The 72,089-nt window shown below is 48.9% G+C and overlaps 3 protein-coding genes across 3 annotated transcripts; all 3 read right to left on the bottom strand.

Annotated features, from left to right (window-relative positions):
- Positions 1-16,566: 16,566 nt before the first annotated feature.
- Positions 16,567-18,275, bottom strand: LOC136611047 (E3 ubiquitin-protein ligase TRIM11-like). The gene has a single exon (XM_066590298.1). The coding sequence runs from the start codon at positions 18,270-18,272 to the stop codon at positions 16,656-16,658; it is 1,617 nt and encodes a 538-aa protein (XP_066446395.1). The 5' UTR covers positions 18,273-18,275; the 3' UTR covers positions 16,567-16,655.
- Positions 18,276-27,364: 9,089 nt separating this feature from the next.
- LOC136611048 (cyclic AMP-responsive element-binding protein 3-like protein 2) lies at positions 27,365-62,058 on the bottom strand (the record flags this gene model as incomplete). The annotated part of the gene is made up of 12 exons (XM_066590299.1): positions 27,365-28,946; positions 29,909-30,122; positions 30,202-30,331; positions 34,519-34,618; positions 34,815-34,883; positions 35,306-35,364; positions 41,119-41,265; positions 44,133-44,320; positions 44,400-44,487; positions 45,060-45,235; positions 48,899-49,115; positions 61,990-62,058. Coding segments are annotated over 12 exons (1,533 nt in total), but the record flags the coding sequence as incomplete, so codon positions are not given.
- LOC136611045 (E3 ubiquitin/ISG15 ligase TRIM25-like) lies at positions 58,975-60,728 on the bottom strand. The gene has a single exon (XM_066590297.1). It carries the CDS (start codon positions 60,726-60,728, stop codon positions 59,049-59,051), a length of 1,680 nt encoding a protein of 559 aa, XP_066446394.1. The 3' UTR covers positions 58,975-59,048.
- Positions 62,059-72,089: the final 10,031 nt, after the last annotated feature.

Raw genomic sequence — 72,089 nt, 5'->3', positions numbered from 1 at the left:
ATAAAGGGGAGGGTCTTGCTTAACAAGTTGGCCTCCGTTGTTGGTATAGAAACGTTGAGTATTTCGGATTTTTGGGGGTTTATCTTGAAATTGTTGAGTCTCCCATAGCTAGTTAATCCCTCTAAGATTGCCGGGAGGGATGTGTTGGGGTTCGTGACATAGAGCAGTAGGTCGTCTGCAAAGATAGAATTTTTTTGTTCTCCTCCTCTGCCCGGCAACCCCCGGATGTCGGGGTTTCCCCTCAGGGCTGCTGCCAGCGGTTCCATCGCTAGGATATATAATAGCAAGGAGAGCGGGCAGCCCTGTCTAGTCCCATTCCGTATCTGGAAGGGCTCTGATAGGAGGCCATTCACTCTAATACGCACAGAGGGGTTGCTATACAGGGCCATGATCCAAGAAAGGGCTCTCAAGCCTAGACCTACCTCCCTCATCACCTGCTCTAGGAAAGACCATCTCACCCTGTCGAAGGCCTTCTCGGCGTCGACTGCGAGAAGGCATAGGGGAGTGTGTGTGCTACGAGCTTTGTTGATCAGTGATATTGTTTTGATCGTATTTTCTCTGGCCTCCCTCCCCGGGACAAACCCAACTTGGTCGATGTGGATAAGAGATGGGATAAGGGGGTTTAGTCTGTTGGCCAGCATTTTTGAGAATATTTTCAGGTCGCTATTGATGAGGGAGATAGGTCTATAGCTTTTGCATGAGAGAGGGTCCCCTCCGGGCTTCAGGATCACCGCTATGTTGGCCTGCAGTGCCTGGGGAGGAAATGGGCATCCCTTAGTGACGGCGTTAAAGGCGGCATAGGCTCCGATAACTGATCACCGAGCAATTTATAGAACCTTGGTGTGAACCCATCTGGGCCGGGACTTTTCCCCAGTTTCAGGTCCCGCAAAACCTGGGAGAATTCCGAGGGCGATAAATCGCTCTCTAGGGCTTCAGAGTCAGCTCCCGAGATGGTGTTGTGTATATATTGTTGCAGGTACTGGGCTGTGGACTCACTCTGGATAGGTTCTTCTGGCTTCTCCCGGCAGGGTATATTATAGAGTTTGGAATAGTAAGCCCTAAAGGCTTCTAGGATCTCACTCAGAGCGTGAACCTCAGCCCCAGATTGGTCACAGATGGACATGATGTTCGTTTGTGAGGTTTGGGGGCGTAGTGCCCTAGCCAGCCACCTTCCGCTCTTATTGCCGTACTCGTAGTACCCCGCTCAGAATCTATCCCTTATATTCAGGGTTTTCTGGTCAAGTATGGCCAGAATCTCGTGTCTAATGTTGGTGATTTCTATTAGTAGGGCCTGTGATCTCTGAGCCTTGTTGGCTGTCTCACGTGACTCCAGATCCTGGAACAGCTGTTTAAGCCTACGTGTACGTTCCTTTTTAAGTCTGGAGCCATGTGAGATGAACACTCCTCTCAGGGTGCATTTTAATGCCTCCCATTTGAGTGGCGCTGGGGTTGTGTCGGCTGTGTGGGCCTCCAGGAAGGTGGTTATCGTCTTAGTTATCTCAGCCATGCAGGTGGGGTCTTTAAGTAAATTGTCGTTTAATTTCCAGTTAAATCCTCTATAGTCCTGCTTTATCGGGTTGAGCTCTCCTAGTACTGGGGCATGGTCGGACCATAGGAAGTTCCCCATACTACATTTAGGGTCCTCATCTAACAACTTGTGGGAGACGAAAATATAGTCGATTCTGCTGTACGTATTGTGTGGTCTTGAGTGGCAGCTATAGTCCTTGACGGCCGGATGGAGTGATCTCCACAGGTCGACCAAGTGTAGACTCACCAGTAATTTCATGAGTTTGCGTATGGCCGAGAACGAGATCGAGGAGCGCCCCGAGGAAGCGTCCAGGTATGGGTCAATAACAGGGGCGTAACTAGAGGCTCATGGGCCCGGGTGCAGAAGTTTAGCTTGGGCCCCCCTCCCCATGCCCTTAGGCTAGATTTACAAGGGTGATCGCAAAATTGCAGCAATATTGCAGTTTTTCGAGTGAGACTGGTCTTGGGGTCTGTGCCCAAATAGTGGAAAACAGCTCTTGTTTCAGTCGGACAAACCGCACAAAATTTTGCATCAAACATTTTTTTCTGATGTGGTTTTGATGCAGAACTTGGTGTGAATTGTCCGCTGCGGACAATCTGTGCCATTTTATGTACTTGTGGCCACTCTCACACTCAACGCTTTTTTACAGCGTTTACCGCGGCGTTTCAAACACTACAGTAACCGCTGTACAATGTCTCTATTGATTTCAATGGAACTTGGCAGACTAACGTTCGGATGAGGCGTTTCTAACACCGCGACTTTCGAGAGCTGCCTGCTCTATTTTCATGTGTTGAAGCACTTTTTAACACACCTCATCGCCCATTATAATGATGGGGTGCGTATAAATCGCAGTGTAGAGCTGTACAATGTGTTCTTAACCCCTTACTGACGTGGCATATTTTGGGCTTAAGGACGCAACGATTTTTGGCGGATTTTCATCTCCATTTTTTAAAAGCCATAACTTTTTTACTTTTCCGTCGACGCGGCCGTATAAGGGCTTGTTTTTTGCGCGGCGAGCTGTAGTTTTTGATGGTGCCATTTTTGGGTACATAGGCTATGTTGTAAAACTTTTATTATTTTTTTTTTTATAACAGGGAGAAAAAACGCATCAATTCTGCGATAGATTATTTTTTTACAGCGTTAATCATGCAGCATAAATGAGACAATCCATTTTTTCTCACGACGGTACGATTACAACGATATCAAAATTCTTATATTTTTTTTAGGTTTTTCCACTTTTCTACAATGAAAACCCTTTTTTTTTTCTAAATCGCTGCATTCAAAGTCCTGTAACTTTGTTATTTTTTTATGTACGGAGCTCTATGAGGGCTTATTTTTTGCGAGACGAGCTGTGGTTTCTATTGGTACCATTTTGGGGAATATACGGCTTTTTTGATCAAGTTTATTGCATTTTTTGGGAGGCAAAATGCTAAAAATTAGCATTTTGCCTCTGTTTTTTAGCGTTTTTTTAATGCTTTTTGCTATGCAGAATTAAAAGCGTGTTTAACTGATTGTACAAGTCGTTACGGACGCGTCGATACCAAATATGTGCCATTTTATTTTTTTACCTTTTTTATGCCAATATGAGAAAAAGCGTAAAACAAAAGGTGCTTGTTAACATTTTTCTTTTTTTTACATTTATATTTTCTTTTTTTTACACAACTTGTGTCCCTTCGAGGAACTTACAGCACAGCACTGATGATCACTGTGATTAGGTATGGCAGGACTTCTGTCCTGCCATGCCTTATCGCTTATAGAGCGATCATAAGCTCTGGCGTCCTGTTGCCATGGCAACCAGCCAGGCTCTCTGCAATTATATCGCGAGAGCCCGGCAACTTCACAGAGGCAGCGCGCTCCCTCTGTGAACCCTTCCCATGCCGCGATCTACATAGATCGCGGCAGGGAAGGTGTTAATAGCGGGGAGCGCATCTCCGATGCACCCCCGCTGCTGCAGCAGGAGGCCGGCTATGACTGACAGCCGCCTCCCGCTGTGGGATAGTGTGAGGTCAGTCATGATCTCGCGCTATCCCTATGACGTAAGGGTACGTCATTTTGCGGGAAGTACCTCGCTCCCATGACGTACCCTTACGTCATAGGGAGGGAAGGGGTTAAACACCACTCAAAATCGCGTCTTTTGAAATGCAGCGTTTTACTGATGGTGTGTGTGCCCGTGGCTTCAGGCCGCTCTCACACAGGCGCTCGGCAAAACTCTGACATTTTGCTTGCGGTGTTTTGCTGGATTTTACTTTCGTTTTTGGTCCATACTGGGTTTAGCGCACAACATCACTGATGAGGGGCGCTAAAACTGGCAAAATAGAGCAAACAGCGCTTGAAATCGAGCAAATGTCTGCAAGGCTCCATGGAAAACAATGGGAGTGTTTTACTGCGATTACCGCGGCGTTCAAAGGGCCGCAGTAATCAGCGCCAGTGGGAGAACGGGCTTATGGCTCTCCCATCACACAGGATGCCCTAGCATGGTACATCCCATGCCCCTTCATGGCTGTCTCTGCCCCTTCTGACACAGGATGCCCTAGCATGGTACATCCCATGCCCCTTCATGGCTGTCTCTGCCCCTTCTGACACAGGATGCCCTAGCATGGTACATCCCATGCCCCTTCATGGCTGTCTCTGCCCCTTCTGACACAGGATGCCCCTACCTGAATTCCCTTCCCCCTCCCACACTGCCTGCTGCTCTGACCCCCCTCCCCCACTGAGACAGACATGTGCAGTCAGTACTTACACTTTCTGTCAGGCTGCTCCCGCTGTGTGTCGGCCGCTCCACCTCCATTCCCCTGCTGGCTGAGGATGACTGTAGGAGTCGGGGGAGGGCTGCACGATGTAGAGCCCTCGGTCTGCCTATCACTAGGCCTTCTGTGCACCGCGGGGAGCTTCTCCTGCACGCAGACACTTCCTCCCGGACCTCCGCTCAGACTCCTCCCCTCTGGTGATCGTGGAGGAGAACAAGACAGGGGAGGAGACTGAGCGGAGGTCCGTGAGGAGGCGCCGGCGTGCAGGAGAAGCCGCAGAGCGCCAAGTGAAAGTAACTCTGCAGTCAGTCAGCGAGTGGAAAGGGCGCCCTCTGGGCCCTCCTGGCTTGAGGGCCGGGTCGCGATCGCGACCCCAGCGACTCCTATATGTACGCCAGTGGTCCATAACCATGTTGAAGTCGCCGACGACGATGATGGTCGTGTTGCCAGCGAACTCTGATAGTTTCCGGAGAGCTCTGGAGCCAAAGAGGACCTGGCCCTGGTTAGGGAAATAAAAGTTAGCCAGGGTATATGTTTCATTTAACAGCTTAAGTTTCAGGAATAGATATCTCCCCTCCTCCTCTTTTTCTGCCGCTAAAATCTGTGGTTTAAGACAGAGGTCCCCAACTCCAGTCCTCAGGGACCACCAACAGGTCATGTTTTCAGGATATCCTATGGTAAGACCACCTGTGACAATGTCTGAGGCACCGACAATAATTACATCACCTGTGCAGCACTGAGGAAATCCTGAAAACATGACCTGTTGGTGATCTCTGAGGACCGGAGTTGGGGACCTCTGGTTTAAGAGATTTGTGGAAGGCTATGGAGACTCCTCCAGCTTTGCGGTTGGGGTGGGGAGCATGAAACCAATACGGGTAGTATCTATTCTGGCATGCAGGTATGCTTGAAGTAGTGTAATGGGTTTCTTGGAAGAAGGCAATCATGATTTTCTTTTTGTGGAGGCTATATAAAATCTGATTCCTTTTTCCGGGGCTGTTAAGGCCCCTCGCATTATATGAGCTTATTGTCATGGTTGCCATTGCTTACCTCCTTGGGGACATCACCTGTAATGGTGAGGTGGTAGCCTCGTGGTTGTTTGGTGCAGGACCTTTGGGAGTGAATGTTTAAGAGAGGGGAGAAGCCAGGGAAGGGAGGGAAAAGGAGGGAGGAAACAAATTGAACAGTAAACATATTGAGACGAGGTCTTAGGCCAGGGAAGACCCCGCCTCCAGGCAATGGTTGCACGCAGCTGGTAGGGCTGCGGAAAGAGATTTTAACTAAGTTGCAGCAACTCGTGCTGCTGGCCTAGAGTGGGGGAAGTTAAGCCCAGACACCAAGCTTCGGTTCCCCCCACACCCCGGCGTCCAACGTTGAACCCACATGGGGGTGTGTTTCAGGACATCCACAGACTTTAACAAGGTGTTCTTTGACTATAGCCTACAAGCGCAGGCAGCAGGAGTAAGGGGGCAAGAAAGGGGGTGTCTTGCTTCTTCAAGCTAGCGCTTCCCGTTTGGGCTAACCAGATGCCACTCTTCTCTCGGAGGTAGCGGGTCTGGCGCGTCAACTTTAGGCCATTTGGGGATAGCAATCATCGGAAGTTCGAGTTTGGCCAGGAATCTCGGAAGGTCGCCTAGGCCCCTGAATGTGGCTGAACGCCCATCTATTCCGGCGTGCAGCTGAAAGGGAAATCCCCAGCGGTAAGGGATGTTTCTTTCTTTTAACGCCGTCAGGATGGGCTCCAGGGCTCTACAGAGCTGGAGGGTTCTCCTTGATAGGTCCGGCAACACTAGCAGGTTAATGTCCTTGTAAGTTAGGGGACCTGTTTCCCGGATTCTTCTGAGGAGCTCTTCTTTTTCTCTGTAGAAGTGAATTCTGCAGATGATATCTCGGGGTCTTGCTGGGTCAGTGCTTTTAGGCCCCAAGGCTCTGTGAATCCTGTCGATCTCCATTGGGTTATCTTCGGGTCTGTTCAGGATGTCGCCGATGCTCTTTAAAGGGGTTGTCCCGCGCCGAAACTGGTTTCTTTTTTTTTCAACCCCCCCCCCCGTTCGGCGCGAGACAACCCCGATGCAGGGACGTACAGAAAGCTTACCGGAGCGCTTACCTTAATCCCCGCGCTCCGGTGACTTCTATACTTACCTGTGAAGATGGCCGCCGGAATCCTCTTCCTCCGTGGACCGCAGCTCTTCTGTGCGGTCCATTGCCGATTCCAGCCTCCTGATTGGCTGGAATCGGCACGTGACGGGGCGGAGCTTCACGGTACCTGCATTCTGCACGAGCGGCTCCATTGAAGAGAGCAGAAGACCAGGACTGCGCAAGCGCGGCTAATTTGGCCATCGGAGGGCGAAAATTAGTCGGCACCATGGAGACGAGGACGCCAGCAACGGAGCAGGTAAGTAAAAAACTTTTTATAACTTCTGTATGGCTCATAATTAATGCACAATGTATATTACAAAGTGCATTATTATGGCCATACAGAAGTGTATAGACCCACTTGCTGCCGCGGGACAACCCCTTTAATGCCCAGTTCTCCAGTTGAGCTGGTTCTACCTCCTCTCTTAAGCCTCTAATACAGATGTTATTTCTTATGTTGCGGTTCTCCATATCGTCGAGGTGGGTTAGGATGTTGGTGATTTGCGAGGAGTGGTCTTGCAAGATTCTGTGGTGTTCGGTGAGTTGTGACTGCAGTTGGATTTGCGCCTCCTCTGATTCGGTAACTCTGTGGCCAATATGTTTTATGTCGGCTTGCAGAGCTTCAATGGCTTGCATTTGTGAGCTAGTCGCCATTTTCAGTAGGGCATCCACTTCATTTCTTGTGCGGATGCTTTTTAGGTGGGCTTTCCAGTCCCATTCATTGCCGCTGGCAGCGTCGTCGTCATCCGTGTCTGTCTGCAGGGTGGGTTTAGGGTGTACCCGATGCCTGGTTCCATTTACTGGTGATGCGAAGGCTAAAGGGGGGGAGCTTCCGGGGTCTCCATAGGGCTGCTCGTCTGGGACGCCCCGTTCTGGGGGGGGCGGGGGGGGGGGGGGTTGCAGGGCTTGCTCTTATTGAGGTCTGGCTGCGGGGTTTTTCCCCTTGAGCTGATATGGTCAGGGGTGCGCTGGTTCTCCCCTCCCCCCTCTGGGAGCCTGGGCTCCTACTCACTCTGCTCTGTGTGTCTCTGGTCAGCGTTTGCATTCCCTGGGACCGGGGTGCTGCAGAAGAGCTTCTTTTCTCCCCCTTTCCGGGGTCTCTGCATGCTGGAGGGTCTGGGGAATCACCTCTATGGGCCCGGGCTGCTGATCCCTTCTTTGGGATGGCGCCGGACATAGTGGGCGGAGCCTGCCGCGGGAGGCTCTTGGCCGGTCTGGGCTGCCTCTGGGGCTGTGGGGAAGCAGTCTTCTGCACTTTAGTGTCTGGGGGGCTTTTGTGACTGCTCAGCGCCGCTGGTGAGTACCTGGGAGCGGTCTGTGTGGATCCGGCTGCGAGCGGTGGTGTGGCTCCTCCCCCTTCTATGGGCGGCAGTGCCATCTTGGATTCCTCCATCCCGGCCGTCTCGGCAGGTGAGCCAAATATGCGTCCAGCGGTCCTGTGTCTTCATTTTCGGGAGTCCCCCGGTCTCCCTGCTTCTTTATACGGCCCATGGGATCTTTGCTGCATCCGTGGATGCGATGTGAGTGTCTTTTTAGCCGGGGTCCAGCGGGAGCTCTGTGCAGGCAAGTCCTACTGCTCCATGTCCTAGGCCTGGGTAGGGCTTATTTTCAGGGTACGCCTTATTTTCGGGAAAACGAGGTAGATCCTTTCTGCTGTATATTTGGGGCCTACATTGTGGTCACATATAAAGCGTTGGGTTGTTACTTGCAGTAAATTCCTCTCTTATTCCTCTTTTTTAAAAAGAAATTCAATAGAAATTTATTGAAAATAAAGAGTTTACAGCAGAGATAAGAGAAGAGATTCACCAAGATCCAAATTCATGAAGAAATCAGACATCTGAGAGGTTCATGAATTAAAGGGGTTGTCCGTATGGGCCTTATGTGAGAGGGTGAGACAGCCTCCAATATGTGTACATTGTTCTTGTTACTGTAAATAGTCCACTACTGTGTGTTTATTATTTGTCCACAAGAGGTCGCTGTTCTGCAGAAAAGATTTTGGTCAAGCTGTGAGGTGACAGGACCATGGTAGCCTGTGATTGGAGCACCCGTTGCCTGGTTACAGCGTGCGCACGGGAAGAGAAAAAATTAAAAAGCGTGCGTACACTGTGAGGGGACAGTTGGTCGAGGGAGCGATCTGAGTGGCGCTACGGAAGAGGGAAGGAGGTCGTATCCTGAAGGGACCGGAGCTGCAGCGGGTTCAGATTTTGACCAGATGCCCGCCGGATGGGAGAAGACTTGCTGCCGGGGATGTTGCTGAACAACCGGAGCGAGACTGGATATTGTGTGTCCAATACTGGATGCCGCTGAGGAAGTGAGTAACGGCTCTCTGCTGTACCGCACGCTGCTCTGGAGGAGCCCCTCATCCGTCTAGACTTTTTGGCTGATCATACAGCAGGCCGGTCTACAGGCACGCAAGACACCATATTTTGGCGCCAAGTTACTTGGGACTGTGTCTTGGCCTGTAGTTAGATTAGGTAGGGTTATGGACCGTGTCAGGCCCCACTTCAGTGGGATCGGCATAGTAGCTGGCAGGCCCCACTTCAGTGGGATCGGCATAGTAGCTGGCAGGCCACATCCAGCCGTCAGTAAGAAGCTTCCGGAGAACATTCACCAGGCTATATGGCCGCTGTTCTTTATACACGTCCCTTATTGTATTGGGTCTGGGGGGATAGAGTCAGTGTGGGTCAGTCTGTAAGCTGTTGTGCTGCACCGCCGGTACTCAGATCACTCTCCCTTTCCTTTGTTCCTTAGTAGCAGTATTAATAGGTAACAAGGGGCCGGTTTATTTAGGCCTGCCCGCTAGGTAAAAGCATAGTCTATTATAGTAGCGCCCTTTGGGGAGTACAGCGCTGTACAGCACAAGGGCCTCCGCCATCTGGCTGAGTGTATGTGAGTTTTGTTGGGTTACCCATTGTTTGTGGTCAATTGGGCCACAGGGCTTTATTAAAATTCGGTTTGCACCTGAACTGGTGTCAGAGACGTTTTTCTTGTTTGTGACTTCGCTGTATCCTGGGGAGCCCACCCCGGTACACGGCTTACACTTACAATGCACTTTGAATCATACTTTGTGCATTGAATATGAGCCATACAGAAGTTATATACTTACCTACAAGAGTGCCCCCCACCCCCATGTTGATGATCTCACCGTCCCTAGATCCAACAAATTCCTGCAGCCGGCTCCTCCACTCGTCGGGCATGTGCAGTAGAGATTGTAAGCCTGTGGACGAGCCCGGTACAGTTTGCAAATGCACAGTAGCTGCTGTCAGGCCGTGATCGTGCTTCTTTCCTGGACAGCCGCAGTAAGGATCAGAAGCGTCCAGTGGGGACTATTAAGCAGCAGATGGTAACTGTTACTGGGAGGGAAGGGGGAAGGTGTGCTGACAGTGTACTTGTCGAAGGGGGGGAGTGCTGTCGGTGTACTTGTCGTGCTGGGGGGGGGGGGGAGGTAAGGGGTGCTGTTGGTGAACTTGTCGGGTGAGTTGGGGGTGCTGTCAGGTCAGAGTACTTGTGGATGGGGGCTGCTGTTACTGTACTTGTGGGGAGGTGGATGGGAGTGCTGCTAGTGTACTTTTTGCACCGTGGAGGGTGCTGTCAGTGTACTTGTCAGGGGGGCTATTAGTGTACTTGTCAGAGGGGGGGCTGTTAGTGTACTTGTCAGGGGGGCTATTAGTGTACTTGTCAGAGGGGGGGCTGTTAGTGTACTTGTCGGGGAGGGGGCTGTCATGGCACTTGTGGCGCTGGGGGGGTTGGGGGTGCTGTCAGTGTACTTATCCTGGAGGGGCTAGGTGGAGGGTGCTACCGTAATTGTCAGGGGGTTGGGAGGGATGGGGGTGCTGTCATTATACTTGTCGTGCAGGGAAAGGGGTGTCATTATCATGACTGGGGGCAGTGTCAAGGGAAGGGGAGGGTGGCGGCTGATGTCACTATTACCACTGGGGCAACTATTGGGGGTTACTAGTACTGCTGGGACAGAAAACCCCTCCAAAAAACTAGTAGTCCCGCGCTCGTTAAAGGGATGAAGTGTAATATATATATATATATGTAGATATTTTCAATTTTCTATACAAGCACTTACTTCTTTTGGAGGTCCCCTCCTAGGAGACCCCACTTTGTCTAAAGATGAGCCTTAAGAAGTCTCCACCAGTGGGATATTAAAGCCACAGATCCTCAAGATGGCAGACACTGTGTCATCTGGAGGAGACGAAGCGGTGAGGAAGATGCGACTACGGCTGATGGTTGGAGTCTCCTCTGTTCTCTTGTGTAATCATGGTGACTCTTGGTTTCCCTGCAGCTGGATGGAGACCTGCCTCAATGAGGAGCTGTGGCCCCATACGGAGCTGGAGGAGAGTCTGCACAATGGTGTCACCCTTGCCAAGCTGGGGCATTTCTTTGCTCCAGAGATTGTACGAGGACCACTGAGGAAAATCTTGTCACAAATCCAACGTTGTGTTATGTTGCTTTGAGGATATGGATGTTCCACGATTGAACCGGCTGCACAGAGTCCGACCTGAACCCGACCAAACTGGAACGTCAGTGTCCATCTTCTTTAAGAGAATTCCCCAAACATCTTTCTCGTCTGTATCATAGCTAATGGGGGCACTATTTCTACTGCGGCAATTGTAGAGGGTAACTGCCCCAGCAGTGATAGTGATTCCCAATATTTATCACTGCTGGGGCAATTATTGAGGGTTCCTACCACTGCTGGGGCAATTACTGGGGGTCACTATTTCTGCTGTGACTATAATTGTGGGGGGCACTATCACTGCTGTGGCACTATTACTGCTGTAGCTATAATTGTGGTGGCACTATTACTGGTGCGGTTATAATTGTTGGGGCACTATTACTGCTGTGGCTATAATTGTTGGGGCACTGATGCTGCTGGGGCAACTATTGTGGGGGCACTATTACTGTTGTGGCTACTATTGCTGGTGCAGCTATAATTGTTGGGGCACTGATGCTGCGGTGGCTATAATTGTGGGGGCACTATTACTGCTGTGGTTACTATTGTGGGGGCACTATTACTGCTGTGGCTATAATTGTTGGGGCACTGATGCTGCTGTGGCTACTATTGTGGGGGCACTATTGCTGGTGCAGCTATTATTGTTGGAGCACTGATGCTGCGGTGGTTATAATTGTTGGGGCACTGATGCTACTGGGGCTATAATTGTGGGGGCACGATTACTGCTGTGGCTACTATTGTGGGGGCACTATGTTGCGTGGGAGCACTATGTTATGTGGGGGCACACTGTCGGGGCACTATGTCAGAGCACCGTGCTATGTGGGGCACTATGTTATATGGGAACACTGTGGTAGCACCATGTGTGGGCATTATGTTATGTGGAGGCACTGTGTTATGTGGATGTACTATGTTATGTGGGTGTACTATGTTATGTGCTGTCACTGTGGGAGTGCCATGTGGGAGCAGTCTGTGTGGTCACTATGTGCGCGCACTCAGGAGGCACTGTGGCGGCACTATGTTATGTGTGGTCGCACTGTGGGGGCAGCAAGTGGGAGCACCATGTTATGTGGGGGCAGTGTGTGGGAGCACTATGTGGGCACTGTTAGAGCACCATGTGGGGGCACTATGTTATATGGCGGCACTGTGGGAGCACCATGTGGGGACACTATATTATGTGGGGGCACTGTGTTATGTGGGATCACTATGTTATGTGGGGGAACTGAGGGGGCACTGTGGGAGTACTGTTAGGGGGGTCCAGGCGGACCGTTTAGCTGATGCTGTCTGCCTCCAAATTAGTCTTAGATATGAGTACTCAGACGACGCGAATGGACGGCCACATGCAACATGGGATTGTCAATAGCGACGTGTTTTATTATTTGCAGAGTGGAGAATTTTATAGAAGAAGGTTGCTTGCGTAGGATTTAGTTACTGTGTATGTCCAAGGGCGCTGGACAGCTGGATTTTGTAATTAGTAATACTTCTTTCAAAGACATTTCAAACAAGAACAATACATCAACGCTCGGTGACAACTGCATCAAAGCATAATATGTCCTTGGATAAGCTTCTCAGAAATAAGTTTTTCGTCAGGAAGACATGGGAAAGAACTGATAAGATACACGGGAACAAACTCAGGGTCATATACATAGAGAAAGTCCGATTAAAGTACCAGCTGCAATTACTAATTAAGCTTATTCTCTTCTATTTAATTTGTTCTAGGAGAAAGGCTAGAATTAACCCCTCACAGTACCATGTGGGGGCATGTTGTTATGTGGGAGCACAATGTTATGGGGAGTCACTGGGGGAGGGCATTGTGGGAGTACCATGAGGGGGCACTATGTGAGAGCACTATGTAGGAGCACTATGTGGGGGCACTGTGTTATGTGGGGTCAGTTGGGGGCACTGTGGGAGTATCATGTGGGGGCACTATGTAGATGCCCCATGGGGGGGCACTGTGTAGGGGCACTATGTTATGCGGGGGCACTGTGGGAGCACTATGTGTGGGCACTATGTAGGTGTATTATTTGGGGGCACTATGTGGGGACAGTGTGGGAGCAGTTACCTACACAGATCTGGTGACCCCAAAATAATGCAAAGTGGGGAAAAAATAAGGCGCATTTCATGTGATTGGGTCATTATAACAATAGTAAGCAAGAAACAAGCGGAAATTAACCTAAAACCCAAACTGCTGGAGATTAAAGTAATATATAGAATTACATTTCCTTAGTCCGACATTAACAGGCTCTGATGCCGGATTATCAGATGTTCTGAGTTACTCAACTGGCAAAAAACTTTATAAAACTTTCTGGCAGAGAAGCTGAAGGAAGATGAAATGCTCATACATAATCTGCTGCTGTCACATAATGCTCCATCTTCTGGTTCTGTGCTGGAAACAAGGGCCGGATTATCAGAGTCTCTGGATTATCAGACACCAGATTACGGGTAATTCACAGAATGGGTTCTATTCACTGACATTCTGATTAGTGATATATTTATTGAAATCCCCGCCTGCTGAATACTACACAGAGCAGTTCAGGAGAGCTGCCGGCCGGCCGCGGCTGAACTCCGGCTGCAGAAAAAAGGGGAGTATACTTTTTTTTTAATTTTTATACATTTCAGGTTTGTTTTTCAGGGAAGGGCTTATATATTTAAGCCCTACCCGAAAATTCATCCCGCGCTCGCCGGCAGCCCATTGCTTTCAATGGAGCCAGCTGTATTGCCGTCTCCATTGAATTCAATGGGCGAACAGCGGACAGCGCTCCTTTGATTGGGCCCGTTTGCTGAAAACGCTGCTAGGTGCAGATTTTTCAGCGAATTGTCGGCCCCGGTCACGAGATTTGCAGATGCGCATCCGTTATGCGATTCGCAAATTGCGCGAAAAAACGCCTGCTTGACCGAGGCCAGAGTCTGTACCATTGGTACAGATTTTGACCAGAAATCAGCTGGAGATACGCAGCGGCACTCCCCCTCACCTCCTACATAGGCTTCCCACTGTCAGCGCTCCCTAGCTTCCGGTTCCCGGCGGCCTGGTCAGGTGTGGCACCACAGGTCCGCTGGGAACTGGAAGCCGGGGAGCGCTGACAGTGGGAAGCCTTCGGAGGACGTGAGGGGGAGTCACAAATAGTGTGACATCAGCTGCGGATACGCAGCTGATTTCCAGTCAAAATCAACACAAATGGTACAGACTCTGTTTTCTGGATGCAGAAATGCTGCGGACTTTGCTCCCTGTCTCTTTTTTTGAACCGGCCCTGTACATTTTATAACGATGGAGGTAAAATCATACGTTGTGATAAGCCCCGCCCCTGACCACACCCCTGTCCCGCATTGACCCTGGAAAAATCTGGTCACCTTACATAAGGACATGTCAAAAGTTTGGATGGCTGGAGGTACAACTGCTGAGATCCCCACCGATCGCTAGGAAGTACAGTTACACTAAGTCTCTTGGTATGACGGGCCGGCAGCGTTCTAAACGGGATGGATCTGCGGTAATATTCTGGCTTTCTTGATCTACCCCCACAGTCGGGTTAAAGGGAACCGGTCACCACCTGTCAGCCTACTACATTACGGGGCTCTGCGGTGAGAGAACGGGGAGTCCGGGAAGTTGTGTTTGACACTCACCGGGCGCCTCGTTCCGGCGCTGTGTCTCCGTGAAGTCCGTGCGCACACAGTAAGGCGCGATCACATGACAGTTTATGTTCAGCTTTTTGTGAGCCAAAACCAGGAGTGGAGAGCCAGTATAATGGGGAGAGGTGCCGTCCTTCCAGATTTTGGACCCGCTGCTGGTTTTGGCTCACAAAAAACTGAACATAAAAACTGTCATGTGAAAGCGCCCGCAGGGCTTCTACCACTAGTGGGGTTTTAGTGCTGCGATATCGCTGCGTTTTTTTTCAATGGGACTTTCTAATGTTAAAATCGCAAATTTGTGCTTCTGTCCCATTGAAAAAAACGCAGCGATATCACAGCGTTAAAAAGAAAGAGCTAGTGGGTGTCAGCCGTAACTCTTTTCAGCCCGCTCTGCGCGTGTTCTTCCATTCATGTCTGGGAGAGCGTGAGCACAGAGTCAGCTGTAGAGTCACACTATGTGTGCGGGGACGCAGCGCTGGAGCGGGGCACCCGGTCAGTATTGTACACCGCTCCCCGGACTCCCCGTTCTCTCACCTTTGAGCCCAATAATGTAGTTTATGGAGCTGAAAGCTGGAGACGGGTCCCTATAAAGGCGGCTGCAAACATCTGGGATGATGTAATTCAGTAGGGATCGGGGACCACAGTCACAAGACGTTACATGTGATAAGCAGTAAGACTGCGGTAAATCATCCGCGTGACTTCAGCGTTCCCCTTTGGTTAGAATGTCACCATAACAATTGCCGCAAAATTTCCGGGCAGACTTTCTGCAGAGAAATTCCGCCTGCGACTTTAATCCTGGGATTAGCCAGCAAAGTGCAGGAGATTTACAAAAATCTCATCCATACGCTGCGACCGAGCCGCACTGAGATTGACAAGCCACACGGAACTCAAAGACGTGGCATATCAATTATTTCCCCGCTTCCGCAGTGGATTCTCTCCTCTCTATGGGGAGAGATGGCCGCAGCGGAATGCAGGCGGTGAAGCCGCTCCTAAACCTGCGACGAAAGGCCATGGGTTTTGCAGCTGCATTTCTCTCGCACAAATCTCGCGGTATTTCCGTGCGGTCATTCCGCGAGATTTCAGTCCCGTGTGAACCCAGTCTTGAACCCGACCTGATCTACCCGGGAACCCCACAAACATACCAGGATGCCACCTTTATGCAGATTTTCATGGACTTCACCCACTTAGCGCTCTCTTTTGGGGGACAATCCTGGTAAAATGGGAGTGCTGGTTCATGTGATGTAGTAGATCAGACATCATTGGGATAAACAGCAATGACACACGGAGGATTATCCATAAGGAGACACAGGGATCACACCCAGAATACAATCACAGCGGATCCCCCACATGTGATCTAGTCATAAGGACAGCGGTCAGATAGGCCGGGCACCGACATATGTGCATTGGGTATAACACCCACAATGTACTGTGAGAGAAGTCCCAATGGTCTCTCCTGCGCCATCCTGCCCTTCGCTCTCTATAAATAAGGGCTGTTGTTCGGCTCGTTTTCAATGTCTGAGTCTAAAAAAACATATAAATATTTCTATTTTTTTCTAATAAAGGGAGAATCAGCTGATTACACAGAATGCTGTGTGACCGAGTCTATGATCCTTCAAGCAGCTCCAACTGAACCCCGTTGGATTCGGAGCACAAGAATATAGCTGTAGCATTCCATCGCACTAACAGCGCACGCATATAATACGCGCAAAAGCTGTCAATGAAAGGACATTGCTCTCACTGTTCCGCTCACGCTTGCCTGTATTTTATTGCGTATGTTATGTGCGTAATAAAGAGCGCAGCATGTTCTATTTTACCGCATATACTGCACATAACAGCCCTATTGTTCTCTATGGGTGCGTTCACAACACAGCGCTTACACAATTACATTACATCTGTATGGCGGTTTTATGTTGCCAGGAGACAGGAGAAGGAAAGTGAAAAAAAGAAGAAACCAGCCAGCCGGCGCAGGACAGCGTGAGTAAAATACGTGTACATGTGCAGGCATAACCGGGTAAGAACATGACAATACGCAGGGATACGCAGTCCCCTACTCCGGGAAAATGGTCAAGTGGGCCTGGCTTTGGTTATAATCCCCTGCAGTCCCACCTCATTCATCCCATTGGCTGTCTGATCTACCAATCAGGTTGTCTTTCAGTCCTGTCTCTGGTCAGTTTCTATTATGGTTTCTCACAGTTGTTGCTTCTCCCAATATTGTTATTGAACCATGACCCACCCATAATGCAGCATGAAGCGGCTCGGAGAAGGAGGCAGTGAAGGTGTGTAAGTGTCTGATGGGGTCACACAGCTCATAAAAGGACAGCCGCCCGGCCTCATAATCCAGACAGATCCTGACTCTATCACTGGATATAATGTGAGGTAACAGGATCTCTTTACTGTCATGTTTCACTGAGTACTCATTATTACACCTCCTCAAACACCAGGACTTGTTATCATTTCCAATGAATAACTGCCCCCTCCTGTCTATACTGGGGTAACACATCCCCACCATCCACCCCCCTGATCTACTTATCTCCACATCCCAGTAATGTCGTCCTGAGGAGAATCCCCTCCTGCTCATCACCTGATAATACAGGAATCTCTCTGCTGTTTCTGGACGGTTCTGGTTCTGTTGTGTCCTGGTTGCAGTTTTCCGGTTGTCTGATATATGGATATAATTACCAGCTGTGTTTACATCCAGTAATATGTCTGCAGGACCCTCCACATAGATCCCCCTCCTTATATCTGTTACTATGTCACATAATGTGTGTAATGTGTCTGAGATCACAGCCACATCCGGACCATCTACATCTTGGAGCGGTTCACCATGTCCCCCCATGTCCCCATCACCTCCATCATGTCCCCCTGTGTCCTCAGGATCACACAAGTCCCCGGTGTCTGGTTCCTGTAAGACAGTCAGTTGATCAGTCATGTTACACAGCTCCTCCATGTGTCTCATCTTTCTGGACAGCTCGTCCTTCTGTATTTCCAGCTTCTTCATCAGAGCAGACAGTGAGAATGACTCTTCCTTCTCCTGCCTGGAGATCTCGCTCAGGACCCTCTTCTCCAGGTCGTCCAGCCGTCTCCTGATGTCTCTACACAGGGCAGTGACTCTCTCCGCTTCTCCAGATGCTTTTTCTTGAGCTTTCCTCCTGCGCTCCTCCAGACTCCGGACTCTTTCCTCAGTCTCCTCCCTCCTTGTGATCAGTTTCTGGAGAACATTTCTCAGTCTCTCCTTCTTCTTCTCAGAGGCCTCATCCAGCATCTCCACCCGATGACCCCGATGTTCTCCAGCCAAACTGCAGGATACACAGATACAGATGGCATCCTTAGTACAGAAGTATTTTAAAAGTTCCTTATGGACAGAACATTTCCTGTCCTCCAGGTTGGCTCTGGGCTCACATAAGACGTGTTCTGCTGACTTGCTGTGAACTCTCAGGTGTTTCTCGCACAGAGAAGCTTCACACAGCAGACAGGATTTAGCAGCCGGTACAGGAGAGTCCACACAGTAAGTGCAGAAGATCCCGGCTTCCGTCTGTGTCGGAGGAGTAATCAGAAAGTTCTCCATGATGTTACGCAGAGCCAAGTTCCTCATCAGTGCCGGCCGCTCCTGAGACTCCTCTCTGCATTCAGGACAGGAATAAACTCCAGCCTCGTCCTGTGTATCCAGCACACGATGAATACAGACCCGGCAGAAGTTGTGTCCACATCTCAGCATTACAGGATCTGTATAAGTGCTCAGACAGATGGAGCAGAGCAGCTCATCTCTCACAGCAGCAGACGCCATGGCTGACAGAGGAAGAGAGAAACGAAACTACTACTTCCTGACCGTCATAGACCTATGAGCGAGTTTTCTTCTGTTGACTACAGGGCGGGGCTGCACAGCACAAGATCACTATTAACCTGTTAATGGACAGTTGTCAAAATGATACCATGTTTCCCTGAAAATAAGACCCTGTCTTATATTAATTTTTGTCACAAAACAGGCACTGGGTCTTATTTTCGGGGGATGTCTTATTATACTTACCTACCAGGGTCAGTCCAGGTCCCTCCCGCTGCTCTCTGGACCTACGACACACTGAGCCATGGCATTGTTTGGCCAATTTATGAATCCTGCCTCCACAACGCGATGGCTGTGATTGGTTTATCGAGCGCTGCGTTTATTGGCTGAGCAGCAGTCGATGAACCAATCACAGCCATCGCATTAGTTCATCGAGCGCTGCATGGATTGGCTGAGCAGTGCTCAAGAACCAATAGGAGCCATCACTTCCTGGAGGTGGGATTTATGAATCCCATAACCAAGAAGTGATCTTCTGTGTGAGAACGAGAACTGCAGGACGCACAGCGGAGCTCCATGTGGCAGCAGGAGGACCTGGAACAATCCTGCTAGGTAAGTATTCAATTTTTTAAAAATGTAATGCAGCTAGGGCTTATTTTCAGGGTGGGCCTTATTTTCAGGAAAACGAGGTAGATTCTTTCTGCTGTATATTTAGGGCCTACATTGTGGTCACATATAAAGTGTTGGGTTGTTACTTGCAGTAAATTCCTCTGATATTCCTCTCTTTTAAAAAGAAATTCAATAGAAATCTACTGAAAATAAAGAATTTACAGCAGAGATAAGAGAAGAGATTCACCAAGATCCAAATTCATGAAGAAATCAGACATCTGAGAGGTTCATGAATTATCTTGTTTGTAGAATGCAGCAGGTTTATGTCTATTGGATGGCTGAAGCCATGAAAGGGTTAATGTCTGGAAAGTGTATCATTTTGTCTGGTGTGGTATAAAAGTATAGTCATGTGATGCGTGGTAAGGCTGCCCCTGTCTAGCTTTCTGTTTGGGCAGTCATCTTCAGTGTGTCGGTCTGCTGCGGCTGTTGCTGTTGTCCAGGCCAGAAAGAAAAAGAGAGCGAGTCGATGTAGGACTCAGTCTGCCTGAGTAAGAGAACCGGATGATTAGAAAATGGAAGAGTCCGAAAGGGGGTCCGTTGTTCCCGCCTGGGCCTAGCCTTGTAGAGGAACTCCCCTTAGCTTCTATCTTTAGAAAATAGCGAATGTACCCGGACTGAAAGAAACGAGTTGAAACCGCATGAGTCTGGAGAGGGAGAGAGGAACCGTTAGAGAAATGTAAGTGACTGGCAGGAGACAGAGAGAGAGTTGCCGGGAGAGACAGAACTGACAGATCATTGGGACTGTGGTTGAGTAATGCCCGAGGGTCCTCCCTGATCCAGCACTGTTCTCACAGTGTTTACTAGTTAAGTCTGTTGTATTGTTGTTTGTCTAAAGAGACTTAAGTCAACGAGCAGAACTGAATTTTGCTGGTTCCTGTTCAGAAAAGTGTACCTTGTGCGTGGACTACTTTATTTCCTGGAATTGACATCGGTGGGATCCACCAAAAAGCATGGAATGTTGGCATCACGAGTGACAACTTAGATTACAGGTAACCTTGGGTACTATCCCTGTGATCTCCCCCTAGTAGTAAGAGGTCAGGTTCCAAGCTACTCTAAGGGAGGAGACGGTAGCCTTGCCCCTTGACAAGGTTAAGACTCTACCCCGCTGTTTCCTCGGCTGAGGGCCTGCTCCTCGGATGCTGCACGAACTCTGGAAACTTCTCCAGATGCAGTGCAATGCCATGGCAGGCAGCAGATGGTGTACGCTATTGCTTCATGGACACCGATTGTGCCCCTGGTTTCAGCTGTACTGCGACTGGGGGTATATTCTGAGCGAGTCCTGGTGGATTATCTTCCGCCCATACTCCTGGTATTTTCATTACTTGGCCCAGGGTGGGGCCTGAGTGATCTGGCTCATGAATGACAGGAACTGTGAGTGAGAAGATGTGGGCAGGAATTGGAACATCTTCTCCAAGTTGTAAAGTCATCTGTCCGTCCGGTTGAAAGGACACTTGGGCCTGTAGTTTTGTCAACATATCCCATTCCAGCAGTGGTTTTGGACAGTCTGGTAGATACAAAAATTGATGAGTGTCTCCCAAGGTGCATTGTGGTGGTACAATAAAGTGATGCTTCCCGCCTTGTCCAGTAGCTCCCACAATCTGGGCTGTTCTGTATGAAAGAGGTGCTAGTTGTTGGGTTATAACTAGAGATGAGCAAGCATACTCGTCCGAGCTTGATGCTCGTTCGAGTATTAGGGTGCTCGAGATGCTCGTTACTCGAGACGAGCACCACGCGGTACTCGTCTCGATTAAACGAGCACTGACCATTGAATTCAATGGAGCCGGCAATACAGCCGGCTCCATTGAAAGCAATGGGCTGCCGGCGATCGTGGGATGAATTGTCGGGAAGGGCTTAAATATATAAGCCCTTCCCTGCAATTCATCCAGAAATGTGTAAAAAAAAAAATATATATATATATATATATATATATATATATATATATATATTCACCTGGTCCCGACAGACGGAGCTCAGCGCGGCTGGCTGCATTTCTCCTGAACTGCTCTGAACAGCTGTGAGTAGTATTCAGCAGGCGGGGATTTAAAATCCCCGCCTGCTGAATGAGCTGCCTCTGATTGGTCACAGCCTGACCAATCAGAGGCAGCTCTCACTCACACCCATTCATGAATTCATGAATGGGTGAGTGAGTGCTGCCTCTGATTGGCTCAGGTGCAGCTCTCAGCTGAATGCGCTGAGCCAATCAGAGACAGCACTCACTCACCCATTCATGAATGGGTGTGAGTGAGAGCTGCCTCTGATTGGTCAGGCTGTGACCAATCAGAGGCAGCTCATTCAGCAGGCGGGGATTTTAAATCCCCGGCTGCTGAATACTACTCACAGCTGTTCAGAGCAGTTCAGGAGGACTGCCGCCGGCCGCGCTGAACTCCATCTGCCGGGACCAGGTGAGTATATCTATTTTTTTTAATTTTTACACATTTCTCCATTGAATTCAATGGGCTAACATCGTTCTTCTCTGCCACAGCTGTTACAGCTGTGGCAGAGGAGAACGATCTTTATGCTGACAGTGCGCGGGGGGAGGGGGGGTCTCACTCTTGCCACTATTGTGGCTTAATAGTGGGACCTGGGAACTTGAGATGCAGCCCAACATGTAGCTCCTCGCCTGCCCTATCCGTTTCTGTGTCGTTCCCATCACTTTCTTGAATTTCCCAGATTTTCACAAATGAAAACCTTAGTGAGCATCGGCGATATACAAAAATGCTCGAGTCGCCCATTGACTTCAATGGGGTTCGTTACTCGAAACGAACTCTCGAGCATCACTGAAAGTTTGACTCGAGTAACGAGCACTCGAGCATTTTGGTGCTCGCTCATCTCTAGTTATAACTGAATGTTCAGCTCCGGTATCAACCATAAAGTTCACAGAATGACCTCCTACCTTTACTCTGGCCATAGGTTCCTGCTGGCCCAGCAGATAGGAACCTGGTCATCCTTATTTGGAATTACCTTTGGACAGCGGAACAATAGGAGCATAACAAGATGGAGGTAAGTGAGGGCGGACCTGAGTGGCTCTGCCATGTGCTTGTCTCTGGTAACGGCCATTTTGGGCCTGGCCCCTTCCTCCTTCTCTTCCTGTATGAGCAGAGGAAGTGATTGGGCAGTCTCTACTCTAGTGACTGCGCTTCCTGCACCTTTTGCATTGGTCTCTATCAAGAGGGCGGTGTTGGGGCCTGCCCTTCTGTACATATGAAGGAGGTGGGTCATTGTACGGGAAGATAAGGAAATGCCTTTTTAATGGTGTAAAAGCGTTGAATCGTTTAGTGAAGACTTTGATTTTGTTAATAGGGGTGTAATGTAGTGTTTTTTTATGCGTTTCTTGAAATAAAATGATATCCACGCCATGTTTCTCTAGGTAATGCAGTTCGTAGAAGTGTGGTAAGCACTTTCCTCTTGACAGCCACCTCACTTCGGTGTGTAGGAGTAGATATTCGATTCTTTGTCATTGTCTTGACAGAGCGGAAAAGACGTTTATTCAAAAGAGTGCGCTAATCTTGTTAACAGCATTAAATACATAGCGCAGAGAATCATGGAATCTGTCACATACATGTTTAGCAATAAGGTGCTGCCGATGGATCACACAGCGGACTGCCATTATGCAAGGTATAGTAGGTTTAAAATGGGCTATAAATCCGCGATATCGACCAATCATGGACGCAGCTCCGTCGGTGTACAAGCAGGTACATTTGTTAAAAGGATGTTTTTTTTCTCCCACTCCTTTGTATATAGAGGAGCCTTCCTGTCGGTGGTTACATTTCTGGTAAACAACAGTTCCTCCACTGCCTCTTCATTCTGATTAATGAAAGGAACGTCAGCTAGCAGCAATGCTTCATTGTCTCTAACCGTTGACTCGTCAATTTGCATTACAAATTCTGTGTTCTTCAACACATCTAAAAGCTTTTCCTTCACATCAGCAACCATCTTGTCAATTCTTCTTGAAACAGTGTCATTACACAAAGGAATCGATTTTACCATGGCACACGCATCAGGTCCCTGCATAGTACTGACAATCTCTTTAACTGCGGGTAACACAAGTGTTTCCCCAATAGTATGTTATTTACCACATTGTGCAAGTAATAAAGAGACTTTATAGGAAGCAAGGAGGCCCTTGTCAGCATTGAGAGCAACCTCACACAACTACGAAAAACGAAAAATAAAAAAGTTATTGTGCGCAGAAGATGGCGGCAGAAAATAATTGAAAAAACTTAAATGTCTGAAAAAAAAAATAATGCAGTAAAAAAAACCTATACAAGTTTGGTATCGCAGTAATCGTAGCGACCCATAGAATAAAGTTTTCATGTTGTTTTAGTTGCAGTTTGTGCGCCGTAGAAACAAGACGCACTGAAAGATGGTGGAATGTCGTTGTTGTTTTTTTCTCATTTTACTCCACTTTGAATTTTTTAAAAGTTTTTCAGTACATTATATGGTACTTTAAATAGCACCAATGAAAAGTACAACTCGTCCCGCAAAAAACAAGCCCTCATACAGCGACTTTGATGGATTAAACAAAAAGGGGGGGAAAAAAAGGGGCCACGTCATTAAGAGATAAATGCAGCTCCTCTTTGCTCCCTCACACTCTCTGCTCCAGGGCAGCACTGTGAGCCCACTCCTCTGGGAGCCCAGATGGCAGTTACCCTGCAGGAAAGTGGGAGTCGCTGCTGATCCTGAGGAGCTCTTCCGTTTATAGCACCCTGTTGCTCTGGAGGGCAGCACGGACAGAGCTGGCACCAGAGGTCCTGACAGGTGGAAGGCAGGACCTCAGAGGGGTATGTGCTGAGCCACAGGCTGGCGGCGTGTATGACAGGAGACGGGGCTCCACAGAGCTCTACAACCTCACCTTCAGGCAGGGGAATGGGGGGGGATGGGAATACCTGATGCCGATTCTGACTTGTGTGGACCCTGCAAGGTGACTGCGCCGGACACCTCCGGGCGGAGATCCCAACACTCCAGGCCGGGGATGTATGCAGCTGTGCTGAGCCCAGCCCCCTCACCCTTCATGCAGTGGCGGAGACCCTTCAAGGTGCCCCACAGGAGTAAGGCAGGATGTCTAGCGGTCACCAGTGGCAGAGCGGTGTCCTTTTTCAGTTTATGTGCCTGGGTTTGGGCAAAAAGGCAGGTCACAGTGGCGGAGCTCAGCAGCGTGCGTCCTCTCCCTGAGCTTGCCAAGTCACATTCCCCAATATCTCTTATTATATAGGATTTTCATAGCCAAGGGCTGAGCAGTAGGCGGGCTTGTTAAAAGAAGCTTTGCCTTTTTGTCCCGGCAGCCAACCTCTGTTCCTCTGCAAGAACGCCCCGCCTAACGAAAACCAATCACAACAAATAGCTGAACGTCAAAACGATTGTCAATTCAACCGCGCAAAAACGATTTTCTAAAAGAAAACTTTTTTTGGTCTGAACATCAACGATGAGTGAAAAGTCAGCCCGCTGCCCGTTTACATGTAAAGATGATCACTAACTTTAGGGGTTTTGGACGAAATTTGTTGTGTGTAAACGGGCCTTAAGGCTCTCTTAGGGAGGTCGGTGAAAGATCAGCCAAGTAGACTGGACTTTTCTCACAAAGACGTGTATTTAGTATATAGTGAATGCTACAAATAATAATCTTTATTTGTATAGCGCCAACTTATTCCGCAGCGCTTTCAAGCGCGGGAGAACTCAGGCAATATAACAATTACATGTAATATACAATCAGTTTGAAACAAACGGGGTGGAGGTGATTATAGGAGGTACAAGGAGGGGGGAATGAGGCACGGGGGAACATCGGCAGTACGGGAATTACATGTGGACATCAGATAGTAGGAGGCAAACGGGGTGGGGCGGTAAGGAGGTGCAGAAGTGGAGGTCATATGCGATAGGCAGGGTGGAAGGTGCGGGAAGTCGCAGCGAGGGGCAGGAGGACTAGGTCAGGAGATTTGGTATGCTTCACTGAAGAGGTGCATTTTAATGGCGCACCTGAAGTTTGTGCATCAGGGATTACCCAGATACCTTGGGGTAGAGCGTTCCAGAGGATGGGTGCTGCTCTGGTGAAGTCCTGGAGGCGAGCATGTGAGGTTCGTGTTAGAGGGTTTAGTCTGAGTGTGTTAGCAAATTGCAGTGTGTGAGCTGGGTGGTGTACGGACAGGAGCAAAGCTATGTACAGTGGCCGCGGCGCCATGGAGAGCTTTGTGGGCAAGGGTGAGGAGTTTACATTTAGTTCAGCAGTAGGATGGGCAGCCAATGCAATGAAAGTCATAGTGCAGAGGCATCTGAGAAGCGGCTGGATAGAAAAATGAGCCTAGTTAGTATGGATTAAAGAGGAGAAAGTCTGGGGTGGGGAAGGCCAAAGAACAGCGAGTTGCAGTAGTGCAGTGGGGAGTGAATAGAGGCTAAAACGTGAGTCTTAAGTGTGACCGTGGTGAGGAATGGACGGATTTTAGCAATATTGCTGAGGTGCAGGTGATATGTCCGGGCCAGAGATTGGATGTGGGGGGTAAAGGAAAGGTCAGAGTACAGAGTTACTCTACAGCAGCAGGCATGCTGTCTGGAGGTTATGGTGGTGCCAGATATGGATATGGTGATCTTGGGGGGAGGTCAGCTGGTTGCGGGCAAAAAGATGAGGAGTTCAGTTTGAGAAAAAGGAAGAACAAGGTGTCAAGACCGCATACAGTCGGTGAGATTTAGGAGCAATCGTGCAGAGATGTCACGGGAAGAGGTGTATAAGCTGGGTGTTGTCCGATTAGAGTTGTGTAGATAAAGAAGAGGAGAGGGCCAAGGACCGAGCCCTGGGGGACCCCAACTGCGAGGGGGAGCAGAGAGAAGATAGAGCCAGCAAAGGAGACTCTGAAGGAGTGATCAGAAAGGTAGGAGGAGAACGAGGAGAGTGCAGTGTCCTTTAGGCAGCTGGAGCGAAGTATAGTGAGAAGGTAAATATTCAAGGCATATTGAGAATTTGTGTCCCATAGCGCTTCTCAACACAAACAGGAAGGTTCTGGCAAAAAGAGCTGTTTAATCGGCTGGTGACCGGGAGGCAATGAAGCAGGGTAGGGCTCGTTCCTGGATCAAGCAAAAGCGTTTGATCAGATTAATCATGAGTACCTCTGGTTAGTCTTTCTGAGATACAGCCATTGTATCAGAGTTTGTCGATTTGTTTCGAACATTGTATGCATGGGCTTTCCCACTGGTTAATGGTTGACTTAGTCGTCCTTTCGTGGTTGGGTCCGACATCTGTCAGGGCTGTCCTCTAAGTCCCGTGTTGTATGTGTTTTCAATAGATCCCTTCCTTAGGAGGGTTGATTATGGTCAGGATAGATTGGGCGGTGACAGGGCACACTCTGAAAGCGGTAGCATACGCAGGGCATCTCACGTTCTTCGTGTCCATGAGAGGGGAGGTGGAGTTTGTGGGGTTGGAGGGGGACCGCTACTCGGAGACAGACCACTACTTGGAGGCATCTGGGTCTGAGGTCAAATGAGATAAGTGTGAGAGTCTCTGGTTAGGAAGGGAGGGGAATCTTACATTTAATCTCCCGGACACCCTTCATGTGCCCCAGACTTCAGCAAAAGTCCTCGGCATCAAATTTGGCCAGGGAGATTACAAAATTAGGTAGCCACTCAGAAAGTGAATCAGTGGAAGGGTTGGTCTTTGACCCTTCAGGAAAGAGAGTCTGATCAAAACATACCTGATCTTTTTATTAATTTACCTGAGCAGCATATGAATTTTGACAGAGCCTCTCTGGACTCTGGTCTACAACCTGTTCTTTCTAAAGTTGTGGGGAAATAGATTGAACCTAAATCAGGGAAGAGGTTACGTACCGCACAAGACGACTTGGGGGAAGTTATCTATGGTCAACCCTGTGATGTTTCTTAAAAAAAAAAAAAGAAAAAGTTTTTATAAGATCAACATAGGTAAAATCTGGCAAGAGAGGGCTCTCCTCCGTGGGTTTACTCCTGCCAGGAATGGTTTTGGTCCTTGTTCCAGGAATGGGAGACAGGACGACGAGTGAAGGACCTTCACCTGCAGCACAGATATCTCCTGACTTACGCTACCTAGGCTCTGAAGGGGATACAGCGGTGGAGTCTCAGGATATAGAGGAAGATCTGTAGTCTGACGAGAAGGCTCCTCGATGAGAGTCCTGTGGACCCATTTCCAGAAGCCCCTGGTGTTCAAAGACTGCCCAAGTGAGAACCTGGAGGGTTATGAATACAACCAGGTCCCCTTGAAGTTTTGTGACTTGGCATTGCTTTCACAGAGACTATATGTAAGGGGTAATCTGAAGTGCTCAATACAGGATATAACTCCGGATCAGTACAGGATAAGTAATGTATGTACACAGTGACTCCACAAGCAGAACAGTGAGTGCAGCTCTGAAGAACAACACAGGATGTAACCCAAGGATCTTGCATTTGTAGTACGTGCCCCTCCCCGATCATACAACCACACACCATTTTATATGCTGCTACTTTTTATTGAGTTTTCTCATTTTATAAAAAATTATTATACCAAAAAAGAAGCATAAAATAAAACAAGGAACAGAAATGTATCCACCCCTTAGTGCCATGTGTAAGATGCCCACTCCATCTTATGTACCAAGACAGGATAGTAAGGAACAAATCATGGGTAGCTGACCGATCAACAACTGAGCTTAAAGGGTTTCTCCATTACAGCCCCCTCTGATGATGACACTGTAGTAACCGCTGGTCCTCCACTCCATCCTACAGCTGCATGGTGGCATCAGCGAGGTAGAAGAATCCAGTAGAGACCTGATGGTTTAAGGGGAGATAGAAGAGCCCTAATATCAGATATCGGTATTACTAAAACATCTTCTGGATGAACCCTCAAATCGCAGGATTATCCGACCGCTGATCTGCAAAGAATCCTGGGAACTATAAGGGTCGGAGATAGCAATTGCCCTACCAAGAAAACTAACTGCAATGTCAAGGTCCTGCATCTCACTCAGTGGATTGTACATGGGGCATTGTGCTGATTATTGGGCGTTAATCATCATCATTGGGCGAAGGGGGGGGCAGCGCCCTCTTTTGGGCTAACAATGATGAAGTAGCAAATAAAACTAATAAATACTATTTACAACAGCAGGAGGGACAGCTCAATTCAACGGACTAGAGAGAGAAAATCCCAGGGGAAGTCTCAGTACACAGGGAGCAGTGGAGAGCCTCAGTGATGGGGTTATAGGCAAAGGGTTCCGAATAGAATCCCGGTATATAAGGCACTGACTGATACAGGACAATCCGAGGAAGGGACATGGGATTATGGGAATGTTAGGCAGTTTATAGCACCCAACTTGAGTGGAACTAGAAGTCCCAGCAAGGGTCTTATTGGCAGTGCCTACTAGAGCTGAACATATTGGGTGGGCTGATGTCTGTTATGGAATGTATTCCTCTCGATCTTCTCCGCCAAGCAAGATCTTATCCACCAAATATTAATGTAACATCTTGGATTAGAAAGAGTAAAGGGTTGTCCAAGCTTAGAAAAACGTGGCTGCTTTCTTCCAAACACAGCGCCACCCTTGTATTTGTGTTGTGGTTGGTATTGCAGCTTAGCTCCCATTCAAAGGGCTGTTTTTTGGGGAGAGAGCAGCCATGTGTTTCTAGTCCTGGACGACCCCTTTAATTATTTCATGGTATAAATAAAAACTCCCATCTTATTCGCCATTTGGCGATGGACTGCGGAAAAGGTTTCCTTCACGTCTCAATACTTAATTATCCTGCAACCTTCCGCTTTACAAGTTGCATGTTCGGGCATCCAGGAAATTGGGGTGTTCCTTTCAGGACTTGTTTTTATGATCCGCCAGTGTCAAGTCTAGAGTCCCAGCCTCCTCCACCTGACAAGACAGGCATAGAGTCCGAAGGGCGGCTCAGTGTGGGATCTTGAGGGGCGGCTGCGCCGGTTGGAAGTAGAGGGTTGAAGAAGAGAAGGAGGAAGGAAGCGGATATTAGGACGTGGTGTTTACTCTTCTCTCCAGTTCTATTATTTTCGTCATTTCAGTTTGTCCAAAATCCGAATGGAACCTGAAAAGCGAGAGAGAAGCAATCGTCAGCAGGAAGAAGGTTCTATCAGTCCCCTCCATGTTCACGATGCACCCCACTATTCTTCTGTGTAATATGTAACCTGAACCCCTCACCTCTGCCATACTGCACCTCACTACTCCTCAATGTAAGGTGTTCCCTGGACCTCTCATCAGTCGTTCTGTTCTCCTCTATTCTGCAATATATTGTCATATTGCCACCCATAACCCATCTCTGCCATACCGCCGCTTGCACCCCTCATCTCTGCTGTACTGCTCCCCTCTGTTCTGCTCTACATTGTGCCCTCTGTACCCCGTATCTCTGCCACACCGCTACCCTCTGTTCAGTTATATATTTGGCCCCCTGCACCCCACAATTCTACTGTATCGGTCCCTTTTCTGCTATATATAGTGCTCCCTATACTTCTAATTTCTGCCGTACTGCTCTCCCTCTATTTTGCTATATATTTGGCTCCCTGCACCCTCATCTCTGCTGTACTGCTCCCATCTGTTCTACATTGTGCCCTCTGTACCCCGTATCTCTGCCACACTGCTACCCTCTGTTCAGTTATATATTTGGCTCCCTGCACCCCTCAATTCTACTGTAGTGGCCCCTTTTCTGCTATGTATAGTGCTCCCTATACTTCTAATTTCTGCCGTACTGCTCTCCTCTATTTTGCTATATATTTGGCTCCCTGCACCCTCATCTCTGCTGTGCTGCTCTTCAATATTCTGCTATATACTGTGCCCCCTGCACCCTTCATCTTTGCTGCACTGCTACTTCCTATTTTGCTATAAGTTGGGCAACCTGCACCCCACCATCTTTGCCATATTGCCTCCCGCACCCCCATCTCTGCAATACTGCCCCCTGCATGCTTCATTTTTGCTGTACTGCTCTCCTCTATTCTGCTAGTGTCCCCGGCTTCTCATAACTTCTATTGGTGAACCCCAATCTTCTGCGCTCACCTGTGCCGTACTTCTGGGTCCCGGCTGCTGTCATTAAACAGTACGTTAGGCTTCTCCTGTGACAGGCGGAACTCCTCTAGTATGGCTGTGTGATGCTGAGAGATGATCTCTTTGCTCCTCTCCCAGGAGTCCGGAGAATCCACTGTGACTGCGGAGCTGTATAACTCTTCCCAGGCATGATGCTCCTCGAAGGAAAGGATGCTTCTAGACCTCACTACAAGAGAGACCATTCATGGTCATTGATGGTTGCAGAAGTAAAGGAGTCTTCAATACATCTGAATAACGGCACTCACCTATCGATGCTGCATACGACTCCGGCACCGAGTGCACACTTGGTTCTGGTAATGTCTTGGTGGCTGATGGGTAGGGGTCAAAGGTTTGTGTGAAACTGCCAAAAATTACTGCAAAGCAAAGGACGACCACCTGAGGGAGACAGAGAGGCTCAGGCAATGACATGGATATCAGATGGAGAAGAATCACAGTACAACTCCCAATGGCAATTCCCAAAAAGTTGGGACAGGGTAAAATGTAAGAAAAAAAAGATTTTGCAATCTCTTCTAACCACATTTTATTCCAGTAGAATATAGAACATATCAGAGGGGGAGGGGAGACATTGGTCCGTTTTACTTTTTATCGTAAGATGTGTTACTGCCATCATTCTCTAAAAGGAGTTAATTTTTTAAAATGAAGAGGACTCATTTATTGTTCCTTTAAGCTATAAAGGATTTGGTATAAACTCATGAGCTAAACTTCTGTGGACGAAGAGAAAAAAAAAAAAAAAAAAGATATCCTTTGATACAACTTTTTCCACAGATGCAAGTGTCTACAGGTTCAGCGCTGCTCTCAGGCATGTTAGAAGCGTTTGACACGGGTACCACACAAGGGTTAACAGATCAAAAGTGCAGAACTGCAATCAACGAGGCTAGAGTCAGATAGGCCCCCATGGTCTAATACATAACCCAAGAAGGGTTAAACCACAGAGACGCGGTTTGTTTGGCTCCAGTCATCTTATACTAAAAACTTCCCGGTGGAGCAGCGTAGCCTTCACCTGCAGAAGGGTCGGGATGAGGCACTGCATGGTGTAGCTGATGGAGGTTGTGAGAACTGCCCCAATTACAATTAAAAAATCCCAATATAGAGAGCGCCTCTAGTGGTGTCAGATGGAATGTTAGCCTTTAAGTGGATGTGCTCTCTACAACGCCCAGACAGTACTAGAGAACCCGGCTAAGTGCCCCTGCTGGTCCAAGTCCACAGCCACAGGTAAACCGTCCAGCTGTGCCCTCACGTCAGGACATTCATGACGTCATCGGCATAGTCCTTGAGGTTACAAGACCGGCACATCAGCAGGTCGTGGAGGCGCACTACGCAGGCCTTAGAGAACTTCATTGACCAACCACAATAATTTGCAATCAAAACGTGACACTTAAAAATGGTGTATGTAAATAGGAAAGATAAAGGGGTCGCAACTTCATTAACTACCTCACCTCTCTGTGTATATACTGAGGAGAATCTACCTCACCTCTGTGTGTATATACTGAGGAGAATCTACCTCACCTCTATGTGTATATACTGAGGAGAATCTACCTTACCTCTATGTGTATATACTGAGGAGAATCTACCTCACCACTGTGTGTATATACTGAGGAGAATCTACCTCACCTCTATGCGTATACACTGAGGAGAATCTACCTCACCTCTATGCGTGTATATACTGAGGAGAATCTACCTCACCTCTATGTGTATATACTGAGGAGAATCTAGCTCACCTCTCACTGTATATATACTGAGGAGAATCTACCTCACCTCTATGTGTATATACTGAGGAGAATCTACCTCACCTCTATGTGTATATACTGAGGAGAATCTACCTCACCTGTGTGTATATACTAAGGAGAATCTCCCTCACCTCTATATGTATATACTGAGGAGAATCTACCTCACCTCTATGTGTATATACTGAGGAGAATCTACCTCACCTCTATATGTATATACTGAGGAGAATCTACCTCACCTCTATATGTATATACTGAGGAGAATCTCCCTCACCTCTATATGTATATACTGAGGAGAATCTACCTCACCTCTATGTGTATATACTAAGGAGAATCTCCCTCACCTCTATCTGTATATACTGAGAAGAATCTACCTCACCACTGTGTGTATATACTGAGGAGAATCTACCTCACCTCTATGTGTATATACTGAGGAGAATCTACCTCACATCTATGCGTGTATATACTGAGGAGAATCTACCTCACCTCTATGTGTATATACTGAGGAGAATCTACCTCACCTCTATGTGTATATACTGAGGAGAATCTACCTCACCTCCCACTGTATATATACTGAGGAGAATCTACCTCACCTCTATGTGTATATACTGAGGAGAATCTACCTCACCTCTATGTGTATATACTGAGGAGAATCTACCTCACCTGTGTGTATATACTAAGGAGAATCTCCCTCACCTCTATATGTATATACTGAGGAGAATCTCCCTCACCTCTATGTGTATATACTGAGGAGAATCTACCTCACCTCTATATGTATATACTGAGGAGAATCTCCCTCACCTCTATATGTATATACTGAGGAGAATCTCCCTCACCTCTATATGTATATACTGAGGAGAATCTACCTCACCTCTATGTGTATATACTGAGGAGAATCTACCTCACCTCTATGTGTATATACTGAGGAGAATCTACCTCACCTCTATGTGTATATACTGAGGAGAATCTACCTCCCCTCTATGTGTATATACTGAGGAGAATCTACCTTACCTCTATGTGTATATACTGAGGAGAATCTACCTCCCCTCCATGTGTATATACTGAGGAGAATCTACCTCCCCTCTATGTGTATATACTGAGGAGAATCTACCTCCCCTCTATGTGTATATACTGAGGAGAATCTACCTCCCCTCTATGTGTATATACTGAGGAGAATCTACCTCACCTCTGTGTGTATATACTGAGGAGAATCTACCTCACCTCTATATGTATATACTGAGGAGAATCTACCGCTCCTCTGTGTGTATATACTGAGGAGAATCTACCTCACCTCTGTGTGTATATACTAAGGAGAATCTCCCTCACCTCTATATGTGTATACTGAGGAGAATCTACCTCACCTCTATGTGTATATACTAAGGAGAATCTCCCTCACCTCTATCTGTATATACTGAGGAGAATCTACATCTCCTCTGTATGCATATACTAAGGAGAATCTCCCTCACTTCTATATGTATATACTGAGGAGAATCTACCTCACCTCTATGTGTATATACTGAGGAGAATCTGCCTCACCTCTATGTGTATATACTGAGGAGAATCTACCTCACCTCTGTGTGTATATACTGAGGAGAATCTACCCCATCTCTATGTGTATATACTGAGGAGAATCTGCCTCACCTCTGTGTGTATATACTGAGGAGAATCTACCTCACCCCTCCATGTGTATATACTGAGGATAATCTGCCTCACCTCTGTGTGTATATACTGAGGAGAATCTACCTCACCTCTATGTGTATATACTGAGGAGAATCTACCTCACCTCTGTGTGTATATACTGAGGAGAATCTGCCTCACCTCTGTGTGTATATACTGAGGAGAATCTACCTCACCTCTGTGTGTATATACTGAGGAGAATCTGCCTCACCTCTGTGTGTATATACTGAGGAGAATCTGCCTCACATCTATATGTATATACTGAGGAGAATCTACCTCACCTCTATGTGTATATACTGAGGAGAATCTACCTCACCTCTCTGTGTATATACTGAGGAGAATCTACCTCACCTCTATGTGTATATACTGAGGAGAATCTACCTCACCTCTATGTGTATATACTGAGGAGAATCTACCTCACCTCTATGTATATATACTGAGGAGAATCTACCTCACCTCTATGTGTATATACTGAGGAGAATCTACCTCACATCTATATGTATATACTGAGGAGAATCTACCTCACCTCTATGTGTATATACTGAGGAGAATCTACCTCACCTCTATGTATATATACTGAGGAGAATCTACCTCACCTCTATGTATATATACTGAGGAGAATCTACCTCACCTCTATGTGTATATACTGAGGAGAATCTACCTCCCCTCTATGTGTATATACTGGGGAGAATCTACCTCACCTCTATGTGTATATACTGAGGAGAATCTACCTCACCTCTGTTTATATACTGAGGAGAATCTAATGTATCTATCTGTATATAATAAAGCATACATAAGCATGAAAGCCGTCACTCACTCACCCACTGACTGACTCATCACTAATTCTCTAACTTTCTGTCATTGTACAAAACTTGAAATTTTCCCATGAACACTCTTTAGCTCCTAAATTGAAATGGTAAAGGGGAGGGGGGGGGGTCGCAACTTGATTATTCAATTTAAAGCGTGAAAATCTGCAACCGCCACATGGTCAGCTCCGCGGGTTTCCTGGATAGCGCAAAGACCCAAGCAAAACGGTGAACATTGTATCCCTCGGTTCCTCTTAAGTAACCACAATGTCATAAACTGTTCCGTGTGACTAACGGGTAAACACCTGTACCAACTTAACTCGGGCGCAGCCAGGTAGGTCAGCCGTTCACTCACCATGAGGCAGGTACTTGTTTGGGTGCTGGCGGCTTTATATGAGCGCGACACTTTTCCGGCCACCATTGCCTGTAGACGCTGCAGCTGTTGTAAGAGGGTCCTGAGGAATAAATCACAAGGGAAGGAGTTCAGCATGTGCCGCCTCTATTAAAGGGGAAGCTCTTGGATTCAGCTAAGATCTTCGACTTAAAGGGTGTTTTGTAAAGGGTTTGCCCCTATAATGTAAGGCAATTGTGAAGTCTACAGAACGGGGCAACTTACAGAAAAAAAACAACTATTTTGGGTGATCGTCTCACCGGTTAGTGGTTTCCAGGACCTCCACCTTCTTGCGCAGGTCGCTGTTTTCAGAGGAACAGTTCTCAACCCTATCGGAAGAAAAAGTCAACATCAGAGAAGAGGACTCCTTAGGACCTAAGAAACGGAGGGTTGAGATCTGGTTGGGGCGACTAAAGGGCGACTCCACCTAAAATAGAAAGCCGAGTGACCCCCAATATAGGCGCCATTACAGAGCCCATGGGGCATCTCACCAGACTCCGCAGTTCTCTAGTAACATGTGAGCAGAGGATGCATCACTCAGCAGGGTTACCGTTCAGGGGTCTCAGAAAGCTGGATGACAAGTCCGGCAGCATATGTGAGTAATTGGTAAAGGCCTAGTTATGTATTGTACTATCTCCATCCCCATCCATGTAGCTAGGCATTTCACTGGCCATATTGGCGGCCACCCAGCTTTCCTAGAAATGCTACTACTGGCAGAGATCCTGCGAGCGGACAGACGACGCGCACTTACCTTTTCTCCAGGCTGTCCATGTATTCTTTCTTTTTTCTGCGACTTTCCTGGGCAGAGATCTGAAGAGACATGATATCCGTATACATTACTGAGACTGGCGCTGTTAAAGGGGTCGTCGCATCAATTAAGTTATCAGAACCATATTATCTATTTGGGTCTTACCGCTGGGACCCCCAGCAAACCTGAGAACTGGCGCCCAATTAACCTATTAAAGACCAGAGTGTTTCGGCACCGAAGGACCAGACACTTAGCGGTTTTGCCCATGTGGCGGTTTTATGGCCCTATCCATTTGGGGTTTTTTTTCCTGGCCTGCCAAAATTATTTTGCTGCCTGTTTCCTTTCACATAAAGGACTGATTATTATTACCTTTGTTCAACAGTTGTTTTTTTTTGTTTTTTTTTTTTTTTATTAGGGGAAATGTGTATAAAAAGTAAAAAAAAAAAAAGGTTTTAAAAAAATGTATAGTTCTTTATTTTTTTTATCATTAGCTGTACATTGCAGTATGGGAACGGCTTTGCCATTCTGTTTCAGATGTTTTGATCTATAATCTCCCCGCTGCGGAGAGCAGAGTACGAGCGCTTTCCCATCTCCGGCAGTCTCATTGACATGAATGGAGCAGCTTTAACACCGTTCCATTAATTTGGGGATATTCTGGCCCCTCGCTGTTGGGAGGCTCCAGCATCCGGATACCCCACCCCTCCATGAGATCCAGTGGATAGGGGAGAACTTCATTTGGTGGGATAAGGGAAGGGGGTCCAGGAGGTGGAGTTTAAGGGAGAAAAAAAGAAGAAAAATCATTAGTCTGGAGCTCAAAAGGTTCAGAAAGAACCCAAGAATTTAAAGTTTCAGTCCTTAAAATATGCTTTTCACGGACCAAAACTGTGCATATTCCCCACTACAAGGACCCGCTGATGTCATCCATAAACATGTAATAACTAGATATATATCATGCGCATTCACTGTGTGTTTACACGATACCATTCACATTAATGGGCCATTGCGGGCTGCGATACGGATGTAAACAGGACAAGCTGCGGTTTTATCCCCACGCACGGGATAAACACGTCTGAATATCCCAATGGAAATCGATGGGGCTTCAGCTCTCCATATAAGGCATGTAATATGCAGTGTATATACGTCCGTGTGAATGAGCCCTAAGGGCTAGCTCACATCTCGTGGGTTCTGTTATGGAGCAGGCGAGGGGCTTCCATTGGCCAAACGGATTGTTCTTATGACAGCACTGAACGGACCCTGCTGACTAGAATGGGGTCAGAACGTTACAGGATGACATTCCATCCCGTATTTAACCCCGTCCTGCCCAATGACGTAAGGGTACGTCATGGCAGGCTGGTACTTCGTGCAAAATGACGTACCCTTACGTCATCGGGATAGCGCGAGATCATGACTGACCTCGCACTATCCCGCTGTCAGTCACAGCCGGCATCCCGCTGCATCAGAGATGCCCCCCCCGCCGTTAACCCCTAACCCTTCTAAGTAGATCGCGGCAGGGAAAGAGTTCACAGAGGGAGCGCGCTCCCTCTGTGTCTCCGGACGGCTCTAATGATGTTATCCCGAGAGCCCGGCCTGTCACCATGGCAACAGGACGCCAGACACTGGCGTCCTGTAGTGCCAATGCGTATGATTGCTGTATAAGCGATAAGGCATCGCAGGGCAGTAGCTCTGCCATGCCTTATCACAGCAATCATCAGTGCTGTGCTGTATGTCCCTCAGAGGGACTCAAATAGTGTAAAAAAAAAGAAAAGAAAAATGTAAAAAAAACAAACACCTTTTTTTGTGCTTTTTCTAATATTAGCATAAAAAAAGGTAAAAAAAATTAAACCCCACATATTTGGTATTGATGCGTCCGTAACGACGTGTACAAAAAGGTGAACACGCTTTTTATTTTGTACGGCAAAAAGCGTAAAACAAAACGCTAAAAAACCGAGGCAAAATGCTAATTTTTAGCATTTTGCCTCCCAATAAAAGTGATCAAAAATGCCGTACATTCCCCAAAATTGTACCAATAAAAACTACAGCTCGTCTCGCAAAAAATAAGCCCTCATAGAGCTCCGTACATAGAAAAAGAAAAAAGTTACAGGACTTTGAATGCAGCTATAGAGAAAAAGAAAAGATTTCCAAAAATAAGGGTTTTTATTGCAAAAAAGTGTAAAAAAAAAGTAAGAACTTTTGGCATCGTTGTAACCGTACCGACCCACAGAAAAAATTTAGTGTGTCATTTATGCTGCATGATTAACGCTGTAAAAAAAAGAAAAAATCTATGTCAGAATTGATGCGTTTTCTCTCAGTTATCATAAAAAAAAAAAAAAAAAGTTTTACAACATAGTCTATGTACCCAAAAGTGGCACCGATAAAAACTACAGTTCGCCACGCAAAAAACAAGCCCTTATACGGCCGCGTCGACGGAAAAATAAAAAAGTTACGGCTTTTGGAAAATGGAGATGGAAAAATACCAAAAAAAAAAAAAAAATCGCTTGGTCCTCAACGCCAAAATAGGCCGTGTCATTAAGGGGTTAAAGGGTATTCAGCGATGGAGGTTCGAAATGGAACTTCAAATGCAAATGCGAACGGGCCCTGAAGGGTTGTGCTGGAATCACAAGTTATCGCCTCTTCTCAGGTACGGTGGGGGGTCTTCACAGCTGAAACTCCCACCAATCAGCAAATAGTCCCCCATCCCCTCGATTGGGAATAACCTGTAATTCTAGTACAAGCCCTTTAGATGTAAATTACCTGATAGTCGAGGTCTACAGTAGAGAGGGGGCTTCTGTACTGAAAGCTAGCAGTGGGCATTCCCATCATAGACATCATATATACGTCCCCATCGCAGGTACTTTACTACTACTTCATCTTACACTTTGGAGGCTGAAGCCTCAGTATATACCCAACATCGGTGCCAACTGGGATCAATGCAAGGCCGCAGCAGCAGTGCAGGTCCGTATATATATATATATTATATAGGGATCGAGGCCGTAGCAGCAGCGCAGGTCCGTATATACATTCTATAGGGATCGAGGCCGTAGCAGCAGCGCAGGTCCGTATATACATTCTATAGGGATCGAGGCCGTAGCAGCAGCGCAGGTCCGTACATACATTCTATAGAGAACGAGGCCGTAGCAGCAGCGCAGGTCCGTATATACGTTCTATAGGGATCGAGGCCGTAGCAGCAGCGCAGGTCCGTATATACATTCTATAGGGATCGAGGCCGTAGCAGCAGCGCAGGTCCGTACATACATTCTATAGGGATCGAGGCCGTAGCAGCAGCGCAGGTCCGTATATACATTCTATAGGGATCGAGGCTGTAGCAGCAGCACAGGTCCGTATATACATTCTATATCGAGGCCGTAGCAGCAGCGCAGGTCCGTATATACATTCTATAGGGATCGAGGCCGTAGCAGCAGCACAGGTCCGTATATACATTCTATATCGAGGCCGTAGCAGCAGCGCAGGTCCGTATATACATTCTATAGGGATCGAGGCTGTAGCAGCAGCACAGGTCCGTATATACATTCTATATCGAGGCCGTAGCAGCAGCGCAGGTCCGTATATACATTCTATAGGGATCGAGGCTGTAGCAGCAGCACAGGTCCGTATATACATTCTATATCGAGGCCGTAGCAGCAGCACAGGTCCGTATATACATTCTATAGGGATCGAGGCCGTAGCAGCAACGCAGGTCCGTATATACATTCTATATCGAGGCCGTAGCAGCAGCACAGGTCCGTATATACATTCTATAGGGATCGAGGCCGTAGCAGCAGCGCAGGTCCGTATATACATTCTATAGGGATCGAGGCCGTAGCAGCAGCACAGGTCCGTATATACATTCTATAGGGATTGAGGCCGTAGCAGCAGCACAGGTCCGTATATACATTCTATATCGAGTCCATAGCAGCAGCGCAGGTCCGTACATACATTCTATAGGGATCGAGGCTGTAGCAGCAGCACAGGTCCGTATATACATTCTATATCGAGGCCGTAGCAGCAGCACAGGTCCGTATATACATTCTATAGGGATCGAGGCCGTAGCAGCAACGCAGGTCCGTATATACATTCTATATCGAGGCCGTAGCAGCAGCACAGGTCCGTATATACATTCTATAGGGATCGAGGCCGTAGCAGCAGCGCAGGTCCGTATATACATTCTATAGGGATCGAGGCCGTAGCAGCAGCACAGGTCCGTATATACATTCTATAGGGATTGAGGCCGTAGCAGCAGCACAGGTCCGTATATACATTCTATATCGAGTCCATAGCAGCAGCGCAGGTCCGTACATACATTCTATAGGGTTCGAGGCCGTAGCAGCAGCGCAGGTCCATATATGCATTCTATAGGGATCGAGACCGTAGAAGCAGCGCAGGTCCGTATATACATTCTATAGGGATCGAGGCCGTAACAGCAGCGCAGGTCTGTATATGCATTCTATAGGGATCGAGGCCGCAGCAGCAGCGCAGGTCCGTATATACGTTCTATAGGGTTCGAGGCCGTAGCAGCAGCGCAGGTCCATATATACATTCTATAGGGATTGAGGCCATAGCAGCAGTGCAGGTCCGTATATACATTCTATAGGGATCGAGGCCGTAACAGCAGCGCAGGTCCAGATATGCATTCTATAGGGATCGAGGCCGTAGCAGCAGCGCAGGTCCGTATATACGTTCTATAGGGATCGAGGCCGTAGAAGCAGCGCAGGTCCGTATATACATTCTATAGGGATCGAGGCCGTAACAGCAGCGCAGGTCTGTATATGCATTCTATAGGGATCGAGGCCGTAGCAGCAGCGCAGGTCCATATATACATTCTATAGGGATCGAGGCTGTAGCAGCAGCGCAGGTCCGTATATACGTTCTATAGGGATCTAGGCCGTAGAAGCAGCGCAGGTCCGTATATACATTCTATAGGGATCAAGGCCGTAGCGGCAGTGCAGGTTCGTATATACATTCTATAGGGATCAAGGCCGTAGCAGCAGCGCAGGTCTGTATATACATTCTATAGAGATCAAGGCCGTAGCAGCACAGGTCTATATATACATTCTATAGGGATCAAGGCCGTAGCAGCAGCGCAGGTCTGTATATGCATTCTATAGGGATCGAGGCCGCAGCAGCAGCGCAGGTCCGTATATACGTTCTATAGGGTTCGAGGCCGTAGCAGCAGCGCAGGTCCATATATACATTCTATAGGGATTGAGGCCATAGCAGCAGTGCAGGTCCGTATATACATTCTATAGGGATCGAGGCCGTAACAGCAGCGCAGGTCCGTATATACGTTCTATAGGGATCGAGGCCGTAGAAGCAGCGCAGGTCCGTATATACATTCTATAGGGATCGAGGCCGTAACAGCAGCGCAGGTCTGTATATGCATTCTATAGGGATCGAGGCCGTAGCAGCAGCGCAGGTCCATATATACATTCTATAGGGATCGAGGCTGTAGCAGCAGCGCAGGTCCGTATATACGTTCTATAGGGATCTAGGCCGTAGAAGCAGCGCAGGTCCGTATATACATTCTATAGGGATCAAGGCCGTAGCGGCAGTGCAGGTTCGTATATACATTCTATAGGGATCAAGGCCGTAGCAGCAGCGCAGGTCTGTATATACATTCTATAGAGATCAAGGCCGTAGCAGCACAGGTCTATATATACATTCTATAGGGATCAAGGCCGTAGCAGCAGCGCAGGTCTGTATATACATTATATAGGGATCAAGGCTGTAGCAGCAGCACAGGTCTGTATATACAGTATATAGTCTCAGTACTAGAAGACTCCGCTGGAGATCCACCAGTATATAACATGAAAGCCCTGTACCTTGTTTTTTATCTTCCGGCGGATTTTCTTTAGCGCCTTCTCCTCGGCCTTTGTGAGCGGCAGCTTAGTGGGGATGGGGTATCCTTCAGCCACCAGGGTCCTTTTCTCTTCCTCCGTGAGCATGAGGGGTCCGGTGCCCTGCAGCTTCTGCAAAGAAAACCTTGTTTCAACCCCAAGGATAGGCAAATCGACTGAAACTCCCTAAATAAAAACTATGCAATATCTAAGAATTACCTATAGATGGCAGTGTGCATCTACTATAAAACAGAAGTCTATAGGAAATGTTTACATATTGGACAGTTTGCATATATTCACCCTTTGTGCGCCGGCTTCTGAAGTCATGGCTATATTGTCTAGAATATACACTGACCGCCCCTTTATTAGACCCCCGTTCAACTCGCGTTTCCCTGTGTGGAAATTAGAACCGTGACCCCGGAGAGGAGCACAGAAATAATGTGACAAGGTTTCCATGGATCGGTTTCAGTGTGAATCCGGCGGTCTGAGTGACTTCCAACGAGGTCATCGGTACTAGACTAGCTGGGTCAGGTACTAGACTAGCTGGGTCAGGATGTCACTGCCAACCGCGGGGGGGGGGGGGGGGGGTTCTTGTATAACCGAGAACAGTGTGATTGAGGAAAAACATCCAGCTAAAGGGAATCCTGTGGATGGAAACAGCCCGCCACCGAAAGGGGTCAGAGGAGGATGTCAGGAATCATGCTGATGAACAGCCACTGCACAATCAAGAGCAGCCAAATACAATGTTGGTGCTCCAACTAACCCGAACGCACAACTCGCCGTTCCTAAACACGGATGGGCTACAGCAGCGGACGACAGAAAGACAAAACTTCAGTGGGCAAAGAAACCCCGCAAAAATAGGAGCAATGACCAGTGGAAAAACATCTCCTGGTCAGATGAATCCAGATAACTTGCACTATGCTGTTGGGAGGTCAAACTTTAGCGTAAGCAGCACAAACTTATTAACCCTTCCCGTCAGGCTTGGGGAGGTGAAGCGGGTGCTCCTATACCTGTGGATGGACACCACGACAAATTGCTGCAGTTCTGAAGGCCAAAAGAGGTCCAATGCGCTACTAGATGGGGTCTCTAATAAAGTGGCAATATAAAAAAGTCAAAGCTCCACTTCTATGCATAGACAGATATATAATATTCTGGCTCCTCTAGTCACCACTAGGGGGAGCTCACTACACACAGATTGAATTCAATAATAAATCTATATGCAGCAGCTTCCCCTAGAGGAGACTGGAGAAAGCCACAAATGTATCAGGTACCTGTAAGGTTCTGTAAGCAGAGGATTTGGAGCTCTGTGTCAGAAAAGATATATTTGGAAATAAATAAAACATAGAACTTTTAGACTATCCACAGGTTGGGTGATGAATGTAGGACCGCTGAGCCACCCAGGGATCCTATAAATGGTGCGCCCTGGGTCCACGTGGCCAATGGATTGGCGCTGCACATGCAGGACCACCGTTCCATTCACTGTCTATGGAGGTAGATGAGCAATGTGCTCAGTCATCTTCCTCACGCCCATAGAAGTGAATGGAGCCCTGGTCACACATGCGCACCGGGTATTAGTGTATCTTGACGCCACCAGGAAGTCCTGGTGGAGTCAGGAGTGACGGGTGGGGGGGGGGGGGGTTGGGGGGGGGTGACGCCCCCTGCAGCTGATTGGCTGCAAAATAAGACTTGCCTACAGGTCCTGGCAGGCCAGTGTAACTGTAGTGTCCTGGCTCCCCGCTCATTCACAGTGCTCAGTGCTCCTGCTGTTCTGTTTCTGCCCCTCATCTGGCAGCAGCTGTTGTGTTCTCGGTGCCGCTGTGCTCAGCGGTCCTGGTGTAGTGTCCGTGGGCCTCTGCTCCCTGCTCCTGCTGCCCCGTTGGCAGCCCTCTGCTGAGCCCCAGTGCCTTAGGAGCAGTGAGCGCTCACGAGCACCGAGGCACTGCCCAGAAGAAATATGAGGCCAGCTGTGGAGTGCCGGTGACTTAAGAGCGGTGAGCGCTCATCACCACCAAGGCACCGGCCAGAAGAAATCAGAGAGGCGCGAGTCAGCTGACACAAGCGCCGGCTGCCCAGCTCTCACTGCGGTGGACCCAATTGTGAGCACTGAGCAGGGGGGCGGCCGTGAGGGAGCAGAGAGGCGCTGGCCAGCAGGCTGTCCCAAAAGAGCCGGACAACACATGCGGGCCCAGCTACAACATCGGGGTGAGCAGGGGGAGCGCCCATCACCCAGCACAGACTCAGCAACTGCTGCCGGTTAATGCAGCAGTGAGTCGGGGGCCACCCAGGAGGCAGGACCGGGCGGTACGCGTGCAGTTATCACTGCACATTGCTTTATGGCTGGCCCACAGCCTCATGGTTACATTATAACATGTTAATGCTGCCCTGTAACTGCGGTTACATGCCAGCATTGACAGCTCATAATGTACGTCTAAGAACCGAAGTAACCGTGAGACTATGAATGCCGGCCAACCATTAAGCAATGTGTGCAGTGTGCAGCTAGGAACTTGGTATCTTCACCCTATCAGGAGCTGGGAGTGTGACAGGGGCGTTCCCCGTCAAACCCCTAGCTTCCGGTGGAGTCAAGGTACACTAATACCTGCGCACCGCCATTCCATTCACTAATTGGGATGCTCCGCTTTAATGATCCCTAGGGGCCGCAGCGATCACACATTCGGCGCCTATCCTCTGGATAGATGATAAAGGCTTCTGATTCGATAACCCTTTTAAATGTTAAAATGCGACATTCACTTAAAGTGAGGCGCCACAACAAATACAGGAACTCGCGGCACAAAGTGGCATCAGATTTCAAGCTATATCTTGGCGCTGATCCTATTGGCTGGCGTTATCTACCTTGTGACTAGCACGTCTTCAGAGGAGACTTTGAACCCAATGATAACTATAGTGAGAACACCTATAGATAGCAGATCATGAAAGAACTGGTTTAAAGGGACAGATTGAGCTCTGCTACATCTGCAGCTCCTGCACTGCAATAAACTTACATGGGGAGCGGTCAGGAGAGGAGAATTCGAGAGTGCTGATGGACTGCGAGCGGCGCCTTTGTTCCCGGACTGTGATTGGACAGGGCTGGAGGGCGGGAGGGATCGGCTGGGGCTCTGGCCTCCTTCAGAATCGCTCCCGTGACTGCTGGGGGGCGTCGGGGGCAGCTGCAGACTGTCGGATGAGGCAGCTGCAAAAAGGGAGGGAAAGTTAAGTAAAGTAAAGATGGCACAACTTGCGTCTGGTTCGGGACGCGGCGAGGACCCCACCTTCTTTAGGACACAGGTTCAGGAACTGATCCACCTCGTGGGGCTCCAGTTTAATCTGCGGCAGCGACTTTGGGCTCAGAGGTTTGTGCTGCAAGGAGATAAAGGGGGATATGTAAGACAATGAGCAAGGATTCCGTTTTCTGGATCCCATGGCGGAACAGGAACACAGACCCCCATGGCCAGCGGTGAGAACGAGCCCGTGGGGTATGCTGTAGGCACCAAAAAGCCCACAGCATTGGTGCAGATTTTGACTCGAACTCAGCTGCAGCGCCGCTCTCATCTCCCAACACTACAGCCGGGGCTCCGCACACACCGGCAACCGAGCACCGGTGCTACTGATCATGTGATGTGCAAGTGGCATCGCATGACCGGCAGCAGGGGCGCTCAGCAGCAGTTGCCGGTCTGCGCAGCATTCTGGATACTGCAGTATCGGGGGTGAGAGCGACGTGGCGCGGGCTGACATCAAGCGCAGATCTGCCCTGATTTCGAGTCAAGAAGCAACCGATGATGCGGACTTTGACGGGGTTTTCGATGCAGAAACGCGGCATCATTTCTGCTACGTGAGAACAGACCTTTAAAGGGGGAAATGGCTGTTCATCACACAGCTGATGGCTACTGTGGGCGGCGTAAGAGGGTACAACGGACTGATGTGGCACTTACCTGGTCGGGCTCCGGCAGCTGTGGCAGCGCTTCCACCTGAAGAGGTGCCGTCACCGGGTTGGTGGTAAGTGTAACCGAAGGAGCCAAGCCTGGGCCTTCTTCAACGGGGACTTCCATCTTAATTTTGGTAGGAGTGAGCTGCCCCCCAAGGCACCAGTCCTCACCGGTGAGATCCCCTGCAGAGGGAAGGGTACACACTAAGAACAGGACAGATGGATTTAAGAGCATATTAAAGGAGAACGCAATATTGTGGAGGTTGTTGAGTGACCGACAGACACTATGACCCACGCCACCATGTAGGTTTATATGCCACTTTGGGTTTGGGGCAAGTAGAGTGGCACCCCTATAGCCACTGTAATGGCAGCCACTGGTGGTTGTCACCCATGTCCCCATTCACACTAGAGGCCAGCTCGGGGACTTCCAAGTGATTCTTGTAGAGGACCGGTCACTCCTGTCCCGTTTCAGTTAAAGGGGTTGTGCAGGACTTCAACTATTAAAGGACAGGCCCTCAATAGTTGATCGTCGGGGTGGTCCTCCGCTCAGGATCCTCGCCGATCAGCCGATTCCCAGGTCCGCTGTCAATGTGGTCAGCGCAGTGTGCATCGCAGCGGCCCAGTTTGGTGCTCAGGCACAACTCTGATTGAATTCACCTAAGGAATAGTAGGAGTCCCGGAGGACCCCCCCCCTTCCAGAGACCCCCCGACCCCAGCACAGAATAGAATATTATGTGTTGTCCTCCTTTTGTGTCCCTAACACACCATTGCTTGGGGCCCCTCAGATCTGACAAGATGGCTGCGGCCCGACCTCGTCTACGCGACGCACGCTGTACAGGTGCAGTTCATTGGCCGTCTAAGACAATACAGGAGCGGTCAGATGGCAGCGCTGCTTAATCTGAAAGCCACGCGGAGTGTCTCAGACTACCAATGCACAGCAGCGAGAGGGGCGCTGCAGCCATCTTGGACGACAATGAGGGGCCCCGGCGGATCCGTGGCAAAAACGAAGGCTGACCGGTATCATCATCCCACCTCTGGTCCTGGGACAAACTTTGGCGCCGGGACCGGAGAATCGCTTTAACTAAAAACAGGCGCATCAGGAGAGAAAACGCATCCCGCTTCCATCAGGGGACGGTCCCCGCGAACGAGGACAAGCGGCGGACACAGAGCAGGCAGTGTTTACTGACCGACAATGGATGTCACATCCTCGTACGACGAACAATGGGGCGATATTGTGAAATACGGGAACGACCCACATCCAGGACAAAGCGCTGCGGACCTGTCAGCCGGCCAGCAAGGAAGGAATTAGACATTTGCCCTGACGTCAGCGGGAGAACGCAACACCTTATGGCTTCCGGGTGTCTTGTGTGTTGAGACTTTAACCCTCGCCTGGACTTTGACTGTCCGCACTTCTATACACACACTGATGTCAGCGTCTATCAGGTTTCACAATGCGAGCGTCAGCTTATCCAACCAACGCCGCCCAGTTACACCCGCAGATCCTCGCCGCTCCGGGAAGGATGGGGCGCTGCAACAACATCAGCGATCCTCCTTTCTCCAACTGACATTCCAATCGCGAAACCACCATAATTGGCGGACTGTTTTTTGGGGTCTTTAGGCTGGCCTACACATTAGGCATCTGTGTGCCCATTGCCTTGACAACCCCATGCCCACGCATGCTCACCCACCCAGTCACTGACGGGCACCTCTGGCAGCAGCTTTACATCCCTTAAAGGGGTTTTCCTGAGTTATTAAAAAATTGGAGAGAGGTCAGGAAATGGTGAAAACTAAACTAGGTTGTGCTCTCTGCTCCGACGGCCACCGGTCCAGCGCTGCCGCTCGTGGACTTAGTTTACAAACTGCGGTGGTATCCGTATACAAAGTCCAGCGAAGAGGACAGGAGCGGCAGCGCTGGATGGGAGTGAGAAGCAAAACTTCATTTTGAGTCATTTCCTGCCCTCTCCCTAATTTTTCAGTAACTTGGACACCCCTTAGGCCTCCTTCCCACGAGCGTGACGGGCTCCGCAGCGTAATATTACGCTGTGAAGCCCGTCACGGCGCCCCCCAGAGCCCCTATACTTACCTGCGGGAGATAGCGTGAAATCGCTTCCCCGCCCACCACCGCCGCGTCACCGCTCGTCACCGCCCACCGCTCTCGCGTCACCAGCCTTGTCACGTGCACGGCCGGCCGTGTCACGTGATGCGGCCGGACCGCGTCATTTGGCGTCATATGACGCTCGGCGGTGGGCGGGAAAGCGTTTTTTCACGCTATCTCCCGCTGGTTACAGCGGGAGATAGCGTGAATGGACGGCTTCCATTGACTGCAATGGAAGCCGTCAGTGCGTACAGCCCGTCCTCACCCGCAGAAAATAGAGCATGCTGCGGGTGAGGACGGGAGAAATCGCGGTGCGTAATTCCGCGGTGGAATTACGCATCGTGAGCATGGAGCTAATAGGGTCACATGTAGCGGAAATGTTGCAGATCGGCTGCAAATTCTGCTACATCATCGCATCAAAAACCGTGCCAAAATCCGCATCGTTGGTATGGGTTTAGGCTGGCATTCCTCTGTAGACCCTTAGCCGATTTGAACCTGCAATGCCGCTCCTCATACTAAGTCGTCACTGCGGCGCACACCCCTCACTACTAATCGCAGCCGCTGCAGTGGGCGCATCACCTGACCAACGGCAACATTGCTTTACAGCGGTGGCCGGGTGAGGGGTGTGCGCCGCAGTGAGGACTTGGTATGAGGAGCGGCATTGCAGGTTCAAATCGGCTGAGGCTGCGCAGCAAAATGCCAGTCAAAAGCCGCACCAACGTGGATTCTGGGACGTTTTCTGATGGAAGTGCTGTGGGTTTTGCCGTAGGTCTGTGCGTTTCCACTACATGTGCGTGCAGCTTCATAGCAACCCTACGGTTTCAGGATGAACTTCTTTCTTGGGACCAGAGGGGTAAGAGGGTAGATTACCTGCAGTTGTTCTCGGTCGTCCCTCCAATCCACCGATTTCAGGTCCAATTTCCGGCTGTCCAGGATGGTTTTCGCAATTTTCTATCTACCTAATATACACTACTCTCTGATTGGCCAGAGCTACTCATGTGACCAATGCTGGCCAATTAGAAAGCAGGTACAATGCCTTGGTAGTCTAACGCTACCAATGCACTATGGCAGGGGCGTAACTAAAGGCTCAGGGGCCCTGATGCAAAAGGTGAGCTGGGGCCCCCCCTCTATCTGTATCTGTACCTGTACCCATACCTAAACCATGCTGCACAGAGACATAACTTAAAGCTCCTGGGCCCCAATGCAAAACCTGTAACAGGGCCCCCAACTATAATGCTTTATTCATAGTACTGGGCTTCCTATGTGCAGAAGAGAAGCCTTATGGGCCCCCTAAGGCTCCTGGGCCCGGGTGCAACTGCATCACCTGCACCCTCTATAGTTACGCCCCTGCACTGTGAGGATTGGGTAGTCTGAGGCTTGTTACAGTCACCCCGGACAGCCAAAATCAGGGCTGCTGAGAAGAACCCCCCGGTCGGGTCGCAGGACAGAATGTTGTCCTGAAAAACAGAACCAAAAGGATCCGGCCTGTTGACCTCCAACAGCCCACTGCTACTTTTTCTCAACTTCTACCATTTGGGCATTGTTGGTATAGCGCCACACACATCTGATGCCTCCTGTAAGCGGTAGGTTCAGTCAGCAGTAATCTAGTGTGTGGCCACTTTAGTGGTAATTGTGGTCCACCTTATCCCGCTCGAGGGCCGCCTAGTGGTCACAAGGTGCCTATATACCTATTACAACAATCAAAATGATGACGTCATCATCACCCCATACGAAAAACCCATTATTTATACCATCGCTGAAGTTGTCATCTGTGGATCCGTGAGTGAAGGGCGACTGCGGCCGCGAGTCTCCACACAGCGAGTAGCTATGCTCCGCCTTAATCATGGGCGACGGTGAGCTCGGATTCTCCACTTCCATCATTTCATATTTCTCGGTGAGGAACGGGTCTCCGATGAGTTGTCCAAGGGCGTCCAGCAGGGCGTTGTCATCGAGGAGCTCCGAGAAGGGCTGGGGAAAGACGAGACAGGAGATTTAGTCTTTCTTTTCAGGACTCGGTCAGAGAGAGAACAGTCGCACCCAGGACGACTACCCGCTAAGAAATGCTGTAAACCACCATCACTGCTGCACCCAGCGAGGGAAGGAGAAGGCTCTCGGCAAAACCTCCTAAAGGGTCCATATATGCAAAACCGAAGGCATGAATCAGCCTGATCGGCACAAAAACCCCTTTACTGCACTTTTTCTCACTTCTCCCCATGATAACCCTTCCTGTCTTGTGCTCTAGTCACCCAGCCTCGTCCATCAGCACACACTATGGAAGTAAGTCACCACGCACATCAATGTCCAAATGGTAATTAGGATGTGGATGATGATTTGGAGTCGAACTATGCCCTCAGTTCTGGCGGACAGGCAGCCATTAGGATAAAGATGAGCCAGGCAGATCGTTCATTGGGACATCAGGCCGTGTGCCTAAAAAAAATTAAATAGTCCATGATGAAAAATTAAAGGGGCTGTTCAGTCTGAACAACTGATGAACTATAGGTTATCAACTGTTGATCGGTTGAGGTCAGCTACTCAGGATCCCTAAGGATTAGCTGCCCCACTGTCATGGTGTGTACAGAGCCAGAAGCGGTCAGCGCCGTACATACTGCAGTGGCCCAAGGTTGGTACTGCAGGAACAGCTCCTATTGAATTTAATGCAACACCAACCTGGGCCACTGCAGTGTGTATGGAGCTGTCAGCTGACAGCGGGCTGCACATCAGTCGATTGTAGGGTGTTCTGAAGCGGCGGAGCTCGCCGATCCACTATTGATCATCACCGTTCAGACCTGGACAATCCCTTCCAGTTTCTCTTTTTTTTTTGGAGTTCCCCTATAAGTCCACCGAGTCACATTCAGAGAACAGAGCGGCTGACATCCAACTTCCTGAAAGTCTCTCTAGTTGCTGCGATATGGTGGACAGCAGTGAAGCTCCCTCTTTGGGGTTTTTCCAATGGCAGGAGGGAATTGCACTATTAGTAATTCTCCAACATAAAGATAATGCTCCCCCGACACCATCTGCATTACATTGCTGCTAGGAGGTTCCTGATTACATTAGGGGGCGCCGCAGGGAATTTGATTCCGCCATGCTCTTTCGCCTTCAAGTAAAGCTGGTTTACAAGCAATATGTCTGCCATTACTAGTTAAGCGTCCGTAAGAGTTACATCTGCTGCCTATGGGAGCCCAACTGATCATCACTCGGCTTTCCCAGGAACGGATGGAACTAGTGCATGACTGTACTGCGCCATTTTTGGTGTGCAGTCACTGGAGGGCAGGACAGGATGCCACCCTCCCTCCAGGGTAAACAGCCGTCTCCCCGCTGAGTACATTTTATGATGCCCCATTGTGTGTTCAGCACACAGACGTCTGACCCATCATGAACAGCCGCCCATCGTGTGAACAGCCTCAGCAAACACATATGTGCAAAGTTCTTATGGGGGGGTAGGGTAGGGAGGTGGGGGGGGGGCGCTCCCATCAGCCTCTGGGGTGTGGAATGGAAAAAGATCAATTTGTCTAACCGGTAGTGAATGCGACGATTCAGAAACTCGTGCAATGCAGTCGTTATGCTGCAGGTATAGCGATGGGCCGAAGGGGCAAGTGTCCCGAAATGTTCAGAGAACTCCTCAAAAAAGTGGGAGACCCCTGGATGAGCAGACCAGTCACCAGAGTACCCTGCGTCCTACTTAATGACTACTTAAAGGAGATGTCCCGAGGCAGCAAGTGGGTCTATACACTTCTGTATGGCCATAATAATGCACTTTGTAATATACATTGTGCATTAATTATGAGCCATACAGAAGTTATAAAAAGTTTTATACTTACCTGCTCCGTTGCTGGCGTCCTCGTCTCCATGGTGCCGACTAATTTTCGCCCTCCGATGGCCAAATTAGCCGCGCTTGCGCAGTCCGGGTCTTCTCCTCCGTGTAGCTCCGTGTAGCTCCGCCCCGTCACGTGCCGATTCCAGCCAATCAGGAGGCTGGAATCGGCAATGGACCGCACAGAAGCCCTGCGGTCCATGAAGACAGAGGATCCCGGCGGCCATCTTCAGCAGGTGAGTATGAAGACGCCGGACCGCCGGGATTCAGGTAAGCGCTGTGCGGGTGGTTTTTTTAACCCCTGCATCGGGGTTGTCTCGCGCCGAACGGGGGGGGGGGTTTAAAAAAAAAAAAACCCGTTTCGGCGCGGGACATCTCCTTTAAACTCAAGGCCCGCGGGCCAAAGCGGCCCACCGCGTCCCCTTACATGGCCCGCGATAAGGTCTGGACGCAGAAGGACCGACTCTCCACTATCCTCAGAAGTCACAGTCAATGCTTGGCAGAGGGCATGGCGCCGGCACAGGGAGCGGGTACCATCTTGGATTCTGAGCTCCGGCGCACATCCACACCGCTCTGTCCAACAGCTCACAGATGGTGGCTCAGCTCTGCCCGCCCTACCTGGGCACCCCGGCCCCCCGCCAAGGTAGGAAGCTCTGTGCTAGAGAGGTGGAAGGGGAGAAACCCCATCATAGTGCCATGGTGAGGAGTAGTTACATTTAGGGCTCAGTCACATAGAGGTCAGAATGATAGATACACAAATGACCCCATTAATGTAGTCACTGAGGGGGCAGGAGGATTTTGACCCCACAGTTTCTTTTCAGGAGTCAATGCAATTTAGAAGAGAAAAAATAAAATGTCATATTTTTGCAAATATGTCATTTTAAAGACTGTTTTTTTCTCTGTAGTGAACATGGAAAAGAAGATTTGTACCCAAAATGGATACCCCTGTTTGTTCAGAAACACACCCGCTGTGGCCCTAATCCTATATCTGTATGCACAGCGGGGCCCAAACCAAAAGCAGCAGCCGGTGGCTTTCAGAACAGAAATTTTGCCTGAAGGTTTTAGGCCCCATTGCCCACTTGTAGAGCCCTTGAGCGGCCAAAATGATGGAGAACTCCCCAAACAGAGTACTTTCAGCTCCCCTCCTCATCCTCACTGCTATATTTAATGTTATGTCCTCAACAGTCACCATTACTACTATATTATATACTACATCCTCATCATTACTACTATATTATATACTACTTCCTCATCATCCATCATTACTACTACCGTGTTTCCCCGAAAATAAGACAGTGTCATATTAATTTTTGCTCAAAAAGGTTTAACTTTTTTACATGTATAGCTGCCTGGACACTATTTAAATTGACTTTTTTAATTAACTGTTAGCAGGGCTTAATTTTGGAGTAGGGCTTACATTTCAAGCATCCTCAAAAAGCCTGAAAAATTATTTTGCATCCTCAAAAATTCTGGAAAATCATGCTATGTCTTATTTTCAGGGTATGTCTTATTTTCAGGGAAACAGGGTATATTATATACTACATCCTCATCATTAGTACTAGATTGCATACTACTTCCTCATCATCCATTATTACTACTATATTATATACTACATCCTCATCATCCATCATTACTACTATATTATATACTACATCCTCATCATTAGTACTAGATTGCATACTACTTCCTCATTATCCATCATTACTAGGGGAAGAGACTTGTTATTTGTTTAGCACTAACTTATTCTGCAGCGCTATTGTAGGGGCCCAGAGCTAGCGGGGCCCCTCCATAAGTATGAATGCTTTTGTCTTGTTAGTGTCTTCTGTGTGTGTTAATTTGATGTGTATTGCACATCTGCAGCACTGAATGGGTTAATGTCTGTGTTATGTCTGAAAAATGTATCGTGTTGTATGTCATGTGATCATGCTATGTATATGTGTTTTTACAAGGATGCTGTGCAAGTCAGTCTTAGGGTGCGTTCACACGAGTGCATAAACGGCGCGTTTTTGCGACCAAACGTATATACGTGACCATCTGAGGCAATGGTTTCGAATGTATTCGTTTACATGGGCAATTTTACGGCGTGGAAAAACGGCAACCCGCGGAAAAACAGACATACGCGACCGAAATACGTGCCGGCGAATATTCGCTGGCCGAAAAGACCGTTTGAAAAGTAGGAACAAGCGAAAATACGCTTTCTAGCGCTGGTCGTGATCGGCGAAAAACGTTCTTTCCGGCGATTATACGCTGCGCTCGTGCGAACGTAAAATCACCTACGCTCATGAGAACGCACCCTTAGCCTGAGCCTGAGTCTTGCAAGAGTCTAAGTCAGTGTGCAGTCTGGCAGAAATCTGGAGAGCTGAGAGACTTCTAGTGAGTGGGAGAACTTGTGCTATGAGGAGCCCTAGGATGGAAAAGGCTGAGCGATGGCCTGATGTGTGCCCTGGCACTATTCACCCGGGCTCCCTGCTATTAATATGGAGGACTGTAAGACAGAAAGAGGAATCACCCTGCAGCGCTGAGTGCTATCCCTAAACGAGAGAGCGGCCGGGAGCAGAACCCCACAGATAACTGAGACTGTGGACTCGTCTGACCTCCTGTGAATCCCCCCTGACACCACTAATCTGTGTGCATCGGTGATATGCTGGCTGATATAAAGTTGATGGACTGTTAATCGTTATTACAAGTAAACGAGCTCTACCAACCATTCCGGGTTTTGCTCATAACATTTTCTCTGTGTGGACTACGTTACTTTCATCTACTGGATTCACCACAGAGGACGGAACGCTGGCGTCACAAGTGACAAAAAGGACTTAAGGTAAACCGCGTACTGGCTTACCCCGTGAAACTCCTCCAGCAGTAATTTGTTCGGGTGCCGTGCCACCCCCAAGGGAGGAGATGGTAGAGCTCTGTGAAAAGGCATCCATCTACCCCGCTCTCTCCTCGGCTCTGGGCCTGCTCCGCGGACGCTGGACTTTCAGGTAAGCTGGGTGCTCATTTTACTGACCTCGGAAGGATAGAAGGCTGAGTCAACCTTGTGCTGGCTACCTGAACCATGCGGGTAGCCGGATCAAGGTTCAACCCACAACCTTCAGATCGTGAGCGAGAGCTTAGGACTGCATTCTGCTTCCTTAACCCTCTGCGCCTCACAAGACCATTACTACTATATTATAAACTACATGCTCATCATCCATCATTACTACTATATAATAGACTACATGGATGATGAGGCCTTTTGTGACAAAAAAAAAGCTAAAAAGTCACAAATTTCTGTGACTTGCACAAAAATGTACATTTATTTAGGCCACCTTCACACGGATTTTCACCAGCGGAGTTTGACCGGCACCCGGCTGGTGACCCCTGCGTTCTTGTCCGGTGGCTTCTGTACAGCGCTGCGGATGTGCCGGGTGGTGCTCCCTCATACATGCGCAGAAGCCGCCAGAGTTCTGCAGTGAAGCGTATCCCTCGATACTTCTGCAGGGCTCACTGCGAAGTGCCGCGGGACAGACCGCTTGCATTGCCTTCAACGGAAGCCAAACGTGCGTATCCCGCACAAAATCGCAGCATGCTGCAATTTTTTTCACCCCTGAGTAGAAAATCGATTTCCGCTCATGGGCAGGAAATCGCGGATTGCCATAGCATGCTATGGGCTGGAATCCCACTCCGGATGTCGCGATGCAAACCCGCCTGTGTGAAGGAGGCCTTATGCCATAATTGTGGTGTAAAAGCTTCTGTAAATACCCCCCTATGTGTTTACCAAAACATGCTCAGTGGGGCGCCATTCCTGAGGTGAGAACTGCATGAACATCCATCAATGAACCCAAGATGCCTCACAAGGCTGGGGGGTCACCGGACCACCATATAAAGTCAGAGCGGGGGAAGAAGGAAATACTAAATGTGACAGGGAGGTAAAAACTAAAGTAAAGACACCGGCGCCCATCAGTTATATGCAGATACATCTTTATTAACCCTTACAATGCCCAGCAGTTACCTACACAGATCTGGTGACCCCAAAATAATGCAAAGTGGGGAACAAATAAGGCGCATTTCATGTGATTGGGTCATTATAACAATAGTAAGCAAGAAACAAGCGGAAATTAACCTAAAACCCAAACTGCTGAAGATGAAAGTAATATATAGAATTGCATTTCCTTAGTCCGACATTAACAGGCTCTGATGCCGGATTATCAGATGTTCTGAGTTACTGAACTGGCAAAAAACTTTATAAAACTTTCTGGCAGAGAAGCTGAAGGAAGATGAAATGCTCATACATAATCTGCTGCTGTCACATAATGCTCCGTCTTCTGGTTCTGTGCTGGAAACAAGGGCCGGATTATCAGAATCTCTGGATTATCAGACACCAGATTACGGGTAATTCACAGAATGGGTTCTATTCACTGACATTCTGATTAGTAATATATTTATTGCCCTAATATCGAACATACTTAGATAATAGTAAAGGTTAACGTGTAACTGAGCTTTCTAAAAGCTTTTAACATACCATAAGGTAAGGTGATCATATATCCTGATTTAGGCGGGACAGTCCCACTTTGGGACCCTGTGTCCTGACTTCCACCAGGACCCCAGTGGGACAAGCATTTGTCCCACTCTCTGGTGACGTCTAGTCACCATTAACCCCTTGAGTGGCACACCCGGAAATTTTCCGGGACGAGCTCCACTGCCCATAGCGATATAGCCCAGAAGATGTCCGGCCTATGTATCACTATAGGAGCTGCAGAGCACATTGCCATAAGCTGTGGCAGTGTGCTTTGCCTGCACAGACCCACACAGAGCAGTGCAGGACTTCGAAAAACAGAAGCAGGAAGATATTGCTGATCTGCCGGCAATCTCCTGCTTCTATTTTCAAAGTCCTGCACTGCTTTGCTCACAGGTTGCCATAGAGACCATCGGCTTGTCAGAAGACAGCCGAAGGTCTCTGTGGCAGGGGGAGCTGGTGCTTGGCTGTCCCTCCATTTAAAAAATCATAACTCCTTTATTTATTTAAAGTACCATATAATGTGCTGAAAAACATTTACAAAATTCTATGTGGAGTAAAATGAAAAAAAAAATGACATTCCGCCATCTTTTAGTGCATCTTGTTTCTACGGGGCACAAACTGCAACAAAAATGACCTGATAACTTTATTCTAAAGGTCAGTACTAGAGATGAGCGAACGTACTTGTTAAGGGTGATTTCGTACTCGAGCATCGCTATTTTCGAGTAGCTGCCTACTTTGGGTGAAAAGATTTGGGGGCGCCGGGGGTGAGCGGGGGGCTGCGGGGGGGGGGGGGAGAGAGAGAGAGCTCCCCCCTGTTCCCCACTACTACCCCCCGCTCCACCACGCCGCCGAATCTTTTCACCCAAGTAGCCAGGTACTCGAAAAAAGCGATGCTCGAGTACGAAATCGCCCTTAACGAGTACGTTCGCTCATCTCTAGTCAGTACGATTACTGCGATACCAAACAGTTTTTTTGCTGTACTACTTGTATTGTTTTTCAAAGACATTTAATTTTCTGCTGCATCTTCTGCGCGCAATAACTTTTTTATTTTTTCATCAACGTAGTTGAGCGAGGGCTCATTTTTTGCGGGATGTTCTGTAGTTTTCATTAGTACTAATTCAGAATACATACGACTTTTTGATTACTTTTATTGCATTTTTTCTGGGAGACAGGGTGACTGAAAAAGTGCATTTCTGGCGTTCTTTATTTTTTTTTTTCAGACTACGTTCACCTAGCGGGGTAAATAATGCACTACTTTGATAGATCGGACTTTTACAGACGCGGCGATACCAAATATGTATTTTTCTTTTATGATTTACATTTTTTTATTATAGATATGGCAAAAGGAGGAGATTTAAAGCTTTATTACTTTTCTTTTTTTTTTTTTTAAACTGTGTAAAGTTGCGAAAAAGAAAAGAACTATTTCCATTTGGTATTGGCATAATCGTACCGGCCTGTAGAATGACTTTAATACATTATTTATACTGCTCAGAGAATGCTACTATTATTGCTGAGGCTGATATAGGAGACACTATTACTAGTGAGGCCACTCTGCACGTGGCAGCATACCTCAAACTGCAGGCGGGTTAAAGGGAACCGGTCACCACCTGTCAGCCTTATAAACTACATTACGGGGCTCGAAGGTGAGAGAACGGGGAGTCCGGGAAGTTGTGTTCGATACTCACCAGGCGCCTCGTTCCGGCGCTGTGTCTCCGTGAAGTCCGTGCGTACACAGTAAGGCGCGATCACATGACAGTTTTTATGTTCAGCTTTTTGTGAGCCAAAACCCGGAGTGGAGAGCCAGTATAATGGGGAGAGGTGCCGTCCTTCCAGATTTTGGACCCGCTGCTGGTTGTGGCTCACAAAATACTGAACTTAAAATCTGTCATGTGATCGCGCCCTCAGGGCTTCTACCACTAGTGGTTTTTGCGTTTTTTTCAATGGGACTTTCTAATGTTAAAATCACAAGTTTTTGCTTCTGTCATTTTTGTGTGATGCAATTTTAACGTTACAAAGTCCCATTGAAAAAAATGCAGCGATAAAAGGGGAAAAAAGCGAGTGGGTGTCAGCCGTGACTCTTCTCAGCCCACTCTGTCTGGGAGAGCGTCAGCACGGAGACGGCTGTAGAGTCACACTATGTGTGCGCGGGGACGCAGCGCTGGAGCGGGGCACCCGGTGAGTATTGTACACCGCTCCCCGGACTCCCCGTTCTCTCACCTTTGAGCCCAATAATGTAGTTTATGGAGCCAGCAAAGTGCAGGAGATTTGCAAAAATCTCATCCATACGCTGTGACCGAGCCGCACTGAGATTGACGAGCCACACGGAACTCAAAGACGTGGCATATCAATTATTTCCCTGGTTCCGCAGTGGATTCTCTCCTCTCTATGGGGAGAGATGGCCGCAGCAGAATGCAGGCGGTGAAGCCGCTCCTAAACCCGCGACGAAAGGCCATGGGATTTGCAGCTGCATTTCTTTCGCAGAAATCTCGCAGTATTTCCGTGCGGTCATTCCGCGAGATTTCAGTCCCGTGTGAACCCAGTCTTGAACCCGACCTGATCTACCCAGGAACCCCACAAACATACCAGGATGCCACCTTTATGCAGATTTTCATGGACTTCACCCACTTAGCGCTCTCTTTTGGGGGACAATCCTGGTAAAATGGGACTGCTGGTTCATGTGATGTAGTAGATCAGACATCATTGGGATAAACAGCAATGACACACGGAGGATTATCCATAAGGAGACACAGGGATCACACCCAGAATACGATCACAGCGGATCCCCCACATGTGATCTAGTCATAAGGACAGCGGTCAGATAGGCCGGGCACCAACATATGTGCATTGGGTATAACACCCACAATGTACTGTGAGAGAAGTCCCAATGGTCTCTCCTGCGCCATCCTGCCCTTCGCTCTCTATAAATAAGGGCTGTTGTTCGGCTCGTTTTCAATGTCTGAGTCTAAAAAAACGTATAAATATTTCTATTTTTTTCTAATAAAGGGAGAATCAGTTGATTACGCAGAATGCTGTGTGACCGAGTCTATGATCCTTCAAGCAGCTCGAACTGAACCCCGCTGGATTCGGAGCACAAGAATATAGCTGTAGCATTCCATCGCACTAACAGCGCACGCATATAATACGCGCAAAAGGTGTCAATGAAAGGACATTGCTTTCACTGTTCCGCTCACGCTTGCCTATATGTTATTGCGTATGTTATGTGCGTAATAAAGAGCGCAGCATGTTCTATTTTACCGCATATAATGCACATAACAGCCCTATTGTTCTCTATGGGTGCGGTCACAACACAGCGCTTACACAATTACATTACATATGTATGGCGGTTTTATGTTGCCAGGAGACAGGAGAAGGAAAGTGAAAAAAAGAAGAAACCAGCCAGCCGGCGCAGGACAGCGTGAGTAAAATACATGTACATGTGCCGGCATAACCGTGTAAGAACATGACAATACGCAGGGATACGCAGTCCCCTACTCCGGGAAAATGGTCAAGTGGGCCTGGCTTTGCTTATAATCACCTGCAGCCCCACCTCATTCATCCCATTGGCTGTCTGATCTACCAATCAGGTTGTCTTTCAGTCCTGTCTCTGGTCAGTTTCTATTATGGTTTCTCCCAATGTTGTAATTGAACCATCATATACACGTAATACAGCATGAAGCGGCTCGGAGAAGGAGGCAGTGAAGGTGTGTAAGTGTCTGATGGGGTCACACAGCTCATAAAAGGACAGCCGCCCGGCCCCATAATCCAGATAAATCCTGACTCTATTACTGGATATAATGTGAGGTAACCGGATCTCTTTCCTGTCATGTCTCACTGAGTACTGATTATCACACCTCCACAAACACCAGGACTTGTTATTACATCCAATGGATGACTGCTGCCCCCTCCTGTCTATACTGGGGTAACACATCCCCACCCCCCACCCCACTGATCTACTGATTTCCACATCCCAGTAATGTCGTCCTGAGGAGAATCCCCTCCTGCTCATCACCTGATGAATCTGGAATCTCTCTGCTGTTTCTGGACGCTTCTGGTTCTCTTGTGTCCCGGTTGCAGTTTTCAGGTCATCTGATATACGGATATAATTACCAGCTGTGTTTACATCCAGTAATATATCTGCAGGACCCTCCACATAGATCCCCCTCCTTATATCTGTTACTATGTCACATAATGTGTGTAATGTGTCTGAGATCACAGCCACATCCGGACCATCTACATCATGGAGTGGTTCACCATGTCCCCGCGTGTCCCCATCACCTCCATCATGTCCCCCTGTGTCCCCATCACCTCCATCATGTCCCCCTGTGTTCCCATCACCTCCATCATGTCCCCCCATGTCCTCAGGATCACACAAGTCCCTGGTGTCTGGTTCCTGTAAGACAGTCAGTGGATCAGTCATGTTACACAGCTCCTCCATGTGTCTCATCTTCCTGGACAGCTCGTCCTTCTGTATTTCCAGCTTCTTCATCAGAGCAGAGACTAAGAGTGACTCTTCCTTCTCCTGCCTGGAGATCTCGCTCAGGACCCTCTTCTCCAGGTCATCCAGCCGTCTCCTGATGTCTCTACACAGGGCAGTGACTCTCTCCGCTTCTCCAGCTGCATTTTCTTGAGCTTTCCTCCTGCGCTCCTCCAGACTCCGGACTCTGTCCTCAGTCTCCTCCCTCCTTGTGGTCAGTTTCTGGAGAACATTTCTCAGTTTCTCCTTCTTCTTCTCAGAGGCCTCATCCAGCATCTCCACCCGATGACCCCGATGTTCTCCGGCCAGACTGCAGGACACACAGATACAGATGGAATCCTTAGTACAGAAGTACTTTAAAAGTTCCTTATGGACAGAACATTTCCTGCTCCCCAGGTTGGCACTGGGCTCACATAAGACGTGTTCTGCTGACTTGCTGTGAACTCTCAGGTGTTTCTCGCACAGAGAAGCTTCACACAGCAGACAGGATTTAGCAGCCGGTACAGGAGAGTCCACACAGTAAGTGCAGAAGATCCCGGCCTCCGTCTGTGTTGGAGGAGTAATCAGGAGGTTCTCCATGATGTTACACAGAGCTAAGCATCTCATCAGTGCCGGCCGCTCCTGAGACTCCTCTCTGCATTCAGGACAGGAATAAACTCCAGCCTCGTCCTGTGTATCCAGCACACGATGAATACAGACCCGGCAGAAGTTGTGTCCACATCTCAGCATCACAGGATCTGCATAAGTGCTCAGACAGATGGAGCAGAGCAGCTCGTCTCTCACAGCAGCAGACGCCATGGCTGACGGAGGAAGAGAGAAATGAAACTACTACTTCCTGATGCACATAGACCTATGAGCAAGTTTTCTTCTGTTGACTACAGGGCGGGGCTGCACGGCACAAGATCAGTCACTATTAACCTGTTAATGGACAGTTGTCATAATGATACCATGTTTCCCTGAAAATAAGACCCTGTATTATATTAACTTTTGTCACAAAACAGGCACTGGGTCTTATTTTTGGGGGATGTCTAATTATACTTACCTACCAGGCTCAGTCCAGGTCTTTCCTGCTGCTCTCTGGACCTACAACACGCTGAGCCGTGTCATTGATTGGCCAATTAATAAATCCCCCCTCCACAACGCGATGGCTATCATTGGTTCATCGAGCGCTGCGTTTATTGGCTGAACAGCAGTCGATGAACCAATCACAGCCATCGCATTAGTTCATCGAGCGCTGCATGGATTGGCTAAGCAGTGCTCGAGAACCAATAGGAGCCATCGCTTCCTGGAGGTGGGATTTATGTATCCCATAACCAAGAAATGATCTTCTGTGTGTGAACGAGAACTGCAGGACGCAAAGCAGAGCTCCAGGCTGCGGCAGGAGAACCTTGATCAATCCTGCTAGGTAAGTATTCAATTTTTTTTTTTAATGTAATGCAGCTAGGGCTTATTTTCAGGGTAGGGCTTATAGTTAAAGCCTTCCCAGAAAATCTGGGTAGGGCTTATTTTCAGGGTAGGTCTTATTTTCAGGAAAACGAGGTAGATTCTTTCTGCTGTATATTTAGGGCCTACATTGTGGTTACATATAAAGCGTTGGGTTGTTACTTGCAGTAAATTCCCTCTGTTATTCCTTATTGTTGATGAACGCTTTCTAGAAGAACGTTTGGACACTATGTGCCAAAAATTTCTACAGAGAGGTTATCCCCAGACATTGATCACACAACTTAAAGATGATATATGAGTGATCCCCCGTGACTCTGCCCTGAGTAGTAGGAATAAAGACACTGTCTCTTAGCGCATTGCCTTTGTTCCCACCTTTGGCCCTTAAGTGGCCAACTTGGCACCATTATTAAAAAACATTGGTCCATTCTACAGGCTCGCCATCCTGAGATTGAAGAATTTCAAGCATTTCCTCTAATGAGTTATAAACGAGGCCCGAACTTAAAGGGGTTGTCCGGCCATAAACATTAGATCTCATTACTTCTGTTTGCCCAATACAATGCACTTTGTAATATACATTGTGCATTGTAAATTAGGCAAACAGAAGTTATTCACTTACCTTTTGGGGTGCCCCCCCCCCCTGTGTTGCTCCTCGGTTGCCATGGGTTCCGACAAGTCTCTTGTCCTCTTCTTGTCGGGACGACGGGGACGCGCTTCTCCAGCACAGCTCTGCGCATGTGCAGAAGAACTTCAGCCGCTGGGAAGCTCAATTCTGCCTACAGGGGAGGCGTAGCTGCTGGCTCTTAATCTCCAAGGTAAGAATGAGTGGAGGGGCGGGCTCTCGTGGGGGGGGGGGGGGGGGAGGTTGGATGGATGGATGGATGTGTGCAAGTGGTGTCCGGGCACCCAGCTGTCAGAAGTCCCGGGGGGGTGGGGGGGGGTGCAGTGATGTGTGTGTGCTAGTGTAATATCAAGAGACACGGCCGTCAGAAGTCCCGGGGGGGTGGGTGCACTGATGTGTGTGTGCTAGTATAATATCAAGAGACACGGCCGTCAGAAGTCCGGGGGGGGGGGGGGGGTGCAGGGGGTGCGGTCATATAGACTTGTAGTGGTGGAGTGTGCGGTCACATAGACTTGTAGTGGTGGAGTGTGCGGTCACATAGACTTGTCATGGTGGGGTGTGCGGTCACATAAACTTGTCGCGGTGGAGTGTGCGGTCACATAGACTTGTAGCGGTGGAGTGTGCGGTCACATAGACTTGTAGCGGTGGAGTGTGCGGTCACATAGACTTGTCGCTGTGGGGTGTGCGGTCACATAGACTTGACGCGGTGGAGTGTGCGGTCACATAGACTTGTAGCGGTGGGGTGTGCAGTCACATAGACTTGTAGCGGTGGAGTGTGCGGTCACATAGACTTGTAGCGGTGGAGTGTGCGGTCACATAGACTTGTCGCGGTGGAGTGTGCCATCACATAGACTTGTCGCTGTGGGGTGTGCGGTCACATAGACTTGTAGCGGTGGGGTGTGCGGTCACATAGACTTGTAGCGGTGGAGTGTGCGGTCACATAGACTTGTAGCGGTGGAGTGTGCGGTCACATAGACTTGTCGTAGTGGAGTGTGCTGTCACATAGACTTGTAGCGGTGGGGTGTGCGGTCACATAGACTTGTAGCGGTGGGGTGTGCGGTCACATAGACTTGTTGCGGTGGGGTGTGCGGTCCCATAGACTTGTAGCGGTGGAGTGTGCGGTCACATAGACTTGTAGCAGTGGAGTGTGCGGTCACATAGACTTGTAGCGGCGGAGTGTGCGGTCACATAGACTTGTCGCGGTGGAGTGTGCGGTCACATAGACTTGTAGCGGTGGGGTGTGCGGTCACATAGACTTGTAGCGGTGGAGTGTGCCGTCACATAGACTTGTCGCTGTGGAGTGTGCTGTCACATAGACTTGTAGCGGTGGAGTGTGCGGTCACATAGACTTGTAGCGGTGGAGTGTGCGGTCACATAGACTTGTAGCGGTGGAGTGTGCCGTTACATAGACTTGTAGCGGTGGAGTGTGCGGTCACATAGACTTGTAGCGGTGGAGTGTGCGGTCACATAGACTTGTAGCGGTGGGGTGTGCGGTCACATAGACTTGTCGCTGTGGAGTGTGCGGTCACATAGACTTGTCGCTGTGGGGTGTGCGGTCACATAGACTTGTAGCGGTGGGGTGTGCGGTCACATAGACTTGTCGCTGTGGGGTGTGCGGTCACATAGACTTGACGCGGTGGAGTGTGCGGTCACATAGACTTGTAGCGGTGGGGTGTGCGGTCACATAGACTTGTAGCGGTGGAGTGTGCGGTCACATAGACTTGTAGCGGTGGAGTGTGCGGTCACATAGACTTGTAGCGGTGGGGTGTGCGGTCACATAGACTTGTCGCTGTGGAGTGTGCGGTCACATAGACTTGTCGCTGTGGGGTGTGCGGTCACATAGACTTGTAGCGGTGGGGTGTGCGGTCACATAGACTTGTCGCTGTGGGGTGTGCGGTCACATAGACTTGACGCGGTGGAGTGTGCGGTCACATAGACTTGTAGCGGTGGGGTGTGCGGTCACATAGACTTGTAGCGGTGGAGTGTGCGGTCACATAGACTTGTCGCGGTGGAGTGTGCCATCACATAGACTTGTCGCTGTGGGGTGTGCGGTCACATAGACTTGTAGCGGTGGGGTGTGCGGTCACATAGACTTGTCGCGGTGGAGTGTGCGGTCACATAGACTTGTCGCTGTGGTGTGTGCGGTCACATAGACTTGACGCGGTGGAGTGTGCGGTCACATAGACTTGTAGCGGTGGGGTGTGCGGTCACATAGACTTGTAGCGGTGGAGTGTGCGGTCACATAGACTTGTCGCGGTGGAGTGTGCGGTCACATAGACTTGTCGCGGTGGAGTGTGCGGTCACATAGACTTGTAGCGGTGGAGTGTGCGGTCACATAGACTTGTCGCGGTGGAGTGTGCGGTCACATAGACTTGTCGCTGTGGGGTGTGCGGTCACATAGACTTGTAGCGGTGGGGTGTGCGGTCACATAGACTTGTCGCTGTTGGGTGTGTGGTCACATAGACTTGACGCGGTGGAGTGTGCGGTCACATAGACTTGTAGCGGTGGGGTGTGCGGTCACATAGACTTGTAGCGGTGGAGTGTGCGGTCACATAGACTTGTAGCGGTGGAGTGTGCGGTCACATAGACTTGTAGCGGTGGAGTGTGCCATCACATAGACTTGTCGCTGTGGGGTGTGCGGTCACATAGACTTGTAGCGGTGGGGTGTGCGGTCACATAGACTTGTCGCGGTAGAGTGTGCGGTCACATAGACTTGTCGCTGTGGTGTGTGCGGTCACATAGACTTGACGCGGTGGAGTGTGCGGTCACATAGACTTGTAGCGGTGGGGTGTGCGGTCACATAGACTTGTAGCGGTGGAGTGTGCGGTCACATAGACTTGTAGCGGTGGAGTGTGCGGTCACATAGACTTGTCGCGGTGGAGTGTGCGGTCACATAGACTTGTCGCGGTGGAGTGTGCGGTCACATAGACTTGTAGCGGTGGGGTGTGCGGTCACATAGACTTGTAGCGGTGGAGTGTGCGGTCACATAGACTTGTCGCTGTGGAGTGTGCTGTCACATAGACTTGTAGCGGTGGAGTGTGCGGTCACATAGACTTGTAGCGGTGGAGTGTGCGGTCACATAGACTTGTAGCGGTGGAGTGTGCCGTTACATAGACTTGTAGCGGTGGAGTGTGCGGTCACATAGACTTGTAGCGGTGGAGTGTGCGGTCACATAGACTTGTAGCGGTGGGGTGTGCGGTCACATAGACTTGTCGCTGTGGAGTGTGCGGTCACATAGACTTGTCGCTGTGGGGTGTGCGGTCACATAGACTTGTAGCGGTGGGGTGTGCGGTCACATAGACTTGTCGCTGTGGGGTGTGCGGTCACATAGACTTGACGCGGTGGAGTGTGCGGTCACATAGACTTGTAGCGGTGGGGTGTGCGGTCACATAGACTTGTAGCGGTGGAGTGTGCGGTCACATAGACTTGTAGCGGTGGAGTGTGCGGTCACATAGACTTGTCGCGGTGGAGTGTGCCATCACATAGACTTGTCGCTGTGGGGTGTGCGGTCACATAGACTTGTAGCGGTGGGGTGTGCGGTCACATAGACTTGTCGCGGTGGAGTGTGCGGTCACATAGACTTGTAGCGGTGGGGTGTGCGGTCACATAGACTTGTAGCGGTGGAGTGTGCGGTCACATAGACTTGTAGCGGTGGAGTGTGCGGTCACATAGACTTGTCGCGGTGGAGTGTGCGGTCACATAGACTTGTAGCGGTGGAGTGTGCGGTCACATAGACTTGTCGCGGTGGAGTGTGCGGTCACATAGACTTGTCGCTGTGGGGTGTGCGGTCACATAGACTTGTCGCTGTGGGGTGTGCGGTCACATAGACTTGTCGCTGTGGGGTGTGTGGTCACATAGACTTGTCGCGGTGGAGTGTGCGGTCATATAGACTTGTCGCTGTGGGGTGTGCGGTCACATAGACTTGTAGCGGTGGAGTGTGCGGTCACATAGACTTGTCGCGGTGGAGTGTGCGGTCACATAGACTTGTCGCTGTGGGGTGTGCGGTCACATAGACTTGTAGCGGTGGAGTGTGCGGTCACATAGACTTGTCGCGGTGGAGTGTGCGGTCACATAGACTTGTCGCGGTGGAGTGTGCGGTCACATAGACTTGTAGCGGTGGAGTGTGCGGTCACATAGACTTGTCGCGGTGGAGTGTGCGGTCACATAGACTTGTAGCGGTGGAGTGTGCGGTCACATAGACTTGTCGCGGTGGAGTGTGCGGTCACATAGACTTGTCGCTGTGGGGTGTGCGGTCACATAGACTTGTCGCTGTGGGGTGTGCGGTCACATAGACTTGTCGCTGTGGGGTGTGTGGTCACATAGACTTGTCGCGGTGGAGTGTGCGGTCATATAGACTTGTCGCTGTGGGGTGTGCGGTCACATAGACTTGTAGCGGTGGAGTGTGCGGTCACATAGACTTGTCGCGGTGGAGTGTGCGGTCACATAGACTTGTCGCTGTGGGGTGTGCGGTCACATAGACTTGTCGCTGTGGGGTGTGCGGTCACATAGACTTGTCGCGGTGGAGTGTGCGGTCACATAGACTTGTCGCGGTGGGGTGTGCGGTCACATAGACTTGTCGCGGTGGGGTGTCCTGTCACATAGATTTGTAGCTGTGGGGGGGGGGGTGGTCTGTCACAGTAATTTGTCACGTGGGGTTGGAGGGGGGCTGTGATAGTAATTTGCCACGCTGGGGGGGGGGGTAGCGTGGGGCTGTCACAGTAATTTTTCACATGGTATAATCCTGCCTGTGCAGGGAGGTGAGGAGGTGAGCTGTGTCTGTTGTGAATGGTGGATCCTGTGTTATCTATATATAGGTATCACTGTACTTGTAGGGGGGAGGGGCAGGGGGTGCTGTTAGTGTACTTGTGTGTGGGCACTGTAAAGGGGGACTCTGTGGGGGAGGTCACAGGGGGGGGGCACTGTATAGGGACGCTGTGGATGGGGGGACTCTGGGGGGCATGTGGAGGGGGGCTACTTTGGAGTGCACTGGGGGGGACTCTGGGGGGTGGCATGTGTAGGGGGGTACTGTGGAGGGCACTGTGGGGGGGGGCACTGTTTTTGGGGGACTGTGGAGAATGCTGTGGTTGGGGGGAATGAGGGGGGCTACTTTGGAGGGCACTGTAGGGGTGACACTGGGGGGCACTGTGGGGAGGCATGTGTAGGGGGTACTGTAGAGGGCACTGTTTGTGGCACTGTAGGGGGGGGGACTGTGGGGGATCATTAGGGGGGCACTGTGGGAGAGTGCACTGTGGGGGGGTCATTGTGAGGGGGGGGGTCGCTGTGGGAGGGGCACTATGGGGGCATGTGTGTGTGTGGGGAAATGTTTTGGTTTACTTTACTTTAGCAGGGTGGGGGGGCAGTAGGTAGCCTTGCAGTGGGGGGCTGCAGGAGAGTTCTCTCTCGGCTCTCCCCAGCCCCTCTCCATTCACTATACACTGTGCTGCTGTTTACACTCATGCCAGGATTTTATCGTGAACCATGAGTGTATGACAGTCTCCCCTGGCCACACCCCCTCTTATTATAGTATGCAGCAGGGGGCGGGGCCTGGGGGGAGAGACTGTAGAGCAGTTCAATAGAGGTGGGCGTGTCGTGGGCGGGGCTAGGACGTGAGCTGAGGGAGGCCATGAAATCCTGCCTTTTCATGCCTCTTACTGCCATCCGGAGTGCGCACACAGAAGAGGGAGAGCGCAGAGCATTGTGGGAAGGCAGTACAGAGGCGCCATCTGTGAAAGCTGCAGTGAAGATCAGATTCTAAGGTAAGAAACTGACATTGCAGCTGATCTGCCGGCCGGTTTGAGCCCCTGTATGCTGTGTGTTACTATCCTTACTGAAAGGGAAGCAGCAGCATTATAAAAAATGTTACCCTGTGTGGCCGGACAACCCCTTTAAGGGATAAGGTTATGTCCACCAATAGAGACCCATCACATCCCACTCCTGGTCATTCTACTACGTTGAGTAAAGTAGGGTGCTTCCCCTGCCTGAATTGTGCCAGTTGTGGTAATTTAGTCAGGGGAAACACCTTTTCCCATCCCAGCACTGGACATAAATATTACATACGGAATAGGTATACATGTTCCTCTACTTATGTCATCTACATGATTAACTGCGGATTAATATATATTGGTGAAACCACGAATCAGATCAGGAAGCGGATATCCCAACATAAAAGTTCAATCAGAACTAAAAACATGGATCTACCTGTGTCTAGACACTTTAACGGGGCTGGTCACACGTCTAGCCAGCTGCGTTTCCGTGTCATCGACAGTATACCAAAGTCGAAGCGTGGCGGCAATCGTGAGCACTTATTAAAATACCGTGAACTTATGTGGCTTTATCAGCTTGATGCCCTACAGCCCTAGGGCTTAAATATGGAATACAATGTGACCCCATATCTGTAAGAATTGATTTTATATATATATTTATATTTATTTATTTATTTATTTAATATTTGTATGATATTTTTAGTACATGTTGTTTGCTCATTTCTGTTTTGTTTTGTCTTGTACACAGGTGAACAGAAGAAGGAGTTTCCCCCCCTTTTTTGTTTGTACACCCTGGGTGATTTCTTGCATGAGGCCCTTTTTTCCTTTTTGTGCTTTCATTATCATTGCATCAATGGTGCTGGCATATTTTGTTTTTGGAGATTTTGCCATACCCTTGTATACTTCGCTAGATGGCTTCCATCTTCTTTTCAATAAACATTTTATATGCATTCAACTGGCGTTTGTCCTAAAATATCTCTCTTTGCACGTTTATGGTTTTACGTATGTCGAGGGTTAATTTGTTCAAACAGACTGGTCAGTTATGTTGTCCGGTTCCAAATTGACCTACGTAGGAGCGCTCCTTGAGAGTCAAAGTACTGACCATTACACACGGTATATGGTGAAACAATGAACTCTGAGTTTATTATTGGCATAGTCTCAGTCTTTATAGAAGATCGCCCACGCAGGGACGCGACCTCTGGTAATACAGGGAATAACCTCGTGATTTCCATACATCTTACAAAAACCTTGTGACTTAATCCTTCAATAAACTTTGACATTTAGGCTTGATATATGACATTCAAGAAATAGCTGATTTCACATGACTTTTAGACGAGTACATTAGTAAATAGAGAAAGAGCTGACAACTTCTTTGCGGTTAGGCTATGTCTTACTACATTTATGAACATCTGCTCTTGTGACTTCCTGATTCCACTTCGGTCAGACGTAGACCTTCAGTGTAGACAGAAAACCACAAAGAAGTCATGACTTCTGTTACACATACAATATTTTGCTAAAATATTCATTTTGCTAAAATAGATTGATATATACTCATTTTTGATAAGCGACATATATTAATTCCTTTACAGCCCCTCTTGGCCCTTATCACGTACTACTATAGAGATGTTATGCTACTATAGGTTACCATTTTTCCATAATGGGTCCATATACTAATTACATTGTTCACCTATTGGTGAAATTTGTATGGATTTTTTAGTTTGGCCCATTTCTCCACGTTTGCGGAGATAACATTGGTTTCCATGACAACAGGCCGCTTGTTTGCGGCCTGGACACGCCCCTTCCGGTCCTGTACCGGAAGTGACGGAGCGCATTGTCAACTATTGTTGTCTAACTTAGTACCATCAGTATATGCGCTTTGTGTGCTTTCATTTCGCCCTGATGGGCGTCATAGATCACCACTGTATCCCCAGTTCTTTTGGTGTTATCCATTATGCATGGTATATAGTTGCGCCGCATCACTTCCGGTTTTGACCAGAAGTGACATATCGCGATGCATTATACCGGAACACCCAGTGAATATTTGTGTCCTGCACCTTAATAGATTCCCCACACATCTAGTTCCGGTTATCAGAGGATGTTGTGAGGCCCCTAAGGCTATGTTCTAGGGGACACATTCAGATGCCGGACATGGCACTTCCGGCATTGCTGCTGCGCTCTGCCTTACAACTGACACTTCTGTTTCAGGTCATTATGGCCTCCGTGCATTACACCTGATGAGTTGGGAACCTCCCTTCTTTTGTCCAATCCTGTTTACATCACAGTCAGGGGTTGTTCCCTCTGGCTTTGTATGATTGGTGGGGGTTCATTTTTATTCCTATTTCTGTCTATGTGTAAACATGCCTGACAAAGTCCTCTATAGGATGAAATATCGCAAGTTTGTTGTCTATGCTGATGGAGTTTTTAACTCAATAAAGATGAAAATTGGATTTGGATTCCCTGAAGATTCCAGGATGTCTTTTTGAAATAGCTTCCATTCGATGCTGCTCTCCATACTCTCTCTCTCTCTGTTATTCCTCTCTTTTAAAAAGAAATTCAATAGAAATCTACTGAAAATAAAGAGTTTACAGCAGAGATAAGAGAAGAGATTCACCAAGATCCAAATTCATGAAGAAATCAGACATCTGAGAGGTTCATGAATTATCTTGTTTGTAGAATGCAGCAGGTTTATGTCTATTGGATGGCTGCAGCCATGAAAGGGTTAATGTCTGGAAAGTGTATCATTTTGTCTGGTGTGGTATAAAAGTATAGTCATGTGATGCGTGGTAAGGCTGCCCCTGTCTAGCTTTCTATTTGGGCAGTCATCTTCAGTCTGTCGGTCTGCTGCGGCTGTTGCTGTTGTCCAGGCCAGAGAGAGAAAGAGAGAGAGTCGATGTAGGACTCAGTCTGCCTGAGTAAGAGAACCGGATGATTAGAAAATGGAAGAGTCCGAAAGGGGATCCGTTGTTCCCGCCTGGGTCTAGCCTTGTAGAGGAACTCCCGTTAGCTTCTATCTCTAGAAAGAAGCGAATGTACCCGGACTGGAAGAAACGAGTAGAAACCGCATGAGTCTGGAGAGGGAGAGAGGAACAAGCGAGAGAAATGTAAGTGACTGGCAGGAGACAGAGAGAGAGAGTTGCCGGGAGAGACAGAACTGACAGATCATTGGGACTGTGGTTGAGTAATGCCCGAGGGTCCTCCCTGATCCAGCACTGTTCTCACAGAGTGTTTACTAGTTAAGTCTGTTGTATTGTTGTTTGTCTAAAAATACTTAAGTCAACGAGCAGAACTGAATGTTACTGGTTCCTGTTCAGAAAAGTGTAGCTTGTGCGTGGACTACTTTATTTCCCGGAATTGACATCGGTGGGATCCACCAAAAAGCATGGAATGTTGGCATCACGAGTGACAAGTTAGATTACAGGTAACCTTGGTTACTATCCCTGTGATCTCCCCCTAGTAGCAACAGGTCAGGTTCTGAGCTACTCTTAGGGAGGAGACGGTAGCCTTGCCCCTTGACAAGATTAAGACTCTAGCCCGCTGTTTCCTCGGCTGAGGGTCTGCTCCTCGGATGCTGCACATACTTTGCAAACTTCTCCAGATGCAGTGCAATGCCATGGCAGGCAGCAGATGGCGTACGCTATTGCTTTATGGACACCGATTGTGCCCTGGTTTCAGCTGAACTGCGGCTGGGGGTATATTTTGAGCGAGTCCTGGTGGATTATCTTCCGCCCATACCCCTGATATTTTCATTATTTGGTTCAGGGTGGGGCCTGAGTGATCTGGCTCATGAATGACAGGAACTGTGAGTGAGAAGATGCGGGCAGGAATTGGAACATCTTCTCCAAGTTGTAAAGTCATCTGTCCATCCGGTTGAAAGGACACTTGTGCCTGTAGTTTTGTCAACACATCCTGTTCCCACAGTGGTTTTGGACAGTCTGGTAGAAACAAAAACTAATGAGTGTCTCCCGAGGTGCATTGCGGTGGTACAATAATACTTATGTCAGGGAGTTATGTGTGTTTAACCCCTTAACGACCAAGGACATGCGAGTACGTCCTGGAGCGTTGAGTATGTCTGAAGAGAGGTCACAGGGCAACCTCTCTTCATACAGCGCGGGCGATTGCGGCTATCAACCGTTTAAATGCCGCTGTCAATTCTGACAGCAGCATTTAAATCCCCATACCCCCACCCCTCCGCGCGGTGAGATCGGGGGAGCCATGCATGGCTGCCTTAGCAGACTGCCTATCATTACATCATACTGCAGGAGCCATCAAAGCATCGCATGTTGTCGTCCCCAGGGGGGCTTGAAAGAAAAGTGAAAATAAGAGCAATAAAGTTTT

Source organism: Eleutherodactylus coqui, chromosome 2 (genome assembly GCF_035609145.1).
Source record: "Eleutherodactylus coqui strain aEleCoq1 chromosome 2, aEleCoq1.hap1, whole genome shotgun sequence".
In the NCBI taxonomy this organism is placed as follows: domain Eukaryota; kingdom Metazoa; phylum Chordata; class Amphibia; order Anura; family Eleutherodactylidae; genus Eleutherodactylus; species Eleutherodactylus coqui.
The sequence above is the reverse complement of the archived record's forward strand: the minus strand, read 5'-3'. Positions and strand labels throughout refer to the sequence as shown.

Excerpts from the sequence above, each read along its gene's own strand:
- LOC136611047 (XM_066590298.1), bottom strand. The coding sequence starts at position 18,272 with ATGGCGTCTGCTGCTGTGAGAGATGAGCTGCTCTGCTCCATCTGTCTG.
- LOC136611045 (XM_066590297.1), bottom strand. The coding sequence starts at position 60,728 with ATGGCGTCTGCTGCTGTGAGAGACGAGCTGCTCTGCTCCATCTGTCTG.